The 72,089-nt window shown below is 42.1% G+C and overlaps 1 protein-coding gene and 1 long non-coding RNA gene across 3 annotated transcripts; both read left to right on the forward strand.

Moving 5' to 3' along the window:
• Positions 1-26,717: 26,717 nt before the first annotated feature.
• Positions 26,718-29,439, forward strand: LOC307030556. The gene is made up of 6 exons (XR_013805690.1): positions 26,718-26,902; positions 27,068-27,199; positions 27,286-27,401; positions 27,489-27,610; positions 27,754-27,827; positions 28,123-29,439. It is a non-coding gene; the product is annotated as an uncharacterized lncRNA (long non-coding RNA).
• Positions 29,440-39,827: 10,388 nt separating this feature from the next.
• On the forward strand, positions 39,828-43,992 carry LOC307025674 (zinc finger MYM-type protein 1-like). 2 transcript variants are annotated; one of them, XM_079660517.1, is made up of 4 exons: positions 39,828-40,663; positions 40,762-40,863; positions 40,989-41,075; positions 41,396-43,992. In XM_079660517.1, the coding sequence occupies exons 2-4, from the start codon at positions 40,815-40,817 to the stop codon at positions 43,192-43,194; spliced, it is 1,935 nt and encodes a 644-aa protein (XP_079516643.1). In that variant the 5' UTR covers positions 39,828-40,663; positions 40,762-40,814; the 3' UTR covers positions 43,195-43,992. The 2 variants fall into 2 exon arrangements, with proteins under 2 accessions (XP_079516643.1, XP_079516642.1); XM_079660516.1 differs by lacking the exons at positions 39,828-40,663; positions 40,762-40,863 and having other exon boundaries at positions 40,871-41,075.
• Positions 43,993-72,089: the final 28,097 nt, after the last annotated feature.

The following is a 72,089-nucleotide window of genomic DNA, read 5'->3' on the forward strand; positions in this document are numbered from 1 at the left end:
GCTCTGCCACACCACAACCCGAATATTGACTGGGCAACTGGGTCCATCCTAGGTTGGAGTTCCTCCTGTCATCAGGTTTGCCTCAAGCAGGCCGCCGCACCTCATATCCACTATCTGTGGATATGAACCTGGTTCCGGATGTCACAGGGGTTCCGGCAGAATGTTTGGACTTTAAGGAGGTTTTTAGCAAGGCTAAGGCGACATGTCTCCCACCTCATCGGCCCTATGACTGCGCCATTGAGCTACATCCAGGCGCAGTCCCACCCAAGGCCCGGTTGTACTCGCTTTCGGCACCGGAGAGGAAATCCATGGAGACTTACGTCAATGACTCTCTGGCTGCGGGAATTATTCGTCCTTCCACATCACCCGCAGTAGCAGGGTTTTTTTTGTGGTGAAGAAGGACAAGACCCTGAGACCCTGTATTGACTATCGGGGTCTGAACGACGTCACGGTGAATAATCGATATCCCCTGCCACTCATCTCGTCAGTGTTCGAGTTACTACAAGGGGCTACAATCTTCACTAAGCTGGATCTACGAAATGCTTATCACCTGGTACGAATCCGTGAGGGGGACGAATGGAAGACCGCCTTCAACACCTCTTCGGGACATTACGAGTACCTGGTGATGCCATTTGGACTTACCAACGCCCCTGCAGTTTTCCAAGCGTTGGTGAACGACGTACTCTCATATAGTCTGGATCCCTCCTCCCTCATTAATTACCGCCCCATCTCCAACCTCCCCTTTCTCTCAAAAACAATAGAACGCATCATCTCCAAACAACTCCACCGCCATCTCCAAAAAAAGGACCTTTTTGAACCCCTTCAGTCTTGTTTTCGTCCTCACCACAGCACAGAAACGGCACTCATCAAATTCCCTCCTCACCTCTGCTGACACCGGTTCCCTCAACATCCTCATCCTCCTTGACCTGAGTGCAGCCTTCGATTCCGTGAGCCACACCATCCTGCTCACCCGACTCCGGGATATCGGTATCGAAGGCACGGCAATCAGGTGGCTCCATTCCTACCTCTCCGACAGATCCCACTTCATCTCCCTCAACAATCACTCCTCTACCACAGCTTCAGTCACCCAAGGTGTTCCCCAAGGTTCAGTACTCTGTCCCCTCCTCTTCATCATCTACATCCTCCCCCTTGGTCAGATTCTCCGCCATCACAACCTGGACTTTCACTGCTATGCTGACGACACACAGATCTACCTCAGCACCAAATCCCCCCACAACCCCCCTCTCACCCACATCGAATCCTGTCTGACTGCAATAAAATCCTGGATGCAACACAACTTCCTCAAACTCAACAGCAATAAAACTGAACTCCTCCTCATCAGCTCCAAATCCACCCTCAGCAAAACCCCCAACCTGACACTCACCATCGATGGCACCCCTGTTTCCCCCTCCACCCAGGCACGCAACCTTGGCGTGATATCCGAAGCTCTGGAACTCTCTCCCCCAAGACCTCCGTGAGTCTGATTCCCTCACCCTGTTCCAGTCCCGTCTCAAAACCCACCTCTTCAACTCTGCTTATCCTTAAACCCGCCCCTCCCCCCTCTGAACCAACATCCTCCTGACTGCTTTCCTGTTTTGGTTTTGTTTTTGTTTGTGTTTTTGTTCTTGTTTTGTTTGTCGACCTTACTCGTAATGTAAACAGTAGACAGTCCTCCAGAGACTTCTGGTGAACTCACTTTTCGTCAAGACGGAGAAGTGCGAGTTTCACACTTCTTCCGTCGTCTTTCTTGGCTACATTGTGGGTCAAGGAAGTGTAAAGATGGATCTCTCCAAGGTTTCAGCGGTTACCTCGTGGCAGGTTCCGGATCCCCGGAAGGAGCTGCAGCGTTTCCTGGGATTCGCCAACTTTTACAGACAGTTCATCCTTTGCTACAGCACCGTGGCCGCCCCGCTCACCGCCCTGACCTCGTCCAATGTGACGTTCCGATGGTCCCCTGCAGCAGAGGAGCACTTTTGCAGGCTGCCAGATGCAAGATAACAACTTGTTATTGGGAGCAGTTCGTACGAGGCACAAGATAACGATCTTGTTTTTCGGAGATGGTCCGTGCCGGACACCAAATGTGTCTACTTTACCTCAAACTTAAGAGACTCTTGTTTCTGGGTCTCCTCGGCTGGCTCGCGCTGATTCGCTGCGACAGGTCTATCGTTTTTGTATCTCCCAATAAGAGGATCCCTAGGGAGGAGCAACCGACACTACTCCTCCCCACTTGTGGGTATAAATATTATGCTATTCTTATTACTGTGCTGTTTTCTGACTGGCTGTCGTGGTACGTATTGTCACACAGTGGTAGAATTCAGCCCGGAGGGCTCTGTATTTTGTACTGTAGCAGGGTACTCTGTATTTTTGTGTTGTTGTTTTTTTACCATTAAAACAGATTATTGTTTAACCTTTATCCTGGTGCTTTGAGTTCCTTCTTTTGTGAACCAGCTCATAAAGGGACGCGCGGAGCAGAGGTGAACCTTCCACCACCGCCATTGGGTGGTGCTCCAACACATCTTGACGGTGGTGGATCGGTTTAGTAAGATGGCTCATTTCGTACCCCTGCCTAAGATCCCGTCAGCTAAGGAGACGGCAGAACTTATTGTTCTCCACGTTTTTCGCATTCACGGACTGGCAACTGGTTTTAGACCGGGGGCCCCAGTTCACCTCTGTGTTTTGGAGGGAGTTTTGTGAACTGATCGGGCCAACGGTCAGTCTCACCTCCGGTTTCCACCCACAGGCCAATGGCCAGACCGAACGGAAGAATCAGGAGATGGAGACCACTCTCCGCTGCATGGCTTCCGATCATCCAACGACCTGGTCAAAACAACTCCTGTGGGTGGAGTAAGCCCACAACACCCACATCAGTTCTGCTACTGGTCTTTCCCCTTTTCAGTGTTTATACGGTTTTCAACCCCCATTGCAATCTGCATTGAAGAGGGAGGTTACCTGTCCGTCTGTCCAGGCTTTCATCAGACGTTGTCGGAGGACTTGGAGGCAGACTCGAACAACTCTGCTTCAGTCTGCTAACCGGTACGCCACATCAGCGAACCGCCGACGCACCAAGGCACCTGTATACCAGGTAGGCCAGAGGGTGTGGCTTTTCACTCAGAACATTCCCCTTCGGGTGGAGTCTAAAAAGTTAGCGCCCAGGTTTATTGGACCCTTCGAGATTGTCAAGGTCATTAACCCTGCAGCGGTTTGACTGAGTTTGCCCCGGAACATGAAAATCCATCCCACCTTCCACGTTTCTAGGATTAAACCTGTCGGGGAGAGTCCTATGATTGCCGCCGCCCCTCCACCACCACCCCCTAGGATGATCGATGGGGGTCCTACCTACACCCTTCGTCGTCTACTCCGTTCCCGTCGCAGAGGAAGGGTTCAATATTTGGTGGACTGGGAGGGCTATGGTCCTGAGGAGAGGCAGTGGATTCCTGCTCATCATATCCTCAACCCTCAACTCATCCGAGACTTCCACCTGCGTTACCCGGAGCAGCCTTCTAGGACCAACGCTCAACCAGGTGTTAAGCCAGGAGCCACTCGTCCGCTACAGACCAGGGGCTTCGTCGAGGGGGAGGCGTCATCAGTCGAGGAGGACGAGGATTTCCAGGAGGGAGTGGCCGAGAGAGCATTCTCAGATGAGTACTAACCTTTCCCATACCCCCACCTTCCACCCTGTGTTTGTAGGATTTTTGTTGATTGTTTTATTTTATTTTTTCGTATAATTTTCTTAGACGTCAGGAGCCGTCCATTAAGGGGGGGGGGGGGGTTCTGTCACAGTCTGCTTTCTCACTCACCTATTTTCTGCATTAACCTTCCTTAGTCACCTGGTAGTCACACCCTGTCTCTCTCTCTCACTCTGTTACACCCATCAGCTCCATTAGTATTTAGGCCCACTTCACTTTCACCTCAGTGCCAGATCGTACTTTGCAGCATGCCAGTCTTTCCCGCATTATCCTCCAGATTGCTCTTCCGGAGCGGGCGAGGGCGCGCTACACAGCACGGTTCTGCTGCTGTGCCCGGCTTGCGGTGCGGTGGTTTTGCGCAGGGTGTGGGTGATTATATCCAGGAAAATGAGGTGGTGGTTCTGTGTGAAGCAGAAGAAAAGGGGGATGGGAGAAAAAAAGATAAAAAAACAAATACAAATGGTGAAAAAAACCCTGAAATAATCAATGAACCACAAGGTGATTTGGCAAAAGAAAATGTAGAGACAGTGAAGTCAGTAAAACACAAGAGGAGGATAGTGAAACGCATATGGAAGAAACAGGAGAGGAGAAGAAAACATGGGGTGAGCAGGTGGAGGTTGCTGAGATTCTTTTAATCCTGTTTCACTGGAGGTCGAGCATTTTATCAAGGGGAGGTCGCTTTTAATAAAAGCACGGTTTGACCTTTTTACAGCTGTTTTTATAAATGTATATGCTCCAACAAACAGTGCAGAGAGGAAGCTGTTTTTACTCAAAGTTAATGATGTTTTAAACGGTTGTGCCACGGAGGATTTTGTATTCTTGGGTGGGGATTTTAATTGTACAGAAAATGCATCTTTAGATCACAACCATGCAGATCCATGCAGAGTTATCCAGCATCCCAGCATGCTCTGAGGCAGCTGGTCCACTCCCACGGCCTGGTGGATGTATGAAGAAGGATGCACGCAGCAAACAGGCAGTACACCTGGTCCCACATCAGAGAGAATAGAATCTCATCAGCTAGACTATATCGTTTTTATTGTTTTAAGCATCATTTTAACACTTTTAAAATGTGCAGTATATCACCTGCTGGTTTTACGGATCACTCTTTGCTTTTATGTAATGTTTTTATTAGAAATGTTTTACCCAGAAGTGCGTATTGGCATTTTAACTCAGTTTTAACATTTGATAAACATTTTAAAGAGGCCCTTATTTATTTCTGGAGTGTTTTTAGGCAGAGGAAGGGAGATTTTAGCAGTCTTAGGCAGTGGTTGGACCATGTTAAGACTGAGATAAGATTGCTCTGCCAACAGCACACCCTCAATGTCACACAAGACATCATTAGATCTATGAAAGACCCGGAGAGGGATATAGTGGAACTAGAAACAATAAGTGAGACCACAGGAGATCGAGGATATTATTGAAATCCTCAAAGAGAAAAAAATGGCTTTAGCCAACCTGCAGGACGTTAAAGTTCAGGGTGCACTAGTCAGGTCCCGGTTCCTCAACACCAATGAGATGGATGCTCCCACTAGCTTCTTCTTCGGCCTGGAGAAAAATAATGGGCAGAGGCGAGTGATCCACTCACTGCTGTCAGTCACACGGCAGGAAATAACAGAGCCAAGCCAGATCAGGAGGCGAGCTGTGAGCTTTTATTCCACCCTCTACACAAGCGAGTATGAGGAGGGGGAAACTCTGTCCGAGGAGTTCTGCAACGAAATACCTCAGGTCTCTGAGGAGACCAACTCACAGCTCGAAGGAACGTTAACGATCCAGGAGCTGCAGACCGCCCTGCAAGGCATGCAGAGACGGCGGGCTCCTGGTATCAATGGCCTCTCCGTAGAGTTTTATAAAGCCTACTGGGACGTCTTGTCACATGACCTTTTAGACGTTTTTAATGAAAGTCTGGCCTCTGTCTCTATGCCGATGTCCTGCAGGAGAGCGGTGATCACGCTGTTCCCAAAAAAAGGAAACCTGCAGGACATCAAAAACTGGCGCCCTGTGTCTCTGCTGTGTGTGGATTACAAACTTCTGTCCAAGGCTTTGGCCACCAGGCTGAGGAGGGCTGTGGAGCAGGTCATCCACCGGGACCAGACCTACTGTTTGCCCGGCAGGTCCATGGTTGACAATGTCCACCTAATTCGAGATGTTTTAGACTTCTCCAGCTCATTGGGCATTAATACTGGTCAGATTTCTCTACATCAGGAAAAGGCTTTTGACCGCGTTGAGCACAGCTTCCTCTGGAAAGTAATGGAGAAGTTTGGGTTCAGCGCTGGTTTCATAGCCAAGATCAAGGTGTTGTACAATAAGATTGAGAGTGTGCTGAAGTTCAACGGTGGGCTGCGTGCTCCTTTTAGAGTGTGTAGAGGGGTCCGGCAGGGCTGTGCTCTGTCTGGCATGCTCTATGCACTCTCCCTAGAACCCCTCCTCAACAAAATACGCTCCAAACTGCAAGGGCTGTTTTTACCTGGTTTTAGTGGAGGCATGGTTTTATCAGCATATGCAGATGATATCATTGTTTTTATTAGAGACCAAAAACGGACATTTTAGTTAACATCGTGAGGGAGTTTAGTTCAGCATCGGCAGCGAGGGTGAATTGGAGGAAAAGTGAGCTCCTTGCTGTCGGTGAGTGGAGGGGCGGTCTCCCAGTTCTTCCCCAGAACATGACATGGAAAAAAGATGGGCTAAAGTACCTGGGTGTGTCCTTGGGAAACACAAGTATAGTCCTGAAGAAATGTGAGGACATCATAGGAAAGATAGAGGGAAAGCTGTCCAAGTGGAAGTGGCTGCTCCCTCAGATGTATTTTAAAGGTAGAGTGTTGGTTTTAAACAACCTTGTGGCATCCCAACTGTGGCAACGTCTTACCTGTGTGGACCCTCCCTCAGGCTTACTAGCCCAAATACAAAAGATGTTGGTAGATTTCTTTTGGGAGGGTCTACACTGGGTGCTGTTTTTATCTAGAGAGGAGGGGGGCCTTATCCACCTGGCCAGCCGAACAGCCACTTTTAGGATACAGTTTTTACAGAGGTATCTGACCGGCCCGGCTGATTTGGTGTGGAGAGATGTGAGCAGCTGCATTCTCCGACGCGTGAGTAACCTGGGGCTGGATGCTGCTCTGTTTTTAACTGATTTAAACATTTTAAAGTTAAGTGGGTTACCTCCTTTTTATCAGGATGTTTTTAAATCTTGGGCCCTTTTTAACAATGAAAGGTGTCCAAAGACTGACTCTCTGCACTGGTTGTTGAAAGAGCCTCCGATTCACAAAGCCAGGTTGGACGTCAGCAGCAGTGAAACGCCCGGCCTGACGGTGGCGCTGTTCCGATCCAAGACCCTGTGCCTTCAGCAGTTGGTGAATGCAGTGGGGCCGGAGCTGAGCGATGCCCGGGCCTTGGGCTCTCTGCTGGGTCTGCACTCTGTCCGGGTGGCCGAGAGGATCCTGCAACTCTGGAGCCAGATCCTCTCCGCTGATGACAAAATACTTTTAAGGAGCTACGGACAGGGAAGAGCCAAGCCGGACCCAGCAGACCCCTTCCCGGAGATCTACCTGAGCCCAGGGCTCGGAGAACTGACCGGCCCCCTGCTCAAGGTCGCAAACCAAGGACAAATGACTATCCACAAAGCTGACAAGAAAACACTATACATGAACATTGTAATGACGACCAACAAAAATGTGCTGAAGGACAGGGCCTCCACTGTGTGGAGCACCAGACTGGGTGCAGGAAGCGGACCAGGCCCACAGTGGAGGATTTTATACAAACCTCCCATTAAAAAACGTACTGCCGACCTCCAGTGGATAATTTTACACGGTGCCATCGCCTGTAATTCTTTTATATCCATTATAAATCCTGCTGTTTTTAACAACTGTCCATGTTTTTACAGAGTGCAAGAGACTCACTGGTTTCTTCTCTCTTTTAACATTGTTTTTTATTCTTTTTAGTATAGCTTTTACCGAGAGTATTTTTATCATGGGGGTTCCATATAAAAAGACAAGCAAGGAAAAGTGGCAGCTCCTGAATTACCTCTCTGGCGAAGCAAAAATTGCCATTTATTTAAGCAGGAAAAACAGGGTTGAAAATAAGAAAGGGGAAGAGGCAAAAGCGATCTGGCTGTGTAACATCAGCTGGCTGGAGCATCGTTTTTATAAGCATATTGGGGACTTGGACGCTTTTAAACAGCGTTGGTGCTACAGTATGATAACATTGTGTGTTCTGTTATCAATGAAGATTTGCACTTTGCACAAGTTTTTAAGACATAGGTTTTAATGTATTATTTTAAGTGATTCGTTTTTTCCTTCAAAATGAAGCACTTTATTTGAAGAATGTATAATTGATCGTATGTAAATAAAGTGTTTTTGCAAAAGTCAAGTCTTCTTCTTCTTCTGAGTTCTTCCATTCTTCGGTTGAGTTCCTCCTACCGCTGTTTGACTTCACTGGATAGGATTCTTACCTCATACTCCAATTATTTCTTCCGTCTAGCTGTGGGGACTCCATCCAAATCCAATACTCCTCCTAGAACTCCAACATTCGGGGCTTGAATTGAAGCTTGGCGAAAAGGGTTGTTCTCTGATATGTCGCGGGAGGAGGCACTTCGGTCAGGCTTGGATACTGCTTTGGAGTTTGGATAACTGGAGCCTCTCCTGTTATTTCAGCTGTGTCTACCTTTACTGGTAGATCTGCTTCTTGAACCACATACATGCTGTTTGTCAATCCTTGGCTGGCATATTTCAGATGGAGTACCAGACTTATAACTCTTGATTTTCTTTTTTCAGCTTTGTTCATAGCGCTTTTTCCAGATCCATACCAAGAGGGTCGTCCGGCTTTGATCCATGCTTCTTCCTGTTGTAGGTATTCTCCATTCTCATATTGAACTACAGCTTTTCTATGGGCTTTCGTTGGTCCTGGTTGATCATCTGCTGGAATCCATCCTCTCGTTTGCCACAGCTTCAACAGTTCCTCTATTTGGTTCCATGCCTTCTGTCTTTTACTGGGATCTGTTGTAGCATGTGACCTTATGTTTACCCTCTTCTTAATTTCTGCAGTTGAGCCTGGCACTGAGAATGCTCTTAACTTGGTTTATTTTGGCGACATATTTCTTAAATACTTGGATGAAATTATTAATTTATCAATTAATTACTGAATGATGAATGATGAATTACTAATCCACTGAATAGTACCTTTGTATTCTTTATAAAAATATCCTATGTATAATACTTCAACGTATCCACTAAAGTTTATAAAAAATTGTTATGTGGGTGCTAGTAACTGTTAGAAATGCAAAAGCAATTTATAATGCAAAAAACGCTTTAAATGTCATACATCAGACTCAAACAGCAGTGTATTAAATGTATCCTAGAGTCTCTGAAATAATATGTGTAATGTAGGCTTCTTCAAAAGATGAATTAAAAATGCAAATGTTCTAGTTTTTAGAATGTATTAATTGTAGTACATTAAATCAAAGATGAAACAATACTATGTGTGATGTATTAAAATTTGAAATATGAAAATCTAAAAATCTATACATGTATATTTTTAAATTTTTATTTATTTATAGTTTCGTGGACAGTCCCCATCGATGAACTGTCACAAAAACTATAGGTTACTTACGTAACCCCAGTTCTCAGAGTAACATGAAGTGAGATGTCTCACTATGGGATGCGCCTCATCGCTGAGCAAACAGAAGCATCAATCTCATTACGCCAATCCTGATTGGCTGGTGATTTTGACGTCAGCATCAGGGAATCTACCCCCTATAAGTAGCTTGCGCTACGCCGCATGCATCATTCAAAATAAGCACCTCTTCTCGCTTCACCATAGCAAGGAGGGCCGTCTGGTGAGACATCTCACTTCATGTTACTCTGAGAACTGGGGTTACGTAAGTAACCTATAGTTCTCATTCGTAACACTCCGTTCGATGTCTCACTATGGGATATTGTAGCTCCCGTATTGCCAGACGAGCTTATCTCGAAAATCACCAAACCCAACCAGAATTTAACAGTTAGAGCTCTAACTCAGCAGGGGGCCCAGCACTGCATGGGCCACACTGGGAGCAGAGACGTCTAATCTGTAAAAGCGGACAAAAGTGAGCGGCGAGGACCAGCTCGCTGCTGCACAAATGTCTTGGATGGAAACACCCTTGAACAAAGCCCAGGATGTAGCCAGACCACGAGTCGAATGAGCACGCAAACCCGAAGGTGCCTGCAGACCCTGACTCGTGTAAGCCAAAGCAATTGCCTCCACAATCCAGTGAGAGAGCCGTTGCTTAGTAACAGGCTTGCCCTTCTGAGGGTTAGCCCAGGACACAAAGAGTTGGTCATTATGACGAAACTCTTTTGATCTGTCCATATAAGTGCGTAAAGCACGGACTGGATATAGCAAATTCGGCTGCTGTTCCCCGGAGGGACACAGCGGCGGAGGAAATGCCTCAATGTCAATGGGGGTACATGAACCAACCACCTTAGGTATAAAGGCAGGGTTGGGCTTCAGCAACACTCTCGTTAACCCTCGGGCGAACTGAGTGCATGAAGGATGTACAGATAGCGCATGAATGTCACTGACTCGCTTGGCGGATGCCAGGGCTAGTAACAGCACTGTCTTGAGTGACAGGTGCTTCATGTCAGCTTCTTCCAGGGGTTCAAATAGGGCTCGAGTGAGCCCATCTAAAACCACTGTCAAGTCCCATAAGAGCACCAGTGACCTGGAAACAGGAAGGAGCCTGCGAGCTCCCTTCATAAAACGGCAGACCAGAGGAAGCTGGCTGGCCGTCTTACCCTCAAAACCCACATGGCATGCAGCAATAGCAGCCAGGTAGACTTTGATCGTGGAGAAAGCTCTGTGTTTATCAATTAGGTCCTGTAGAAATGATAAAATCACTCCCACAGGGCATTGAAAAGAGGTGTGCCCTTTTTGAAGGCACCAGTCCTCAAACACCCTCCACTTACAGTCATAAAGAGACCTAGTGGAGGAAGCTCTCGCACTCTGAATAGTGTTTATCACCTTCTGTGGGAGACCCACTGCATTCAGATTATACCACTCACGGGCCAGGCCCATAGGGCCATGCGCTCCGGGTGTGGGTGAAAGATCGTCCCCCCCGCCTGAGACAGTATGTCTCTGCGTAGGCGGAGCTGCCACGGCTGACCGCACAGCAGCTGATATATCTCCGCTGCCAGTACATTGCAGGCCAGTGCGGAGCTATCAGGATCATTGTGTGTCGCCGTTCCCTCACTCTGGCCAGAGTTGGGGGTATCAGCGCCAGGGGTGGAAACGCGTACAGGAGGACCGGAGGCCAAATGTGCGCGAGCGCGTCCACGCCTAATGGTGCGTTTTGATCGCGCATTGAAAAGAAAAGCTGACAGTGAGCATTTTCTTTTGATGCGAACAGATCTACCGCGGCTCGGCCGTAACGCACCCACAGCTGGCTCACAACCATTGGATGTAGAGTCCAGTCTGCATATAGTGGTACGCCTCTGGACAGCAGGTCTGCCCTGAGGTTCATCACACCCGGTACGTGCGTCGCTCTCAGAGAGAGGAGACGGCCGCAGCTCCACAAGATCAGTTTGCATGCCAGCATGTGTAACTGGAGAGAGCGCAAACCCCCTTGTCGGTTTATATACGATATTGTGGTCGTATTGTCCGTCTTCACAAGGACATGGTGTCCTCTGAGAAAAGGCAGAAAGCGTTTTAGGGTGAGGAACACCGCTAAAAGTTCCAGGTAATTTATGTGCGACCGCTGGAGGTCTCTGCTCTAGAGACCCCTCACCGGACGACCTTTGTAAATACCTCCCCAGCCTGTCAGACATGCGTCTGTGGTGACCACCTTCCGTGAAAGGACAGCACCCATAGGCGCGCCCCGTACAAGAAAAGTCGGGTGCAGCCAGTGGCGCAGTGCCATTACGCATTTCACAGTAACCATCACTCTTGGTTTAGTTTTAGAGCGGCTACCCAGCGCTGAAACTCCCTCATGTGTAACCGTCCCAGTTGTACGACCAGGATGTTTGACGCCATGAGTCCCAGTAACCGCAGGCATGATCTGAAAAGAACATGTTTGCGCAGCTGGAAATGAGCGAGGCAAGCTCTGAAAGCTTTCACTCTTTCCGCTGACAGGCGGCCTGTAAAGGGCACTGAGTTCAGGTGTAAACCCAGGAAGAGTACAGTCTGGGCTGGGCACAACATGCTCTTTTCTGTGTTTATCATGAAACCCAGGTTGAGCAGGTGCTTTACGAGGACATTTGTCTGCGTAATAGCCTCCTGTTCCGACTGTGCGAGAAGCAGCCAGTCGTCTAGGTAGGTTGCCAGGCGAATACCCTGTTGTCTTAACGGGGCTATCGCGGCTTCCGTACATCGTACAAACACTCTTGGACTGAGAGACAGACCGAAGAGAAGTACTCTGTATTCGTAACAGATCCCCTGAAATGCGAACCTCAGATGTTTCCTGTGTGGGTAATATAATGGGATATGGAAATACGTATCTTTCAGGTCGACTGATGTAAACCAGTCGTTTTGTCGCACGAGACGCATCAGAGATGTGTGAGTGAGCATTCTGAATTTTTATCTTTTTAGATATTTGTTCAGAGCCCTCAAATCTAGTATTGGCCGAATTCCATTCCCTCCCCGTTTGGGAACGAGGAAATACTTGGAATAAAAGCCGCTCTGACTCCGCTCGGCGGGTATTATAGATATAGCCTTCTTTTCTAGAAGTGAGAGAATCTCTCTCTCCAGAATATGGGCTGACTCTCCTCGGACTTGTGAATACAGAACGCTCGAGAAGCGAGGGGGGGTGACAGCGAATTGGAGTCTGTAGCCCCGTGTTACTGTCTTGAAAACCCAAGCAGACGTTGTGAGCATCTTCCACTGTTCGCTCCTTAGAGCCAGCGGAGATGTCACATCTTTTGCCCTCTGAGTCTCTATTTGTTGTGTTATGGGGCCCTCTAGTGTCTGAACACGATGGTACCCCATTTCGACAATCCCAACCGAGACTGCGCATGCGCGTGACGGTGGTGCCTTCACAACCCCAGCCGGCACTGCGCATGCGCGTGACGGTAGCGGCTCTATAACCCCAGTCGTCACTGCGCATGCGCATGGCGGTTGGTGCCTTCACAGACCCGTCTAGTATCCGCCTTTTGAGAGAGGCCGTAGCTGCTCTCAAAAGAGGGACAGGCGACAGACTGTTTATTGTTTTTATTGTCTTTCTTTTCATTTTTTTGGACTGCGCCCTCGGCTTGAAGCCTGGATGCGACAGTGAAAAATTGTTTATTTGAAAACAACAACAATTGTGACATGTGTTTTTGTGACTTAGGCAGATAGCAGAACTCGCTGTCTCTGGTATTAAGTCTGTTTCCCTTCTGGCGCGAACTTGAGGATGGCGTTGCGGCATCACTAGAGGCGGCGGGAAGATGGAGGCCTGGTGGCACCCCGAAAACACATCTGGAGCTGGGGAACAGGGAACTTCCTGCTCTGTCACCGAGGAGAGGAGAGGAGGCTGTCAGGCCGCCCGCTTCTTCTTCCTCGACTGGTGACCGAAAATCTGAGTCGGCTGTGCCTGAACAGCAGCTGCCGAAACCGGAGATTTCCTCGGCCAGCTCGTCCTCGTCTCCTGCCTGGGCTGGGGACTCGGGGCGGGCTGTGGCCTCTGCTGCCTCGGTACCTTGAACCGGGCAGGACGTGAGGCAACTTGGGCGAAGGACTGCCGCGAGAGCGTCGCAGGTAGCGGCTGAACCCTTCGGGGGAGACAGAGGTGGAGGGCCTCGTCTTCCTTCTTTTTCGACTCACATCTCCGCTGCATCGGAGCCGAAAATACCCTCGGGAACGATAGGCATGTCAAGAACATCCTCCTTTTCCCGGTCTGGGGGGTTGGTCAGGTTGAGCCACCTGGCTCTCTCCTGTACCACCATTATGCCCATGACTTTGCCCGTGGCCTGGACTGCACAGCGCTGCACACGGAGGCAAATGTCCGTGATCGCTGCGATCTCGTCCCATACGGCCGGCAGCAGACCTGGTGTGAGTCTGTGCCTGATATCTTCAACGCGCAGCCGCAGAGCCGAGCCTCCGAGTCCCTGACTGCTCTGGTGTGAGGGAGAGAAGCGTCCATTTCGGTCGCCGTGGTGACGGCGTGGAGAGGACCCGCTCGTAACAGGTACGTTGCTGAGAAAAAATCCTTCCCCAACTGTCGTTAATCCGGAGAAAAAACGACCGTGTAGAATTTTATTCTCAAAGAATATTAACTGGTGTGTTAATACCCTTTTTATCTTCCCCTCCTCTGGTGTGAGAGAGAAAAAGAAAAAACCGTCCCCGCTACCTTGGTGTCGGTAGTGAGGAAAGGCAAGTTAGTAACAGGTGTGTTACCAGCTTGAAAAATCAAAACCTTACCTTTAATTCCGAAGAAAGAAACGGCGAGGTAGATTGCAACACTAACTGGTGTGTTAGTATTAACATTCTTCTTGCAGAAGTATATATAGAAGTAGCCGGCGAGCGCCCGTCGACCGAAGTTAACTTGGATAGCTTGGTTCCGTCTGCGGACTGTGTGAGCTAGCCCGGCTACCAATAGAGATGTGCTCTGAAGCGAGAAGAGGTGTTTGAATGATGCATGCGGCGTAGCGCAAGCTACTTATAGGGGGTAGATTCCCTGACGCTGACGTCAAGATCACCAGCCAATCAGGATTGGCGTAATGAGATTGATGCTTCTGTTTGCTCCGCGATGAGGCGCATCCCATAGTGAGACATCGAACGGAGTGTTACGAATGAGAACAGTAAATGGTGCAGCTTTAGCCGACATGGCTAATTTCCAGCTGTTGTCCCCGGCCAGATGGTAATAGACACCTTTAAAATTACAATATATCAATAGCATTAGTTAGTAAGAAAATATATAAAATAAAATAAAAAGGAGGAAAGACAAGTAGATACCGGTGTGAGGATAAAAGAGAACAATAAACAACACACGTTACTACATACAGTACATGTCACATATAGCACATCACAATCACATAACAGAAATGAGGGGCAACATCCATGATCACAACATGTAACACAACATGTAACATGTCGTGGATATTTTAAACTCGTCAATATTGTAAAGATGTACAATGAGAGTAATCAATAATAAACTGGTGAAAGCAAGCAGCGTTGTCTTTCGTTGGTTCTTTATTTGAAGCGCTTCAAAGGTACATGTCTCACAGAGTAAAGAGTAGTCTGCAGGAGTGCACACAGGGTATAATGTGTGTGTGTGTTTTATACAGGACTGTTGCTGTGCAGGAAGTAAAAGGGATAAGACTTTCCTTAGAAAACTGTTATCTTACAATGCTCTCATAGGGAGGGCCGCATCCTCCAGGTAAGACCTTGGCGGGATGCTACCGTGTGGTACAACAGGTCGAGTTTACCAAACAATTTCTAAGCATAATATCATCATTTGGTTTTACTATATAAAGTAATATAAGAAATTGCCACTACATTCCCCCCTTTTGATCATACTCTGATCAATCATGAAAATAAAACAAATGACAGGATAGACTAATATAACACATCAATGAATACAACCTGGTTTAAATAAACACATCATAAACATATCATGGAAAGTGGCTGTTTTTGTGGAGGACAGACTCTGTATGTGGAAAGCAAAAGAATACTGAAACGAGGGAATGGCAATTTTACACACAATTTTACAGTTCGGTGTCTGACTCTTCAGTGTCGGAATCAGTGGGGGCTGATTCTGGGTTGGTCGTAACATTGTCAGTGGTTTGAAGGAGAGCGGTGTATTGTACAAATGCAGAGGAGATCATACTTTCCAGGTGGGCGTTAGCTAATTCTTGTCCGAGGGGCTCCATCTTCAATCACTCGCCAGTGATCAGGCACAAAGTTTATGTTCTTGGTGTTGTCGTCTGCTTCGTGGATGTGTCTAGTCTGACAGAGCCCGTGCCTTCATGACCATGTCAATTAAACCCCACACCATGACGGCACAGATGAGGAACCAGAGGCATATGAAAAAGCACAGCTGGCCGTCGCCCATGAGTCTTGTGTGTGGTACTAGGGTGTATGTACTGCATGTGTGGTGCTGGTGGTGACTTGGCACGTCACTTGTCGTTGTCTGTTTCTACTGGACCGGCTAGACTGGCGTGGAGATGACAGCTTTGCAGTGGCTGGCGTGGACCCACGTGGCTCTCTTGGCGACCTTGACCGCTGTCTGGGTGACGAGAAGCACCTGGTAGGGACCTTGCCAACGGCTGGATCCCCAGCTCTTTCTCCGGAAGTCCTTGACCAGCACAAAGTTGCCTGTTTGGATACGGTGGAGTGGACCAGTAGCAGGGGTAGGTAGAGCTGCCGCTACCTGGCGTCTGATATCTGCTAAATTGGATGACAGGTTAACACAATATGACAACATAGCATCCTCACACAAAGTTGTGGAGAGGAGAGAACATCCTGGCGCCTTGATCCCGATCTGTGGAGGAGCTGCAAAAAGGATCTCAAAAGGGCTGAGTTGACTCCGTGTTCGTTTCCGCATTCTCATGTACATCAGCACAATGGGCAGGGCTTGTGTCCAGGATAAACCTGTGTCTGCGCAGCATTTTGTTTGTTTGTTGTTTTTGATTGTACCGTTCTCTCTTTCCACCGCACCACCACTCTGTGGATGGTAAGCACAATGCTTTCTGATGTCCATGCCAAGGTATTCTCCTATCTGTGCAATGGCCTCATTAGCAAAATGTGAACCATTGTCGCTAGAGACCTTGCTTGGTATCCCCCATCTAGGAATAATTTCCCTTAGTAAAGCTTTAGCCGCAGCATTTGCTGTCTGTGCGTTTACCGGAAATGCTTCAACCCATTTGGACCACATGTCAACCATTACAAGACAGTGTTTCTTACCCTATGATGGACTAAGTTATATTAATGGCCTCTAACATCACCCCTTTTGACACATGATCCAACCCATGTGTCAATTTAGCAACATGTGAGAAAAAATGCCTCGGGAGACATGGATTGGAATTTGGACCAATCCAGATGCTGGAGGTGGGGTCAAAGGTAGCACCAGCAGTTTTCCACTGTGCTTTTTCTGTTGGTGGAGCTAACTGCTGCATGGCAGTTAGTGACGACATATTGTCAGTGATGGAGGAAACAGGGATGTTAACAAACGAGTGTGCGTGTGGTGCGAGAGGAATCAGAGTGGCTGCCTTTGCAGCTGAGTCAGCAACAGCATTTCCTAATGAAACGGGGTCGGTGTTGCTGGTGTGTGCAGCACATTTACATACTGCAACCTCAGACAGGAGCAGAATGGCGTCCAATAAGCCTACAACTAGGAAATGGTTAAGCACTGGCTTACCGTCAGATTTCAGGAATTGTCTACACTTCCAGATAGCCCCAAAATCATGTACTACCCCGAAGGCATAACGTGAGTCAGTGTAGATATTTACAGATTTGCCTTTTGCAAAAGTGCAGGCCTCAGTGAGTGCTACGAGCTCTGCTGCTTGTGCTGAGAGGTGGCATGGGAGCGGTCCGGAACAGAGGACAGCAGAATCTGAAAAAACAGAGAAACCCACCCGATTAGTGCCCACAGGGTCGCGAGAGGCGGACCCATCAACACACAAAATGAGGTCAGGGTTTGTCAGGGGTACATCTTTTAAGTCAGGTCTGGGAGTACATACAATAAGAAGCTCGGCAACACAGTCGTGTTCGTCACCGTCTTCTGGGAGAGGCATAAGAGATGCTGGGTTCAGAGTGGTACAGCGTTTGACTTCAACATTAGGCATGTCTAACAGGCATGTGTGATACCTAAGATGACATGCAGCAGAGAGGTGTGATGTTCTCTGTTCACAGAGGATGAGAGAAACAGCTTGTGGAACCAACAGTGTCAAAGGTGCATAACCTATAATGTCACGTGAGGAGTTTAGAGCTTTTTCAGCTGCAGCAACTGCACAGAGACATTTTGGCAGGCCAGCAGCTACAGGGTCTAGCTTGGAGGAGAAATAGGCAACAGGCCTCTGTTTTCCCCCATGATCTTGAAGGAGAACTGAGGTCATACACCCATCGCGTTCATCCACTGCCTGTGTAAAAGGCTTGGTAGGATCAGGTAGACCTAGCGTCGGCGGGGATTGGAGAGCCAGCTTCATGTTAATGAAAGCTTCGTCGGCTTCCAGCATCCATGTAAGGCGATCTGCAGGTTTGAAACCGGTGACATGCGTGATGGTACGGAGTGGCTGTTCGAGCGGAGAATAGTTAGGAATGAACGACCTGCAGTATGAACACATACCCAAAAATGACATCATCTGTCGCTTAGTGACAGGTTTTGGCAGAGCAGCCAATGATGCAATACGCTTATCTGAAAGCGTTTTTCCCTCTCCTGAAATGATGTGACCCATAAATGTAACTGTCCTTTGCACATATTGAAGTTTAGACAAACTGGCCTTGTGGCCCTCAGCTACGAGGTGTTGTAACAAGGAGATGGTATCAGCTTCACACTGTTCTGCTGTGGGTGCGCAAATCATGAGGTCATCAACATATTGTATGAGAGCGGTGCCTTTGGAAACTTGTAGAGAGGCCAAACTTGTACACAATGCTTGGTTGTACACAGTGGGAGATTCGCAGTAGCCTTGACAAAAACGTGTGAATGTGTATGGCTTACCCTCATACTCAAATGCAAACCAAAATTGACTCTCTTTGTGTACAGGGACACTGAAAAATGCATTTGAGAGGTCTACAACAAAGAAAAATGCTGCAGAGGCTGGAACTTGGGAAAGAATCAGATAAGGATTTGGAAACGAGCGGTGCGCGTGCATGTACAAATTTCATTTACAGCTCGTAAATCCTGCACAAATCTCCATTCGTCAGGGGGTTTGTCACGGATCTTTTTAACCGGAAAAACAGGAGTGCGGACTGGAAAATCATTACATGCAACAATGACCCCTTGTTTAAGCAGAGAGAATGCCATCAATGGCTTCACGTTTTTAATGGGTACTGGGTTGGTTGGGACGGTACGTAGACTTTGGAGTGATTACAACAGGTCCGGCAGAGCGGATTAAACCTACTTCATATTTGTGAGCTGCCCAGAGTGTGGGATGCACATCTGAAAGCGCGGGAGGAAGCTCAGAAATATGAGAATTACACGTAAAGGCGGGAAAAGTGGCATTACCAATGTGCGCAGAACGGCTACGTTTGTGCAAATTTTCATTTTATATACGTCATGTGACATAGAGTACATGACATATTCTGTGTGTGTAGGTGCCCAATCAGTGGCTGACTCCCAAACTTTAACGAGTGGACCCAAATCCCTCCATCTATCAGTGGGGCCCCTTGCTAGTGAAATGTGTGGGACCGCCCCTGGGATTTGATACAGCTTGTGTTGTGTGGGTGTGAGTGTGACAGAAATAGCGCTGCACAGGGAGCTCCAATACATTGTTTCAAGCATGATGTTATCATTTACACATTCCAACAGAAACTGTTCATCATAGTATTTGCATGTATCATCAGAAACGCTCGCAGTGCAATGTAAATGAGAAGCCTCCATGAATACAGCCAGTGAGGACACACGCTGAAGGGCCAAACACAACAGTTTCTGAGAATCAGGAAATGTTGCAAGCCATTGGTACACACACAACAATTCTTCGTCAAATGAGAGTTTTTGAACCAACGTGGGAGATGGTCGTCTGACTTTTAGACCCTAATTTGTAGAAATAAGGTCAAGGCCAAACCGGAGGATCAGATCTCTGCCCAGCAAATGTATAGGGCAGACAGATGACAGAAGGAAACTGTGTTTGACTGATGTGGGAAATGGGTGGCTGTCATCACCGTTATCTTTACACTGGACTGGTACTGAACACTTCTCCTTTATAGTTACACCTGCCGCTTACACCTTGCTCCTTTGGAGTGGATAAATACTACTAAATTTAAAATTTGGCAAATCTGGATAAATACTACTAAATTTAAAATTTGGCAAATCTGCCATTTTTATCACGGAGTGTGTGGCCCCTGAGTCAACCAGAAAAGTTAAATCAGTGCCCATAATTGTCAGTGTGAGTGTTGGACATTTCTTAAATGAGGCTTCGTCATAATTTACATATGTGCTTACAGTGGGTGTAGGTGCACACTCTACTCTATCAATAGCTTGCATAATGTGTGTGTGTATCACTTCCCTTTTTTGAAGCTGCAGGCTGAATTTCCGTCTCGCTCGATTAGGCCCCTTCCTCCCTTTTCTGGTGTAGGTCAGTCTGATTGTGAATGGCCCCGTCCTTGCTGTCCCCCTCTGCCTCCGCTGCCAGTGTTCTGTGGGCAGTCCCGGATCCAATGTTCAACACTGCCACATTTAAAACATCTTTCGTCGTTTGAAGGTCTTGCTTCTCGTCCTCTGCCTCGGAAAACCTCCTCTGCCTCTCCCTCGGTATTGTGAGCGGCCAGCATTCTGTGCGGCTTGCGCTGTGGCTGTGAGTCCGTTGAGGAAGGCATTACTGAGGTGTGTCTCCCAAACGCCCGCTTGGTCCCCTAGGACATCAGGTTTGTTTATCCCGCTGTTGTCCCGGAATACTTGGGCCTGATGGGGGTGGACGAGCTTGGAGTTGACGGGGAGTCTGCTGACTGCATGGCTGGGGCTTGTAGTGGCGGGGGAGGTGGGCCAGCCGGATTGCCAGGGTTGTACGCCGGGGGAGGAAAAGGATACCCAGAGTCGAGGAGAGGGTCATTCAGGCCTGCAATGGAAAGACACAGAGATGTCTGGGGTTTACATGGTTTTGGAAATTCTTTCTTTTCCTTATTTTCTTCACATTCATCTTCAATCTTAATATTTTCTTTGACACTGAGGCTACTGCCTCCTTTTGCGACATTCTGCTTCATCCTCCCAATATTTCAAACACTTTCTGTGACTTTCTATTTTATCGAACTCTTTTACTTCAACTTTATTTTTCTTCCTCATGCCATCCTCATGAACTTGTAATGTTTCCTTTAGGTCTTTAATTTTTACTCAAAGAACCTCCCTTTGGAAATCCGAACATTTCCGTCCATATTTCCAACTCTGATAAGCTGTCTTCACCATATTTTGCTCGCATGACATCTACAATTGGGCCCTCAGGAGGTTGGCCTGCCCCCCTACTCTGCTTTGTCCCCATGGAGAAAGTCTTTAAGTGTTACCAAAACACAATTTTTCACCCGTCGGTGATGTGATATTTGTTCCCCAGTACAAATCACACAAAAACTGATCGTAAAACCTTTTACAACGGATATACCAAATATCCTACTTTTGAGCAGGTCGGCTTATAAATGTCATGGAGGTTAATTACGTTTTACTTTTAAACAATTAGAAATTGTACATCTCACCGAGCATTGAAGGCCTTTTGAGTTCATTGGATCTTGTGAAGTCAATCGGTTTCACCCCGGCGCTGGTCCTCTCGTCCCGTACGTTTTCTGTCGAGGTAGAGGAGAATCCGAGGATCCCGGAGCGACCACCAGCGTCCGTAGGTGTCCCCGATGGAGCTTTCAGAGATCCCACTCTTCTGACACCAAATGTCCGTGGATATTTTAAACTCGTCAATACTGTAAAGATGTACAATGAGAGTAATCAATAATAAACTGGTGAAAGCAAGCAGCGTTGTCTTTCGTTGGTTCTTTATTTGAAGCGCTTCAAAGGTACATGTCTCACAGAGTAAAGAGTAGTCTGCAGGAGTGCACACAGGGTATAATGTGTGTGTGTGTTTTATAGAGGGCTCTTGCTGTGCAGGAAGTAAAAGGGATAAGACTTTCCTTAGAAAACTGTTATCTTACAATGCTCTCATAGGGAGGGCCGCATCCTCCAGGTACGACCTTGGCGGGATGCTACCGTGTGGTACAACAGGTCGAGTTTACCAAACAATTTCTAAGTATAATATCATCATTTGGTTTTACTATATAAAGTAATATAAGAAATTGCCACTAAAAACACAACATGTAACACTCACGCCAAGGGTGGATTGGTTGTAATGCATAGCACGCGCCAGCAGAGGGCAGTGGAGGGCAGTCCGTCTTTCCCGCTCTCAGAGCTCAGCACAGAGCTGAGCTGAGCAAGATGGCGGCAGCATTTGCCGGCCCCGAACTCGGACAACTAGTAAAAAAGAAAAATGCCTCTGCGCCTGTTTGGGACTATTTTGGGTTTACTCGTCGCCAGTGACTTCATCCAGCACAACGAGAGACAGAGGCACTTCTTTGGGAATGTTTAAGACGGGGTGAGTGAGTGTTGACATTTTTTAATCCTTTGCAACTGGTTGATGGTTTTGTAGTGGAGGTCGGACGGTTTTAAAAACGAAAGCATTAACGTGCTAAACATTCACGCGAGTAATCCAATGAATCAAATGGAAATAAGGTTTTTAACACATGCACGGAATAATATTGCCAAACTAGTTAGTGAATATAGCAAACTTTATTCAATAAGTATTTACTCCCGGAAAATGTTTATGTATGATGATATATTGTTAACTTAGCTCACATTGGAAACAACGTCGGACATCTACAAACGCGTCCTGTATCCGATCTCAAAATGTGCCATTTGCACAATGTGTCATGTATGCAGCCCTTGTTTTGCACTTGCGCGCATGTCGCGGCACTTTGCGAGCGTCTACCGGCTCGGGCTGCATTTTATACCGAACATATAATATACCGTTCGAAACATCTATTTGCCGCCGAACGCCACCTCGCTCAAGTCGACCCAAGTCATACCGTCATATACCGTATACCACGGTATGATGTCAGCAAGGTATGACGGTATGAAAAAAAAGATACCGCCCAAGCCTACTGTGTATAGTGCTGTCTTGAGCATTTTCAGGTATTTTCACAAAGATCTGACTCTTTTGCATTGGAAAACACTAAGTGTCATAATAAAAACATGGCAAAGCGACTAGTGTTGTTACGCTCGCGAACGTTTCGTTCAATATTAACTAATCTTTTATCTTGTACATTATTCTGTGGTTTTGAGTTATTTCCCCATCCAATGATAAATGCTTTCCCTATGTCCAGCCCAGACAGGTTCATGGCAAGTCCAGCTGGTCAGTTCAGGGAGAGAGCCAGACCAATTCAGGCAGCCCAAAGAATGCACCACCTGAGGGAAAAGGCTGTAGAGAGTGAGGAGTGTGTCAGCCCAAAGACAGGATCACCTGAGAGGGAAACAGCTGTTGAGAGCTATGAGTGTGCCAGTCAAATAACTGATTTTTTTTCATCAGAGAAATCTCCAGTCATTTTTAAATTACCATCCTCAGCAAAAAAGTAGCAATCCAGTGGTGCAGAAAGTGTTCTGTAGCAGAGACGGCACCAGTAGAAGGTGGCTGACGTACTGTCCAGAGCGTCACATGCTGTATTGTTTCATCTGCATGGCATTCGGTAAGAGAACTGATAGCAGTCTGTTCATCAGTGGAATGTCAGATTGGAGGCATATACACCAGCGCACAGAGGAGCATGAGAGAAGCAGTGGACACAGAAACTGTGCTGAAGCTTACCTCTTGAAATCCGCCAGTGCTGATATCAGCAGTGTATTTGCTGGCAGTCTGATGACGGCGCAAAGAGAGCAGGTCAGAAAGAGACGGCAGGTTTTGGAGCGCATCATAGATGTCATCAAGGTTCTTGGGAAGAGGGGGCTTGCATACAGGAGGTCAGAAAATGAGGCAGCATATACTCTGGAAGACCACACAGTTGATCATGGTAATTTCTTGGAACTCATACTTCTACTGGGGAAGTATGATTTATGTTTAAAAGAGCACCTGGACAGCTGCATTGAGAACAGCAAAAAGTTGCATTTGTCTGGTGGTAAGAGAGGCAGAGGTTCCCTTGTAACTTTACTCTCCAAAACCACAGTCAACTCAGTGATAGATGCAATTCACCATCTCATTCAAAAAAACATCTCCAGTGATATCAAGAAAGCAAGAATGTTTTCAGTGCAGCTGGACACAACACAGGACATCACCTCTCAGGATCAATGCTCTATAATTATGAGTTATGTTACTGATGTTGTTCATGAGAGGCTTGTTGCAGTGCTGAAGTGCAGTTCATCCACTGGACAGGCCTTTGTCAACATGCTGTCAGAAGTTCTGGACAAAATGGGCCTCAGCAAGACCATGTGCATTGGAAATGCGAGTGATGGGGCATCAAACATGCAAGGCCAATACAAAGGATTCTCCTCACTATTGTCTGCACAATCTCCAAACCAGGTGCATGTATGGTGCTACGCACATGTACTAAATCTGGTGCTTGCAAACACAACCCAGATTGTTATTAAGAGTGGGTCCCTGTTTGCGCTCCTCAATGGCATTGCGGTATTCATCAAAGAGTCATCTGAAAGGATGAATGTGTGGGAAGAGTCACACCGAAACAAGAGACGTAGACGCCTTGCTCCTATTAGCGAGACACGCTGGTGGGCCAAGCATGAGGCCCTGAAGAAGGTGTTAGGCTCCTTTGGAAAACCGGAAGATGGTCTGTACGTTGATGTGCTGTTGACATTATCAGCTATACAGAAACAGGCAACAGTGAAACCATGTATCCGTGTCATGGCCAGAGGATATGCAGAATCATTGCTCAAGTATGAAACGATCTTTACGGCTCAAATCTTCCTCCACATATTTGAACATACCTCTCCATTGTCTAAATACCTTCAGACGGCAGGATTGGACATCCTCTCTGCTCATAGAATGGTGGCATCGCGATAGGGCTGGGCGATATATCGAGTTTACACGATACATCGTGGATTGCACTCCATGCGATGTCGTAAATGACCACATCGTGAACATCGAGTATTATGTTGTCAAATCAATTTCCCGCCGCGGCCAAAATGAGCTTTCCTTTCTCCCTCATAGACACAGTCACACACGCAGGCACACACGCAGGCCCCGTCTAACTTGCACACAAACATTACACACATGCACAGTGACAGAGAGCAGGGCTCAACATTATAAATGGCCCGCTGGCTCGGAAGCACTATTTAGACACCCCGGGCCAGCATAACGTACTTTCCACTTGCCCGCTCGGGCCACTAAAGATATTGCTTAAAAAAAAAAAATTGTCCAGTGGTATAGGTACTTTGACAAGCAATTTTGTTAAATTGTTTCGTTTATTAACGCTACAACATAGCGTTTCGTGAGGCGGTTGTCGTTGTTGGGTGAAAGGCAAACGGGAGCCTGCTCGCGCTGGCTCCGCAGCAGCTGTTTGCTGCAGAGCCAGCGCGAGCAGGCTCCCGTTTGCCCGTGAGCGCCGGGCAAAAAACTATCTTCAAATAAAATAAAGTCACCGGAGGAGTTAAAGTAGAGTGACAGGAGCATGAGAAGAAGAGGGAGAGAAAGTTTCAGCCAGCTTGATCGATGGAGTTGGCTTCTAGTGGTGCAGCGACGCGTCCTAAAACCCTTTTATAATCTATCGATTAGATTTATGATTCGAAAATTATAAAAGTAGGGTAGACATGTGGAGATTATCCGGCTGAAAAAAACATGCATTTATCAAACCGGTTTGTTTTCCACAGACCTTATTTCCAGCTGTTTTCCAAAACCCTGTGGAGAAATCCCATTGCTTTTTTGTCGAGGGAACCAGCAGCTTCCTTCCTGGTTTAGGACGCGTCACTGCACCTCTCAATATGATGCCCATATAAACAAGGTCTTCTGTCGGCTCTGTACATCAATGCCGAGATGCTGACAAGTAAGTGAAGAGTAGAAAATATAAAAGGTATTGGCTATAGGGAAATGTCCCAGCAGTTTAGGAGAATGAAGGTTATAATCTAATCTAATACATAGCCATTACATGTCTAATTCCTGATAATGACAGGAAGACAGAAAGCGCATTATACTACTAATAATAATAATACTACTCATAATAATAGCAGACATTTTTGAACAATGACCACAATATCATTATTTTCATAAACCAAATATGAACAATTGAGGAAAATGAGGAAGAACTGATGATTCAAATGTTGTAGTACAAGTAGTAATGTAGTTAGTGCATAAATTACTATTGCAACAAATGTGTTAATTTTCTTCATTATTAGTCGATTTAAAAAAAAAAAATGTAGAGGACATGTCAGAATATCGCGATATATATCGTAAATCGCGATATAGTCAGTAAATATCGCGATATCATTTAGAGACCATATCGCCCAGCCCTACATCGAGACAGGATACGCTGAAAAGCTTGGGAAGAGATTTTGAATCTGTAAAAAAAGCAGCAGACACATTTGTCCACTGGACAAACACAGAAATCCAAGAGAGAGATGACACGGACATTGAAGTGGAGGCCACACTGCCACAAAAGAGGAGGAGGATGAAGAAAGTCTTGCCTGGAGAGATGGCTCAGGATGAGACCGTTGATGATGCAGAAAAATCCTATGAGGTGAATGTGCATAACCGGATCATGGACACAGCAATTGAAGCCATTCATAGGCGCTTTTTAACACACGGCAATCTATATGCTGACTTTGCTTGTCTGGATCCCAGAAACTTCCCTTAGCTCTGCACCAGTGCTCTTCCCCAGTCTGCCCTTCAAGACTTAAGCAAGTGCTTGCAAGGATTTGACAGCAGGGCAACCAAGGAAAATATGCAGGCCGAGTTGAAAAGCTTGGCACTCCAGTGGAACAGGCTGAAGGCATCCCCATTGGCAGAGTACAAAGCAAGAACAGTAGAAGATGGATCAGGTGGTGAGGAGGACAACACAAAAGAGGTTGGGATAACTCCCATAAGCTGTTGCTCCTGCAAAGAATGCCCTCTGTGCTGCTACCAGATACTTCGCCGTTTCAACATGCTAACAGATGCATACCCTGTCCTAGGCCTTGCTTATAAATACCTGCTTACATTATCCCTCACACAGGTGGCTTGTGAGCGCAAATTTTCCATTTTGAAGTTTATTAAAAACAGACTCAGAAGCACCCTCTCATCTGATAAATTGGAGGCATTTATGTTGATGGCCACAGAGAAAGACATCCTCATATCCTTGGACTCTGACTCTGTGATAGACAGACTTGCAGAGAAGAGTGAGCTGCTTAAAAAGCTGCTCCACTGATAAGGCGAGAAATATTTAATATTATTGTTATTATCACACATCACACATTATGGATGTAGTAATTCATTATTTGTCATTTTAATTATGCTTTTCAGAAGTTGTATTGTGCTTATGTGTTGATCCTTAATGGTGTGATCATGTACACTAAATTATCAATTATTCTCCATTACAGGTTGTTCTGATATATTTGAGGAGTCGTTCTCCCTCTGTTCTATATGTGGACTTGTTCTCTCATTTGGGACCACTGTTAGAACTTGGTAAGTTTATCATGTATTTTTTAATGTTGTATAAATTCATACTTCATAATTTTAAAAAGTTTTGAAAGAAACGCACATCCCAAAAGTGTTCAACTCTAGTTGCAGGACAGAGGAAAACATTTTATTTATTTTTCAGACTTAATAATGTATCCAATTCCCTCTCAGGTTGACCACTTGACATGTGAGAGCTTGAGGAGTTGTTCCCCCTCCGTCCATGTTCGAGGACTTGCTCTCTCTCTGCCTCCACTCTCTACCTTCACTGCACCAAAGTTTGGCTGTTGAGTCTCCTCTAGTATGGTGAGTTTATAATTTTTTATGTTTTATGAAATCATACTTAATTTGTGATGATTAGAGACTTAATAATGTATCCAATTCCCTCTCAGGTTGACCACTTGACATGTGAGAGCTTGAGGAGTTGTTCCCCTTCCGTCCATTTTCAAGGATTTGCTCCCTTACTGTCTCCACTTCATCACTTTTTGAGAAGTCTATGATTTGTTGAGTATGTCATGTGTCTTATAATGTTATATGAATTCATACTTGATTTGTGATGATGAGAGACTTAATAATGTTTCCATGTCTCTTTTAGGTGGACCACCCTATATATGAGAGCCTAAGAAGTTGTTTTCCCTCTGTCCCCTTTTGAGGACCTGCTTTGTCTCCTCCATCATTCACTGGGCCACTTTTAGGTTCCTGAGCTTATTTCATGTGGTGAGAGGAATACAATATGTGTATGTTTAAAGGTTATGTTTAAAGGTTTATGTGAAGAAACATACTATGTGTTATAAAATGACAATTGGTAATTCATAAATGTCTCTTTATATTCTCTGCTACCATTATCTCCTGTCAAACAGGTTTTCCTGACCTGCTAGAAGTTCTTCTTGATGCTTGAGTCATAGATCATATCTGAGAGCTTCGTCTTGACTTTGTGAGTTTATTATGCAACTTGTTTTGTCTCAGATTGAAACAAAAGGTTTGATTATGATTATTTCCTGGCTGAAGATTTTCATATTGATGGTTTTAATTTCAAACATCTGCATATCTTTTAAGTTCAATTAACAGTTATGCAGGTAGGCCTTAGGGCTCTTTTGAGACTTAAGTCATCCTTCATGACAAATACATTTGTTCACTAAGTGTCACGACGTCACAAAAAGGCTACATGGCTACATATATTTGTCAGTAGACAGATACTGAGTACAAGTTCTGTTTGCTGTTTCTTTCAGGTCACGAATTTGGTGAGGAGTGGAGCTGGCTGGCTGCGGACGAGAAAGTATAGAGCAATACATACTTTTGCACATACACGTATATGAGAATGCATATCTATTCAGACCTGTAACCCATGTCTTAGACTTTTCACACAGCTACAGTATATATATATATATATTTTTTTTCCAATTCTCTATTTATGGTTTCATAATGAGTGAGTGAGTTTCAGCTCTAATGCTGCTACTGTCTGTAATATGTTTCTATTTAGATTATTTGTCAGGATATTTTTTTGTTATTATTGTCCGAGTCTGGTTTTTTAACTAATACTGGGCTTACACCAAAAGATTTTCACAGTCACAGACTAAAAACTGAAAGGGTAGCCTAAGGGTTCTTCCCGTTAGTCTCGTCCCACCCCTAGTCATGACATAACTTCTGTTGTGATTTGACACTATAATGAATAAAGATTGATTAATATAGCTGTCCATTTTAGTCCTTGAGTTCATAGTTAAGTTCTTTATTTGTTGACTGCTATCAAGGAATATGACTCTCCTTTGTAGTATGCATGAGAGAAGATGCCGCAAGTTTAGTCGACTTCTATGTAGTGTCCGCTGATAATGTAGTGGGCTGGTCTGGACAGAAAATGCCAGGGCTGAATTTTTGTCCCAGTCCACCCCTGACTCACGCCATACTCAACACAGACTTGTGTGTGCAGGTGTAGTTCTCAGTGAACCATGTTGTGAGCTGTGAAGGTGGTATGTGTATGTATGTCTTTGATTTGAGTGGGTAGAGAATTCCAGTTTTGTATTGCTGTGACCGAGAATGATGACTGACCAAAAGTACTCTTCCTGAATGGGATTGATAGGTCGCCACGTGTGGCGCTTCTAGTGGTCATTCTGGTGTTGTTACGTTGAGTAACCAATGAGTTAAGATGTGGAGGGGCTGTATATGAACATTTAAAATATTAAAATTTTAAATCAGAAATCCATCCATCCATCCATCTTCTCCCGCTTATCCGTGGTCGGGTCGCGAGTGTAGCAGTTCCAGCAGTGAGCCCAAAACGTTATTTTCCCTGGCCACATCAACCAGCTCTGACTGGGGGATCCCAAGGCGCTCCCAGGCCAGCGAAGAGATATAATCCCTCCACCTGGTCCTAGGTCTACCCCTTGGTGTCTTCCCAGCTGGACGTGCCGGGAACACCTCCCTAGGGAGGCGCCCAGGTGGCATCCTTACTAGGTGCCCGAACCACCTCAACTGGCTCCTTTCAACGCGAAGGAGGAGCGGTTCAACTCCGAGTCCCTCCCGGATGACTGAACTTCTCACCTTATCCCTAAGATTTTCTCTCGAAAATCAGAAATATGAAAATGTAATTGAATTTAAAATGTAAAATCAACAATGTATGGTTTTAACTTTAAAATATGAAAATAAGAATATGGTGAAAATCTAAATAAACTCTGTACAGTGTATACTCAAGTTTATGAAATTATGCACATTTCATAAAATGTGTTAACTACAATACTTCAATTAAAAGACCAATGTGTTTTTGTACTCTACAGCAGTGGTTCCCAACCTTTTTTTTACCAAGGCACACCTGAAAATATTTTGACCCCAAGACACACCAACTTCTCGTAGATTTAAAAACCACTTCAGAGCTTAAACTACAAACAATAAATACACCATAAATTGGTTTTCAAATGTGTATTTAATTTAATAGAACATTTTATAGAACAAATAATCAAACATAAGTCATCCTAAAAAACATATAATCAGGGGTACACAAACTTTTTTATTAAAAGTCCACTTGTGAATTTTATACAAGTTCACTGGTCTGGATAAATGCCAGTAAATTCCCCCGGAGCAGAGCAACGAAACTGAAATTCGCAACCTTTGAGACACGTGAGGGGACGCCCCTCCTTCTCAACCTTTGAGGCACGTGACATCCCGACTCCCATGTTGTGTACTTACCCAGTCACAAAAGTAACATATTATATCTTATATTATTAATATATATATAATACTGATGTCTGTGGTTATTTAAACATTCCCTGATAAACGTTATTTCAGCGTCAATAAATGAGTGTTAATCCCATTTCACTATCAATTCATGGTTTTCAAAACGTTAGCCACATGCTAATGCTAACCGGAAATGAAGAATTTTCAGAATAAAAGTGTTAAATTAATAGTTAGTGTGAACTTCCGTTTTTTTCAGAATAAAACTGCTTTATATTAAAACCCTGTATTTAATTAGATTGAAGGGAGGGATGAGAACTGCTACCCCGGAAACAGGATGCAACGCGTCATCAGTGAAGCTCGTCACGTGCCTAAAAGGTTGAGAATGAGGGGCCGTCCCGTCACGTGCCTCAAAGGTCGAGAAGGAGGGGCGTTGAGGCTCCGCCCATGATGAGCTCCCGCCCATGTTGAGGTACTGCTTACTGCAGTGAGGGGCTTCTCTCATCATGGGCTTCATTTGAACCAAGCGGCAAACTCTGTGGAAGAGCCGGGACGCCAATACGGAAGTGGCACACACTGCAGTTCATATATTGGCCGATAGGGATTGACTGCAGAAACGAGCAATTTCCATAGACCCCCATGTTAAAATGGCCAACTTTACAGCAGAAAAAAACATGTTTCTACCCATGGATGCAATAAATATTATTATGAATATAGTTAGATTCCACCTTCATGATTATGGATCTGTGAGTGAATTGTTTTCTAACACGACCCTTTTATTTATATTAGGTGTGAACGTTTTTGCATAAATTAGGGCGTGGTCACATTGAGTGACGGCTCTGTGAAGTGACTGCTGCTGCTAGCTTCTTGTCTCTCTGCTAGCTGCTCCGTGAAGCTACAGGCACTCTGCCTGTTCAGCTCATCCAGGGAACACAACTTGCCCCCGGCCGTGTTTGTTTGTTCTTCATGCTTATATATCGGACTATTGTGACTCGCTCTGCGGCTGAAACAGACGGTGCATGAATGAGGATTTGCGGTAAGTGAAATTCGAGTGCTTTATTTATGTATTAATGATTTTAATCAGCTACGTAATTAATGTTAAGGGTTAGCGTGTAAGCGAGTGGTAGCTACATCGGTGCTAACGATGCTAATAGTAGCCTCCAAGTTAAAATCATAGACTGTATATATAAAGGTTAAAACGAAATAGAGAAGTGTTAAGCGTTAAGTGGGATAATACTGTACAACAAACGACTTCTGTTTGAGGTTGATAAAATAAGGTCATCCTTGTAACTTAGAGAGATGATTATTATGTAGGTAGGAACTGTATGCAGCACTAATGTTAATTTAAATTGGCTATGCTCAAGTATGTAGACAAGCTAATGTCGAAGTAGTGTATGTGAAATCAACCTCACAATAAGATGCGTGTATATATTACAATTATTAATGTCATATTTCAAGATGATTAGTTAGATATTACAATATGGTTGGTTGAGCTGGAGTTCATTATTGAGCTTACACGTTAACTCACAGTCATTTGAAGAACAAACCCGAACCTTGTTTTTTTAATTAATTGCATTACCAAATGGGTATCACATAAACAGTAAGCATTGGTAACACAACTTCCAAAGTTACAGTAGAATAAAAAGGACCCTGACTCGGACAATACACAATCCAACATGTTCAACAGAAGAGAATCAGTTATATTGTTTGTACACATGGTACTTTACATATATATCTGTTTGTTTAAGGTGTCTAGGTGATGCAGACAGGCTGGACCAGAGAGTGAGTGACAGAACTGGACTCCTCACAGCAGTGAACTTCAGCACAGGTACAAATACTCTTTTTTTCATACTGTACAAAGAATCAAGAAAGTATTGGTTTAAATGAATGAAGTATTGACTTTAATACACTGATATACATTCCATTAAACAATACTAGATCACCTACACATCAGTGAAGTTGAGGGTTTTTTCTGTGCAAAAAGTTACATTTAGATGTTAACAAGCAATGTGATTTTGTCAGCTTTCTAATTTAATGTATTGAAGGCAAAGATATCTAACACATAGTGAGAACTGCTACTATTTATCTCTCAATATTGTCTGTAAAAAACGTGGTAAAAGTTATTCTTTCAGTGAGACAACAGAGCAAGCTTCTACAGTTGCACTACGTTTTGATAACAGTTAAATATTATTTTGATAATAACATATATTTCAATGTTGATGAACTTCATACTGTTCATTCATAATCTGATTGTCTTTGTAGCTCACTTTTGAAATAAAAAAAACATTACAATTACAAAATAATTATGTCTACAGCCCCTAAACACACAAACACACCGCTTTCATAAATAACACACTTGTTCTGCAATAATATGTTTTATGTTTCCTGTAATTTTTGTTAGGAAAGGACATGCCTGAAAGACATCTCCTCTTTCTCTGATGGTCAAGAGGAACATCCAAGAGGAACATTAAAAGCTGATGTTATGAGATTTTAAGACCAGTACACTAAGAAACTACTTTTATTGTAAAAACAGTCAGCTGATCGAATGCACCTATTTCCACATCTACACTCCATCAGCTGATTATTTCTATTTGCCTCGCTTTATGAGCTTCACATCACTTGTGCCTTGTACCGCAGAGTTTGCAACATCACAAATAAATGGGGCCAATGTTCAGTGAGATGTGAATGTGTATTCTAACATTTTCAGTAAGAATAATGGACAAAAGGAGTGCAAATACAAATATAATTTATTGAAATGTGAACCAAAACTTAATCAAAAACGTTTTGAATAAAAAGCACATATGGACAGAAGGCGTAAACCTATTAAATGTATAAGTAAACACATTTAGTCAAATAAAGTGACGGACTAGGCCTGTGCAGTTGGTATCAGCTTTGCCCAGCATGGGCTCCTCCATCAGGCCTGGACCTCCTCACAGAGGAAAGACCCTCAGTCCTCTCCAAACCAACAGACAGGACGTCCATCACACGGAGGTTTCTCCCTGAAGTCTCTGCAGCTTTCTGGACACCACGCTGTCTCAATCCGTCCACACTGAATATGAGAGGGGGAAAATGAAAATAACAAATGCTTTAGACCAGGGGTTCCCAAACTTTTTCAGCATGAGACCCAAAACAGAAATGTTGTGGTCCTAAGGGACCCAAGCTAAAACAATGTCATGATTTTCCATAATATCTACAGTTCTAAACAAAGAATGCAACACACCATGAATTTAAAATGTAAATGAAAATATTTATTTAATTATAAAAGTGCACCGCAGCAATTAGGTTTCTCACCATAACAACCTTTCCTTTGAGCTTGCCCAGAAAAAATAAGGATCAAAGCAGAAAGACGAAACATGGGACATGCAGTCAAGTATATACAGTACAAATTTCAATTATACAATTATCAAAAGTGCAATATTAAGTTTGTCGCTAGCTCAAAAACTATGTACACACCATTTTAAACTATTTTAAATGAACAAAGAACAAACATGTTGTAAACAGAAAGGGACAAAACACTAACTGAAGTGCAGTCAAGTGTATACAGTATCACAGGTGAAACCAAATTTAAATGATCAGAAGTGCAACATTAAGTTTGTCACTAGATCAAAAACTATGTACACACATTTTTTAAACACTTTTAAATGAACAGAGCTGTTTTAAAACACTCTGAGAGACAAAGAAACTCCAACACTTGGCAACTGATTAAACCTTTTTTTGTGGAGGCTGACTTCATATGATGCCCTCAGTGCCCCTCTGTTCCCTTTGAATGCCTGAAAATAACAGAGAAGATATTATCATTAACATTGCTGGGTCATTGGGTGATTTTTAATACCAGCCGGCGTACGCTGTATACCCAATGTGGACCTGGCAACCGCATTTATAGCGCATTACATTACACGATACTTGTTAGACGCTTTTATCCAAAGCGACTTACATACTCAATACTGTGGGGAATACCCACAGAGGGATTTTGACAGGGTTGTTGCACAAAAGACCCAAGCGCGCACAGAAGAAATCTGAGAGCAGACATTTCACGAGCGCACAGAAACAGCCTGAGTGCGAGGAGAAGGTTTTAAGCTGGAACACAGGAAACCTGTAAGCGCAGCAATATATCTGATTGCAAGCGTAGTTTGAGCAGAAGCAGAGCAAATCTAAGCGCAAGCAGGAACTATTTGAGTGTGAGGACAGGGTTTGAGGGAAAGAAATACATATTCTGAACGTGAAATCAATAAAGTATGCTCTCAAATTTAAAGACCACGCTCTTGAATAAAGATAGGGAATAACCCCCATATGTATTCCTATGTGCATCACACTGCAGCAGTCACGTCCGTGCTTTCCTTCTCATACTGCCTGTCACTTTCCCTCTAATCTTCCTGTGGTTATTGTTTCTCTGTTTTTCTCCCGGCCGTTTTAAAAAGATTTCAGGCTACTAAAAGTTGGAACACCGCTCTGTGCCGCTGCAGAATGTAGTGGACTCGCGGGAGCGAGTAGAGGACGCGCGAGAGCGCGCAGCTGGCGGTGCGCTCCGGGGCTCAGTCTGCATTTCATCCGACTTTGCATTAACGAAACAATTTCACAACAGACCCTGACAAACTCACAAAAACACAAAACAAATGATTAAAATGAGTGACTTACTTTTTGCCGTCAAAACACTGCTTCTTGAAAGACTCTTCTTTGTAGATGAAAAAATCCTTCGATTTGTCCCGATGCAGAGGATGTTTTGTTTGGAGATGCCGGTCCAATTTATTCATTTTCAAGCTTTTGTTACTGAGTACCTCTCCACATAAAACACACTGAGGCCGCTCCTCTCTAACAGCTTTTGTGAAGTCAACGTTTAAAAACTCCTCTTTGTATCGTCTTTTTGCAATCACGTACTATCAGTGTTGGGCAAGTTACTTCCAAAATGTAATATATTACATATGACTTATTACTCTCTTTTGAAAGTAATAAGTTACATTACAATATTACTGTCTCTGAAATGTAATGAGTTACACTACTTTAGTTACTTTTGAGTTACTTTCACCAAAATAACCGCAAAAGAATAGCTAGGTATTTTAAATGCTAAAATGTAGTTTAGTGCAGCTCATTATGCATCCAGTGAAGGGCAATGTGGTATAGCATAACAACTGTGTAGGCCCTTAAGGCTACTAAGAACTTGTATTGCACGGCTTAGTTGAATACTCCATTCTGATTGTAAATTCTTAACATGTGACACGTTGTTAATACAGCAGTACAGACCGGTGTCAAGGACTATAATGAAGATTAACATATTGTAAATCAAGGCAAATATTATTTAAACCATGCTCATGGTTTGAAATGGCAAACATTGAAAGGCAAACGTATTATTAAAACCATGTAGCCTACATCACCTTGGTCCCATCATATACGCTGGGAAGAGAATATTTACTGTGCTTGAAAACTGGTATCACATCATCATGTGAGGTTGACTTTGTGACCTGGAGAACATTTCAGCTGCAACATCAGCTCGTTGATAATAAGCTTGGGATATGAGATATTTTTGTAGCCATTCGTGGTGAAGGCATCTGTGTTATGCATTATTTTTGACCCAACATTTCTACAGGCATGTCAGAATATGGTACTATTTTCACATGAATATTCTAGCCATTGTCTATTTGTATACCACAAGCTGCAAAATGACTGCCTTACCCCACTGTACAGGCGGGTAGTTGTTTAGATATACCTGGCACCTGCGGGCCGCAGAGGGGCGGCGTAGTTTCGGGCGATGAAGACTGCTGCTCCGGGGCCGGCGAGTCAGGCGGGAGTAAGCTAGTGTCCACAACGGAGGGTAACGTGATCTACTGTCTGCAGTAGATGCAGTGTTGCTGGCGTTTAGTGATGGTTGCTTTAACCATTTTCGTATAAATGATTATCCACAGCTCAGATGTGTGTCACTGCTGTGGAAGCACTTTGGAAATGATGCACGCGCAGCGGAGCAGGTCACGCGCACCTGACACAATTTGTTGTTTGTATTTTTCGCTACGTTCTCTTTTTTGAATGGTTGCATAACGTTCAACTTCCCCGAAGATCTCGACGCGAAACCTGAAGGGTAAACACCAGGTTTACTCATCTACCCGCACAATTTGTCCGGTGTCGGAATGTCTCGCTATGTTAGTACATTCTTAAAAAACAAAACACCATTTAATTGCGGGTTAAAATGTGTTGTAACTGCGTTACTGAGCATTGTAACGGGTAATATATTACCCACATTTCATTAGTAATGCGTTACATTACTTCGTTACAGCAAAAAGTAATATATTACTGTAACTCCGTTACTTTTGTAACGCGTTACACCCAACACTGCGTACTATCGGGATTCATCAACAGACAATAAACAGACAGCGCGAGAACTTTCGCGGGGGACACGTCAGAGCTGATACAAATACAATCTTTTATTTTTACTTTATCTGTATTTATAAAATTAAATCATTCAATATACAATGCTGTTGCATAATTTCATTTTCAAAATAAAAAATAAAATACAAAAATTATAAAAAAATTGTATTTGCAACGTAGCCATCAGCTCTGACGCTGTATGTGTAGCAATGCATTTAACTGGCGACCCAATCAAAACGGGTCCGCGACCCATTTTGGGAAAGGCTGCTTTAGACAATAAGAAACATAAAGTTGACTGATGAGTTGCTCAGTCTTTTTAGATTGTCAATACTATTACTGTATAACTAATATCTCAGGTTAAGAGGCACATTCAAATAAAGATTGGTCTTTAAATACATGTTGTGTTTTGAATTGTTTGTCTAAAGTCAAGGACCTAGAACTGGTACTTAGTTTTAATGATACAGTCTGGTTATTATGCTGTTTGGAGGAGGCCTCACAGGTAAGAGCACTAACTAGCTACCATCACATGTACCTCAGCTTGACTTAAATGTATTAAACGTATAATTAAGTGATATGAAAATATAAATAACTAATGTCATGCAAAATTATTAATATTTGCTTGATTCCAGTGTTGAATTTAGCACAATTGCATACAAACGTTAAGGGATTTTAAGATTCTGAAGTATTATGCTAAAAACTCAATAAGTTGGATTATTATTTATAGTTTTGCTGAATAGTTTCATGTCCGCTTACTTTAGAAACGTAAAATGCCACGGCAGTGTGCAGATGGGGAGCATGTTAGCTTAGCTTGGTAGCTTCAGCTAGATCTGGAACTTTCAGCTGGGTGGCAGCAGGTCCCGCCTCGGCTCCGCCTCTTTGCCCTTATTTGGAGCAGGCTGGAGAAGGCGGGAGTTGAACTCTGACGTCACTGTCGAGCCGTTAGTGGCCGACTCCGCCTACTAAGGGCTTCTCGGCAACTCTGCAGAATCTTATGGGTGACGTCACGGACCCTACGTCCATTTATATATACAGTCTATGATTTGAACACAAACCCCCTGTTGGTCAAAGTGTGTAAAACAGGCAGATTGGACATCTCAACAGTGCTCTCTCATACCGAGTTCCCAATGAGTAAAGCCTTAGAATAACTCTAAACAACGAACATTAAATCATATGTTCATGTTTACTATTTAGTTGTTCTTTAGTTGTTTTTCCGTTACATTGGAGTATGACAGGTGAGGCTCTGCCTCCCCTGCCTCCCCTGACTGCACGTCGCTGGTGTACATATACCATTATACCGATTGGATCAAATATAAAAGTCAGCCGAATTAGTATTGATACTGCAAAGAGACGTATTGTGTGAAGAGAAATGTAAGATGTTGTTTAATTGTTGATATATTTATGATCCACGTCACATATTCAGTTTTGGCAGCATTTCTTCCTGTTTGTCTAGAAGTCTTCTCATCAGGGCTCTATAAATAGCGAACTACGGCAGATATGCAATATTTAATGCAGCCGAACCGTGTATTACAATGCCGTTATGTGATGACCTTCAAAGAGAAAAGCAAGCACACTCGGATTAAGGTATTATTTTATTTTTAAAAAATGTTTTCGGATTTCACATCAACAGGAAGTCCGGTTAACTATAATGTCCGTTCGCAACAATACCCCAACCCATAGATCCGCGGGTGAATAATAATCACCACATTACACACATCCCTTCACATTTAAATTTAAATTTACATTAAAGTATTTCGTGAGGCCTTTTAAAATGTTTTTAAATATAATTAGGGTTGTAGTTGAAGAGTTTGTAAATTATTGAGTTGCGCAATCGCAACGGCACGTCAATTAATTCCACAACCACACAAATGGATTAACATCGATTTAATACATTAATATGGCCTTTGTTTCTGCTAAAAGAGGTGTCAACCAGCTGGAGCAACAAGAAAATCGGCGAAATCGAGTGTGACTATTAAAAAATATATATATATTATTTTAATATTGACAATAACAACCGACCGTCGGGGTAGCATTTGCCGGGGAGCGTTCTCATGGCGTCTATTATCAACGCTATGGGAGGTCTATGAAGGTCTATGGGATGCCCTGCCTGTTGAAAACTGTCTTCCAAGGGGTACCCTGTACGTAATAGATTGACGGGGATGGGCCCTGACTGTCCTTCAATATGTGACGGGTTGGGAGTGAGAACGTGTTGGTCTGATTGTCTCATTGTGTTCACCTGTTGCCCTTGTGTTTCTCCCTCCTTTACCCAGCTGTTTCTTGTCTTGTGATTACCCCTCTCTGTATTTAGTCTTGTCTTTCCCTGTGTTCCCATGTCGGTTCATTGTTTGTCTTTCCCTTCACGTCACGCTCCATGTTTGTCCTTGAAGTTTTGACCCTGGATTCTTTACTCGTGCTCCCCTGTTTTGGTAATGTTAAGTTTGTCTCTTGTTTTCTTTTGTCATCGGCTTTTGTAAATTAAAGCTCGCTTTTTGTTAATACTGCATTTGGGTCCTACCTTTTCCACGCACCCTGACACTTTGGGGGCCCCCTTCTGGTCCAAGCACTTGCCTGCCTTGCCTGTCGGCAAACGGCGCCCATGTATACACAAACATTCAATACATACATACATACTTTATGGTGGCTTGAACTAGTGGGAGAAATGGCACTGTTTGTCTGTAGTCAATGCTTTGAACCTCACCAAAAACGGCATTAGAAGCATTAGAAAGTCAAGGTAAACTTGCAGTCTTCAATGCGTGTCACGCTCGCGCACACAAGTAAATATATATGCATGTTCATTCTCACAACGCGTCAGACACAAGAAAATATACATTAATTTACATCAGAATCAGAACGTTTTTATTTATTTATTTTGTATAATTTTGTATTCTTTATAATGGGACACAGGCCAGGGTTCGGTCCGGATTGATTTGCAGTTCGGTCCGGATCCGGATCTCTGTCCAGAGTTTGAGAAGCCCTGATATAATCCATCATATAATGACAAGAACCAGACTAAAAACGACTCTCCTTCTGAGTTATTATTTGACATTTGGATTTGAAAAGAGGTAGGCATATGACAACTTAAAATTAATAATAACTTAATAATTATTATAACAGACTAATCAGTTTGAACAGCAAAACTAAAATAAAACTATGATAGTCACATGTTAGTGCGACACATGTGCCTGCTTTTGGGAGCAGAGTCTCTTTATGCATGGGGGCAGGGGCGGAGCTTCCTACAGGCAATATAGGCGGTTGCCTAGAGCGCCACCTAGAGGGGGGCGCCAAAAATTGCAACAAAATTATTATTATTTTTTTTTTTTGCATGGCGCAGTTTTGGCGCCCCCCCTCTATATCTGCAACCATTATTCTTACATAAAAAAAAAAATTCTAACATAAGGGAAAATGAGCCAAAAATTTAAAACGGTCGGTCGGTCTAAGAGCCTCGGCTTTAGGTGTTCACAGTCAGAACATGCTAGAGCGCTGTGCATTGATGGGTATCGGTCAAGTGTTTATAAAATTGAGCGTTGAGGAAAGAAAGACTAACGTTAGAGAACTATGAAGAGGCAAAAGCCATCTGGGGCGCAGTATAAAAACAGAAGAAAAGAAGAAGAAGAGAAACGTGCCAAGGTGAAAGGTATGCAATTTTGATTGTATTGTCAACATTAGCGAATGGATCATGTAATCTTGCTAGTTAGCCAAGCCAACGTTAGCTAGCCAGCGTTTGTTATTGCCATTCAGTCGAAACTGTCATAAGGCTATTTTCTTTGTGTCATGAAATAGAAATATTAGTAATAATAACAATGTTAGTTTTGGTGTAGCGAGCTAGCCAGTGTGGTGGAATGTTAGTTAGTTGGTAACGTTAGCTAACGTTAAGTTTACCTCAGAAAGCACATTGACTATCCGAGTCAAACATTTGCCAAATTCAACCCTGTCATAATGTGCGCTAACGTTAGCTAACTAGCTCAGTGGTTCTCAACTCCAGTCCTGTTGAATGTTTTCGTTCCAACCCAGAACTAACAAACCTGATTCAACTGTTCTAATAAGATAGGCATAGCTCTTGATTAGTTGAATCAGACCTGTCAGGCTGTCCTAATGCTTACTAACTAAATAATAGCTACATTTAACAAATGGAAATTATTCAATGTTGATAATACACATTTTGTTATATCATTTTAGATTCACTTTTAAAATATCTGGGACCATCTGCTGCATCAGTTGACAAGGAACCGCCATGCACCTCAGCTGTGCCGGCTTCCTCAGGTGAGTGCAATGTGTCAATAGATGTTCCTGATGATAAATAATTGAATGTGAAATCCAGTCAATATATTTGCTCTTGTGTGTTCTTTCTATATTTATAGACCTAGAACCACATGAAGGAACGTCAGAACAGCAAGCTGCTCATCCTGATGAGATGACCACTGATTCCACCCTGCCACTGACCACTGTGTCTGTTTGTTCTGGTGAGTACAATATGTCAATAGATGTTCCTGATGTGATGATAAATAATTGAATGTAAAAATGACTGTCGTGCCATTTCTAATCCAGCCAATATATTTGCTCTTGTGTGTTCTCTATATATGTATAGGCCCAGAACCACTGCAAGGAACGTCAGAACAGCCTGCTGCATCTCATCCTGATTGCACCACAGATTCCACCCATACACTCTTCTCAGGTGTGTGCCTGATGAATGTAAAGATGTTTAGCTATAAACCTAATTGTCCTCATGCTTTCAAATAATTGCTTTCTGTTTTTATTTACATTTTACACACTGTCCCAACCTTTTTGGAATTGGGGTTGTGTGTGTGTGTGTGTGTGTGTGTGTGTGTGTGTGTGTGTGTGTGTGTGTGTGTGTGTGTGTGTGTGTGTGTGTGTGTGTGTGTGTGTGTGTGTGTGTGTGTGTGTGTGTGTGTGTGTGTGTGTGTGTGTGTGTGTGTGTGTGTGTGAAGATATTGTGAATATGAGGTGAGAAAATGTGCTTCACATGCCCTCCAGATGCAGCAAAGACAGACGATCCACTACCAACCGATCCTGCTGACTGCCCTTCACATCTCACAGACACAATGAGGACAGAGTTTGTTCGGAGAGGACCATATCAGATAACACCTGATTTCATTTTCCCAAGGAGAGATGATGGGAGAAGTTGCCACCACCAGTACTTCAGCAGGACCTTAGTAAATGGAGAAAGGATCAAAAGAAGTTGGGTGACATATTCAAAAAAGAAGAACAGTCTTTTTTGTTTTTGTTGTCAACTTTTATCTCCAAAACAAATTCATTTAACAAATGCAGGACTGTCGGATTGGAAAAATGCAAGTTCTGCTTTGACCAGCCATGAAAATAGTCCGGAACACCTGAACAATTTGGCGTCATGGAAAGAATTGGCAGTTCGATTAAAACAAGGTACAACAATAGACAAACAAGAGCAGGCCCTCCTTGAGGCAGAGAAGAGTCGGTGGAGAGCAGTGCTGACACGACTGGTTGCTATTGTACAGTCTCTGGCAGGGCGAAATATGGCATTGAGAGGAAAGACAGAAATACTCCACTCTCCTTCAAATGGAAACTTTTTGAAAGAGGTTGAGCTTTTGGCGCAGTTTGACCCAGTGATGAAAGACCACATCCACAAGATTAAAAGTCAAACATCCCACCACAGCTACTTGGGCAAAACCATTCAGAATGAGTTGATTGAATGCATCAGTGGAAAGATTCTATCAACAATAGTGCAAGAAATAAAGAAATGCAAGTACTTTTCCCTCATTTTAGATTGCACCCCGGATGTTAGCCACACTGAACAGCTGTCAGTAGTCATCAGAATTGTGACACTGGAAGAAGACCCCCAGATTAAAGAGCACTTCATGGGATTCCTAGTAGCAGAGGAGTCCACTGGTGAAAGTTTGTCCGCCCTGATTTTGAAGAGGCTGGAGGAGTTGCAGATTGCCTTTGATGACTGCAGAGGACAGTCATATGACAACGGCGCAAATATGAGAGGGAAGAACAAGGGAGTACAGGCCAGGCTACTGCAGTTGAACCCAAGAGCTTTGTTTGTGCCTTGTGGGGCACATACACTCAATTTGGTCATTGCTGATGCTGCCAAAAGCTCCAAAGATGCCATATCATTTTTTGGCATTGTGCAGAAGCTATACTGCCTGTTTTCTGCCTCTACACAGAGATGGGCCATCCTCAAGAAACACGTCAACCTTTCACTCAAAATGTGGTCAGAAACCAGATGGGAGAGCAGAGTGAAAGCTGTGGAGCCTCTGCGATATGAAGCCGCAGCTGTGAGAGAGGCACTGCTTGAGGTGAGAAACCAGGCCAAAGACCCAATCATCAGGATTGAAGCCCAGTCTCTGGCAGAAGAAGTGGGGTCATTCCGCTTTTCACTGTGCACAGTGGTCTGGTATGACATGTTAAGTCAAATTCAGCAGGTGAGCAAAGTCCTGCAGTCCCAAACAATGCAAGTGGATGTAGCAGTAAGTCTACTGAAAAAGACTGAAAAAGCTCTCAAATCCTACAGAGCCACAGGCTTTGTGGCTGCACAAACATCAGCCAAGGACATGTGTGAAGACATGAATGTGGATGCAGTCCTTGTGCAAAAGCGGCTGAAGTCAACAAAGAGGCACTTCTCATATGAGTCTCCTCATGAGCCATTGAGGAATGCCTTGCAAAATCTGGAGGTAACGTTCTTTAACGTGGTGGTAGATGCTGCAGTGTCAGCACAAAAGGAGAGGTTTACCACTCTTGAACATGTGCAAGACAAGTTTGGCATTCTGTACAACTTCCCAGACCTGCCACACTAAGAGCTGATGAAGCAAGCAGAGGCACTTGCACACACCTTAAGCCATGGAGGGCAATCTGATTTGGATGGGAAGGAGCTGGCTCAGGAGTTGGAAAATGTACCTGACTTGCCATCAAAGAGCATGACAACTCTTGAGTTGTTGAAATTCATACACACAAAGCAGCTCACCGAAATATATCCCAACTTGTGTAATGCTCTGCGGATCAGTGCAACGCTACCAGTAACAGTAGCTTCAGCCGAGAGGAGTTTTTCCAAATTAAAACTCTTGAAAACATACCTGAGGTCCACCATGGCTCAAGAACGCCTCAGTGGTCTGGCTGTAATCAGTATTAACCATGAGGTTGGTGGTCAGATTTCATATGATGATGTGATTGATGACTTTGCAGCGAGGAAGGCCAGAAGGATTGCACTGTAAATGGAAACCAGTAGGAGCTAATATGTAGGCCAACCTTGTGTGATGATAGGGAGTGGAATGTAAATAGTTCTTGAGACAAAGTGAATTTGTAATTTTTATGTATTTGTTTGTTTATTTAGCATATTATATTTTGATTATTTGACATGTGTAACATATTTTACAATACATAATTTTCTTTTAAAGCAAATGTGCACGTTATTTTATTGTTTGTTATTGTTATTATTATTATTGTTTGTTAGCTAAGTTGTTTGTTTTAATTCTTTAGTGTGCACTTTACATTTCTTCTTAATTTTCTTTGAAAGCAAATTTGCACATTCTTTTATTGTTTGTCATTGATATTATTATTGTTTGTTAGCTAAGTTGTTTATTTGTTTTAATTCTTTAGTGAGCACTTTACATTTATTCTTAGCTCTTGTTCTTGCTTGTAATAAATAAAGCTGCAGTACTTTACTGTATAACTGTTAAGATGTTTTGATATTTTTTTTGGGGGGGGCGCAGTGGTGAAGCTCGCCTAGGGCACCAAATGTGCTAGGTCCGCCCCTGACCGTCTGTATTAGTAGAAGAGTGTTTTTATAGCAATTGATCGCATCCGCGCTGCTGCGCCAGTCAACAGAGCGTGCGTGTGACATATTTAGTAGCAGGATGTGCTCTGAAAAATAGGGCTCCCCGAAATCAAATGGGTAATTCGAAAACTGACAGAGCTCCCTCTATACAAATCAAACTGTAGAAGGTGTGAAAGCACCTATTGTTTTAAATAATGGTCGGAATGTGACCTGTGAGCCTTCTGAATTACCGTGGGACAGCACATTCTAAACTAAAATGTTCAATCAATAAAGTAACATCTTATCTTATCTTAATAATATCTTCATATTAATAATAATAATAAATCATACAGTATGTGTCCGAAAGGGAGCAGGAGGAAGCAAACACAAAAATATACTGCATATTAAAGCAAACGATTGTAAAGGTTAAAGTATGAGCATAACAAATAAAGAAGTGTAATGTAAACATTTACATTATAATTATGATTATTTAATATATAAAGACTATATATTATTGAATTACAAGATTAGATATACTTTAGTTGATCTAAAATATTGATGTGTTAAAATGCTCTTCAAAACACAACTGAAAGTCCATGAAACTTGTCTTTCTGTATTTGTGAATGAAGCGCCATCTCCTGGTTAAAACCTGAAATTGAAAATCTGGCAACGCCCTCTTGGAAAATAGTGGGAGGGCTTAACATTCCTCTATACTGGTCTTTGGCTGGTGGTAGGCAGGAAGCTGTAAGCTGGAGTCCGAAATCAGTGCTCCATCTGTACATTGTGCACATTTGGGACATTAAGGTACATTATTATTACTGCAAGAGCAGCTGATGGTAAGGACCTCAGACAACTTCAATTTAAAACAGGCTATAGGGACAAGTGCCATCAGTTTGAGGCTTGATTAAATAACGTTAATTACAAAATAAATCATACTATCAAAATACTACACCGAATGAAAATAAGCTTGAGATAATTGAAACTGTGGTTTAAATTAGTTCTAATAGGCTATTGCTGTTTTTTGATTTAGAAACGAAAACATTTTTTTAATTTTATTTCTGGCGTTGCTAATTACGACCTTACTACCCGCCAACGTTGCAAGCAAGCTGAAGAAAGAAGAAAGCTGAATGATGTTAAAAACGTGGCTCAAAACGGGAGGTATTCGGAAGAGAGGTACAGAGGAGAATATTACCAGCGAAAGTGAACAAGTGAATGAGGAGGAGGACAGTCATCAACCGAGCACAAGCGCAGGCTCCGCAAGCAACGCAAAAGTGAAAAGCACAGCCGCTGTGATGGAGGACAGAAGTGACTCAGGAAGAAGGCATTTGCTCAAATAATGGAGAGAAGGCTGTGACCGAGGTCAAACGCTGAAAAAGCACACACTTGTCCTTAATTGTTGTCTTTTTTCTTATCTCTTTTCTTTTTTACTTTGCCACCACAGAAATGGCAATAGCAAACATCAGCAGACTGAAGATGAGCTATTAGCCCTTAGGCTCATCTGCTCCTGGAGGCTTTCATTATTATTGTGGAACTGAATTTCCAATAGGACATTTTCTGTTACGATGTAGGTTGTTGCAGGAGGCCTACATTCACACTTTGGTATAGGTCCAGGAAATGACATGTGTGTACAGTTGACATTTGTTGTGTGAGAATAAGTTATTATGTTGTTCTTTATATTCTCACTTGTGGTGAGTGTGAGAGAGAGTGAGAGAGAGAGAGAGAGAGAACAAAATATATATATTTGCCTCCGAGTCCTGCATGGACTGTATTTTAACATTGGTCATATGGTGGTACTTGGAGAGCCAACTATTTTCTCAGGTGGTACTTGGTGTAAAAAGGTTGAGAACCACTGCACTTGGGAATAGCTGTTGCAAAACTGACTTGTTTTTAACAAGGAGAAACTTATTTTCCTTAAAAATATCTTTAAAATAGGAAGAACATTACACTATGGTTAAACAACATAGCACATAACCGCCAAAAACATATTTGCAAACAAGAATATTCACAAAACCGCCAATACACACTTGCAAACAAGAATATCCCAAAACCAGCCAATACACTTTTACCAGCAGAAGTACTTCCAATCGTTCTAACTCTAACAAGAAGTATGGTTTTCTTTACAAGATGGAATGCCTAGCCTCAGTGTGTTAAAGCAAACAGAGTACTTCAATTAGCATTTCCTGAAATGACAACTGCCGTGTGGTTCACTGTGAACATGAGGTCAAGACAAGATGACAACTGGTTTTCCAACCTTTGACCTGAAGAACAAAGGGATTTGAAAAAACACCTCGTGGCTCTCACAGTGGAGTTGAAATAATTGTGTGTGATATTTTGTCTAGTAAATTCAACACACAACACTGTAGTTGAAAATAACATTTCTATTTAGTTTACAATGATAAATGGGCCTCATACACTTACGTCATAGCCCTCTACCCATGTAGGTAAATGTTTTGACTTTAAGAGCCAGTATGGTCATCTCTTCTGTTTAAACACGCTATTATGGGACAAAATGGGACGCTATCCAAACACAATCAGAAGAATATCGTCTATCTAACGCACGAATGTCGCACTTCTCGTTGTAATCCACCACCCAATGTCTTTTTGAAAACAGAAAAAAGTAACCACTGAAAGCTTCAAACTCCTCAGGCCTTTTCCTTGAAAAAGGACTTTTTTAAAACAGCCTCACACTGTTGTTAACACAAAACACTCACTCCAATAACCTTAGCTTCAAACTTTGGCTGTGTCTTTGCCTCAAGCAGTCCCGACTGCTTAATGGCCTAAAACCAATCACGTTAACTTAAAACGCAACAAAAGACACCTATTGAAGTGATTGTTTCTAGCCGACATGTAATAACAGACAAACGAATAGCATGCAGGGTTAAATAGAAAAAAATTAATTGAACTCACCCTGCCTGTAACAAAGCAACGCCACGTGGTAGGATACCAATGTTTATCAATTTAGGCTTGTTTTAACTTAAATTGCACAGCTATTTTCAGGATCCGCTGGCCGCCGTCGAACACACAGAACTAACATTGTCCTACATAAACTATTGAAGAATTCGATAGAACAGGTTTCTCCTTACCTAGTTGATTTGAGCTCTCTGTGTGTTGAACGGATGCCAGCGGGTCCAGCGAGCAGCCTGCTGTAGTCTCTCCCGGTTGTGCGAGGATCACGTCAGGGTCCCCAATTGTTAAATATGTTCTTTATTCTCGCGTCCAGGAGAGAAGCTTTAAAATGAGACTAAATGGAGTCTCTGAGAAGATTCAAATGGGATACTTTAATTTAAAAAAGGCGCGGCAGTGTTACAGACAGAATATTGTTCAGGCAGAAAACAGCTGTGATCTGGCTCTCATGAGCAAGAGAAGAGAGCGCATCCCTTCTTCTTCTTCTTCTTCTTTTCTTTAATGGCGAATCGCTTCCACTTGGAGCATATATCGCCACCTACTGTTTAGTTATTAAATGTTCATACTAAATCCTTGTCCTCAGACCAGTGCTTTTGAGGAATTTGAAGATCAGCTTGTTTGCTTCATTTCTTGATTTACTTTCAAATATTGCCTTGAAATCCATGTCCTTGATGTTGAGTTGTTCCAGTGTAGTTTTCAGAATGAATCTTTGTCTGTTATAGTCCGGGCAGCTAAAAAATACATGATGTATTGTCTCTGGTTGTTGGCAACCATCACAATTGCCATTTGGATGTTTTCCAATCAGATGCAGTGATGAGTTTAGTCCAGAGTGTCCCAATTTTATCCTGCTGTTGATGCTCTGCTCTCTTCTACTACTCCCCCAAGTGCTTCCTGTTCCTACTTCCCTTTGTATCTGTTATAAATGTCTTCCTTTGGTGTTACTGTCCCATAGTTTTTGCCATTGTTGCTTGATAACCACTTTAGTAAAAGATTTGACTTCTGCTCTACTGATGGGTACCATAATATCAATCTGGTTTGCTTTCAAACCACATTTTGCCAGTTGATCCACGACTTCATTCCCTCTAATGCCCACATGCGCTGGAACCCACACAAATTGAACAACAATTCCCAGATGAACTAACCTAAACATGCTTTGTAAAATGTCATGTAAAATATCCTGACGACATTCTGAAGAGAAGTTGTTTATACTCTCCAGAGCTGCACTGGAGTCAGAGCAAATGACCACTCGCATTGGCTGTATTTCCTCTACCCACTGAAGTGCTAGAGAGATAGCCATCATCTCTACTGTATATACTGCAATGTGATCACTTGTACGCTTTCCCACTTTGACTTTTAACTCAGGAACATAAAATGCACAACTCGTTCGACCATTTTCTGGATTTTTGGATCCATCAGTAAATATTTGTATAAAGTGCCCATATTGTTCATGTAGAACAGTGTTCACATAAGCCTGTACATTGAATTTGTTTTTCATTGAATGTACCCGTTTCAATAGTGATAAATCTACTATAGGTTGAGGTAGCAACCATGGTGGAACAGCTGATAACAACACCGTCGGACTAATATTCCATTCCTTAACTTTGAATTCCTTACATATTTCCGAAACACAAAAACAAAAACTTTCTTTTTTTATTTTGTTACTTTCCCAACTTGTTTGTACAGTTTGTTTAGTAGGGTGAGTATCTTTATGACCCTGTAGATTTGCCCAGTAATTAACAATTAACTGCTTTCTCCTCAAAGAAATAGGTACTTCTCCGACCTCTACCTGAAGTGCCGACACTGGTGTAGATCTTACTGCCCCACAGCATATCCTTAGTGCTTGTGCCTGGACTCTATCTAATTTTTGAAGAGAAGAGTATGCAGCTGACCCATACACTATTAGTCCGTATTCTATGGCTGATCTAATTAAGGCCGTGTATACGTTCCTCTAAGCAGCTTTATCAGCCCCCCACTTAGTGCCTGCCAAGCACCTCATAACATTTAAAACCCTTTTACATTTATCTACGACTTTATCAATGTGAGTACTCCATGTGACTCTCTCGTCCAACCATATTCCCAGAAATGTAAATGTCTTCACTTTCTTTAGATCTTGTCCATAAAGTTTTAACCTAACCTCCTCACCTATCCTTTTCCTCGTAAAAAATAAAGTTTCAGTTTTTTCCACCGACAATCTAAACCGACCAGCTTTCAATTTCCCTAATGGCTTCCTGAATCTTAGCTACAATATATTTTACATTTCTGCCCCTTTTCCAAATAGCTCCATCATCTGCAAAAAGTGACTTACCAATATCAGATCCTACTTGTGTATATATATCATTGATCATGATAGAAAATAAAAGAGGACTGATGACACTCCCCTGCGGGGTTCCATTTTCAACTTCATGCCTTCGAGAATATGACTTGCCAACTCGGACTCTGATGGCCAAACAAAAAATCCATAATCCAATTATATACATTACCTCCCAGACCCATAATGTCCAGTTTTATTAATAATCCTTCCTTCCACATCATATCGTAAGCTTTTTCCACATCAAAGAATACAGCTACAACACACTCCTTGTTCGCTTGGGCTTTCCTGACTTCAGACTCCAGGCACAGCAGTGGATCTAAAGTACTCCGCCCTCTTCTAAACCCACTCTGATAAGGAGTCCTTAGTTCATTTTTCTCAATGTAGTATGTTAGCCTTTCTGTTATCATTCTTTCCATAACTTTACACAAGTGTGATGTCAGAGCTATAGGTCTATAACTGCCTGGACTGGTTGGATCTTTCCCAGGTTTCCTAATAGGAATAATGACTGACTCTTTCCATATTATTGGCAGCTTCCCTTTCTCTCAGATCTTATTGTACATCTCCAGCAGCTTTCCTAAGGCAAAATCACTTAATTTGGTCAACATTATATAACATACATTATCTTTCCCAGGAACAGTCATTTTACACTTACTTAATGCTCTTCTCAACTCTTGAATAGAGAAAGGTATATTTACAACACTCTGCGACGAATGTCTTTCTTCATATACATTAGGATGCTCATCTAACACTTCCTGCCTCCTGATCTTACCTTCTTCTGTCAAATTTTCCGAAGAATGAACTTTGACAACATTTTCAGCTAGAATTTCTGCCTTCTCCATAGCACCAGTGGCAACTTCCCCTCCAATCTCTAATACTGGCAGGTTACTCTGATGTCTTATTCCCCTCATCTTCTTAATCATTCCCCATACTTTATCTAATGGCGTAGTTCTCCCAATACTTTAACAGAATCCTCTCCAACACTCACTTTTTGCTCTTTTAACAATGTTCCTTACCTGAGCCTGTGCCTTTTTATATTCTAATAAATTATGTAATGAATGTGTCTTTCTTAGCTTTCCAAACAGCCTGATTTTGTTTCGGATTGCATCATTACAGTCTTTGTTCCACCACGGTACCATCTTAACACATTTACCAAGTTTCCCAGTTTTATTCCCAATAGTTTGATTAGCGCTTTTAATTATATTTGAAGTAAATTGCTCATTTATTTCATCAATACTTTCTGCCATATCAATCTGATCCAATTCATTATCGCACAATTTAGCAAACATCTCCCAATTTGCTTTAGAAAAAGTCCATCTCATGATACCGTCTAGCTCAACCACATGATTTATATCAAACTTGATTATAATCGGAAGATGATCACTCCCAATACTGTTATTTGTCAATACTTCCCAACTGCTACCAGAAGCTAATTCACTTGTTACAAGAGTTAGGTCGATCGCAGACTCTGTTCCATCTCTAAAATTGATCCTTGTACCTTGCCCATTATTTAAACAAACTAATTCCTTTGCCTCCATTAAATCCTCCACCACCTGTCCGTTGTAATCTGTTGATCTCCCTCCCCACATTGTATTATGTGCATTAAAATCACCACACCATATTATTTCTTTTCCTTGGCAAAGACTGTCTAATTCCTCTATTCTGAGTTTATTACATGGATTATAAAAATTCAGGACACTAATTTTCCTTTTATTAATCCAAACTTCTACACCCACTATTTCTAAATCATGACTGTTCTTAAAAGTTAGCTTACTATAAGACATGACTTCTCTGATAAAGATTGCACATCCCCCTCCCTGGCCATCATTTCTATCTTGTCTTATAGCAGTATATCCCCCAATTATGAAGTCCAAATGAGTCTTCAGCCATGTTTCTTGAATACAAATAACGTCTGGTTTTTCTTTTAACTGATATATACAGTATATAGGTCTTGAATTCTTGTCCATTTGCAATAAGGCTTCTAGCATTCCATTGCAGAATGAGAAAAACCATTCATCTACTCAATCTGTGAATCATCATTATTGGTGGCTAGCATTTCATGTATCATTTCAACGGTTATATCCTTTATCCCCAAAAATGCACCTACTGCCTCCACTATTGTTTTCAGTCTTGACCTCTTTTTTGTCTGTTGTACCGCAACATTCACCACTTTTCCAATAAAGGCCACAAACTTGTACTTATTAACAATCAATGCATCTTCTCCTATCACACACTTATGTGAACACTTTGTGGGGCTTTCCTTTGCCTGTGGGAGTTTGGGAAAATCTTTTGAAGAGAACATACTTGATGCTACTTGGGATTTCCTAGCTATGTTTAGTGAAACCTTTTCTGTTGCTTCAGCATATGAGACTTTATTTTGCACTTTGTATCTCTGCACCTCCTTGGCCTTTTTCTGCACTTCACAGCCCTGATACGCAGCACTATGTTCCCCACCACAGTTACAACATTTCACCTTAGCACCTGCAGTACAACTACCATATTCATGTTCCCCCGCACATGTTGGACACCTGGGCTTAGTTGCTTTGCACTTGTCTGCCACATGCCCAAACCTTTGGCACTTAAAGCACCGCAGAGGTTTAGGGATGAATTCTCTTACTGGAAAGCTCATGCAACCGATCATTATCTTCTGTTGCATTGTTTCTTCAAACTGAAGAAGAACAGACAAACTATCCACTATCTTACCTTGATACCTAGTAGGAAGACGCTTTACTACAGTCACTTTCCCCCCCTTTAATTTCCTTCTTGAGTTCTTCTATGCCTATTTCTATGGGAACTCCACTGATAACTCCAAGTATTTTCCGATTTGCTCCAGGAACATGGCATTTAATTCGAACTTCATTCAGGGTCTTCATTTTCAGTAACTTTTCCTGTTGTCTTGCATTAATCAACTCAACCAACCTTTGCTCAGAAATCTTGCTTGTTTTATCGATCCAATTTCTTTGTGAATTGCTTTAGTCAGGGCCACTGGATGTAGCTTAGCTGCGGATTGCTCACCAAACTCCACAATCACTTTCCACTCTTCATTCTCAATCCTTTTCTTTACTTTCTTCAATTCATTCTGTGAATCAGATTCACTAACACTGTCACTTGACATGTCTATCTTCTTTCTTGAAGTCTTTTTCCTTACTTCATTCCATCCTCCTTCAGATGCACTTTCCATATCCTCCTCTCCAGGACTCAAAGAAGCCATTCCACCAGCTGCTCTCAATCTCGCACTCACTTCAACGTTCACTCCTATCTCCGTATACTCAGCCTCAGCACGTGTGTCCGCTGCTCCAACCCAACTCTCCTGGTCAATCGAGTGCATCCCTTGTCCGGTGCTGTTATATATATGTGACCTGCTCTATCGAAATCAGTCGCATTGACCCGAAGACACATTTTGAGTTGTATACACTGTTGGAAAGAGGAGATTCCTATATTGTTGTTGTACTCCAAACATTAAGCAAAATATGTCACATGATATAATGACTGTCACCGAGTCATCATTTTGAGAAAAAGGCCTTCAAAGTTTCCTCTTCTCTGGAATCCATCGATCTGATTGATTATTAGCAAATGATCAAAGTAGTACGGAGGGAAAATATTTTCGTTTGGATTACTGATCTGGGGGAAGCTCGCGAGTGTGTGTGTGTGTATGTGTGTGTGTGTTTGTGTATTTTTGCGTTTGTGTGTATTGTGGCGGTTTCCCGGAGAAAGCCCTCACGAGAATCACCGGCTGTTGTTATGCCTGCTGTGACGTTAAGTTACTCCGTTCTCCGATTGTAATTATGCCGTTAAAAGCTTCAAAGTTGTATTTATCATCTGAATTTGCCGAAACAAGTTTAATATTCTGAAAGCCAAGACTTTGTTTATTTAAAATCAGATGAAAACAAAATGTAATGGATCCTGCCGTGTTATCTATGATTACTATACGCCTTACATTCATAATTTCAGCGGAGGGAGGGGGAGCGGCGCTGTGGAAGAGCAGAGTGGCGAGTGAGAGCTGTCATCTTCCTTTTACAAGCTTAAAGAATGTATTTATCGTGTGATTTTGGAAATAAAAGTTTCATATCCTGAAAGCCAAGACTTTGTTTATTTAAAATCAAACAAAACACCCGAACCCTGAAAACTATTTTATACGCAAATCCACGTTTATTTTTGAAATGAGCCGTTGCGACTTCCGACTGATTTCGATAGAGCGGGTCACATATATCCTCTGCTGGCTCCTCCCCGCCAGCCGGCTCGCCTCGTCTCTAATGTCCGTTGTTGCATTTAAACAGAGGATTGGTACTTTTCACATTGAATATATGCTTAACACGCCTTTTCTCCTCATATTCTCTTTCATCTCTTTTCATGTAACACATTCTAAACGCTGAAATCAATACTCTAAAATATAAAGAAAATACTTCACGGCTGGTTTGGTTTCCGGTTATTCCGGATGTTGTCACATGCTACTCTCGTCTGTAAACAATAATGTATTCAGATAAACTGTACCTTCATTTAATATTCAGCATGGTAGTATCTCGACATCTATAGTTGTAGTGTTAAATCAGTAGGTTTCGGTTTGCACCACTCCATGTCATTTCGCTACTCAATTCACCTCTTTAGGAAATCGTATATTAGCCACATGCTAAATGCTAACCGGAGATGAAGGATTTTCAGAATAAAAGCTTAACTGGTTGTGCACGAGAATTTCTGTTTTTTTCAGTATAAAACAGCATTTTAACTGATGGCATGTTTGAACTAAATTATGCAATAAAACATTGATTTTAATTTCTAACACATCGCTGCTCTGTTTCAGTGCAGCTGAGGACAGGGGGTACAGCAGCCAGGTTGAGTGTGGAGTAGTGTGCGGTCCAGAACAGAAGTGCAACATTGTGGTTGCAGAGTGCTGTTGCAGCTACACAGGAACACTTTGCCACTGCAATCTCCACAGGTGAGCAGTTCTCAAAGACAATCTACACATTAAAACAAAAATATCAGTCATTTTACATTTAGGACACTGCTTCAATACAACACAGACAAATGAGAAAGCTGAGAGCAGGCTGATCAGGCAAGTAGTAGGTGTGGGAAAAGGCTAAACCATGTCAGGTAATCAGTCACATCACATACACAGCAGTTCTGCTGTTTGGAATACTGTAATTTAAGGACATTCAAACAGATAAGCTCTCTCAGCTGTCTCAATTTATAATCTTATTATTATATTATAACTAGGGCCGGGACTCGATTAAAAAAATTAATCTAATTAATTAGAGGCTTTGTAATTAATTAATCGCTTTTTTAATCACATAAATATTTGACCTCAGAACAGTGAGAAGCAATTTTTTTCACATGGATTTTAGTATACCATTGAATAATGACTGAATACATAAGCTTAAGCAACAAAACATTGTTTATTCTTTTCAAGGTGGTACTTAACCAAGACCAACAGAAAAGTGCAATTTTTGCCATAAAGTGTAGCAATAGCATATTTAGGAATATAGTACATTTCAGAGATTCAGGTAGCCTATAGGTAGGAAGACCTTCTGTAAACTATAACACTTTGTTTTTTAAGTAAAACACAATACTTTCAAGTACATTCAGAACATTGGAAACCCTGACTATTAGAAAACATCTCTCTGTTGCTTCAGAGGCCATAACAGACTTTGTTGATTTACCAACAGTTGATTTAAAAAATGTAATCAATTTCAGTCCAACTCTCTCAATAACCTTGGCCAAAACAATAAACAGTTCAACATAAAGTGCCAGTTGCACCAACAACGTAATAAATAGTTCAACATAAAGTGTACCAATCAAAATAAAATAAAAAAGTGCCAGTGATTGACCTCAATCCCTCCTATTCTTCCAATATCCTGATGAAAAATAAAATCTCTCTGTTGCATAGGCCACTGTTTGATCAACGCGAATTAGCTGTGGGTCCTTGTACTCCGAGTCGGGCTAACATCCACGCTAGCTGCTATATGTTTTGCATTGAGGTGATACTTGAGGCTTGATGTGCTGCGGTGATATGCAAATTACCGTGCTCTTATTGACGCTTCCATCCGTCCGTTTTTTAAAACAAAACGTCCCATCCACGGGGCCAACCAAAGCGGTCTCATCAGCTTCTTCGTTCATGTTTGACTATTGTTCACTGTGGTTTGTTGTTGTCTGAAGTCATGAACGTTAGTTGGTGCTCCAGTATAATCGGTACCCCTGAAACTCATCCAGTGAGAACCGTTCCGCGGTGCAAAAATAAGTGCGATTAAAATGCGTTAATTTTTTTAACGTGTTAATTTTTGTGTAATTAATTAATCTTAATTAACGCTTTAAAGTCCCGGCCCTAATTATAACTACATAAAATGTGTTAGTAGAACGTTGAACAGCTTAACATAGATGTAGGGTACAAAACCAGCACTTACCTAACACTGGCCAACACAAATAATTGGACCCTACATGGATTATACTAACCATACAGTAAAGAACAGCAGCCGTCACAACCAGTTTCTGGGGTTTCCATGAAAGCAGATACGGTTTTCAACCTCTCATTAAGAATCTTTGATGAAAGCTAAGTTTGGGTTTAGCTAATGTATTTATCATTTTACACGAGAGGGTTACAAAACGAAAATAAATCTGTAGCCCCTTCATGCTACACACACATAGCTAGTTGATATGAGCTAATTTATTGTCACTATTATCACGAATCTGTTGCAAAACGTCAGCTAGCTGGGCTTTTTTGAATCCTAAATCAGAGGTTACCTACTAGAGTAGGTAACATGTAAAACTACATCAAACCCCAGAACATGAACCTGATTGAGGCTTTGAACCGATGAACACTTTTTATTTTTCTCCCTACTCTGAGATCGTGAGGCTTTTCATGCTTTCTCATGGACCTGTAACAGCTAGCCCTGACGCTCACTCTCCCTGAAGGTAGATCTTTGTTTGGAACTGTGGAGAATTGGACATAATTCATGTTATCCAAAACACGTAATAGTACATCATTAAAATGCTTTACACTGTATCAAGACTGTCAAGTTGTCAAAGTTAGCCAGTAACTACAGCTTTGTTTGTCAGTTACCTTCATAATTGTCGCTGTAACTGGATATACATTTTGAACCCCTTTTCTCTTTTGCTCCTCGGGGCTGAGCTTGCCGCTTGTACCAGCCGATATACATCACTGATGTTAACCGTCGGTAGGTCTTGGAGACATCGAGTGTAAAATAGTGCCATCACGTTTGTGACGACCCCTGCTTGGAGGTCTCCTGTGGTGCGTATGGCCCTTTAATGATCCTCCTCTGCTTGTGCCCACACTGATTGAGGACACCTGACGCACTGATTGAGGACACCTGACAGCTCGCACCGTAGGATTAAAAAGCCTGAGCCAGAGCCTCGAGGTCGCTCCCCGCCAGAGGACTGGACCTCGGAGAGCAGCAGCGCTTATTCTTATTTTTGCCTTGCCTTATGTTTGTTTTTTGGCCACATAACGTTTTGCAAAATAAATACCTTTTTATATACATATTCTTGTCCTTCCCACACTTTTTGTTATGGCCAAGAGCCAGGCCATGACAGATGGGGGCTCGTCCACTTCTTTTATCTGTGATACGGATAGGTAAGATTTGTGTTGGGAGTTGGTGCGTGTGTATAAAGTTTGTTGGGTGCGTTGTATGTGGAGCAGTGCGGAGCGGTGCAGAGTTTTCCCTGGCAGGTTAAGCGGCGGTTCCCTTGGGATTGTTGAGCTGGGTGTGTAGTGTTGCGGAGAAAGTGGTTGAAGCTTCGGCTTGGGGAATTTTATGGCCAATTAGAATGAGTTAGACTAGCATTTTTGGTTATTTACCCAAGACAGTTGACACTTTGTTCCAATAGCTACAGTAAATATAAACTTGTGTGATTTGATGTGAAACCAAGCTTTATCTTCCAGTTTATATGATATTCTGCGACTTCAAATTGAATGTACAAGTTTGAGAAATGCACCATGTGTGTTGTGATTGTTCGAGAAAGTTTAGTTTAATCTGCTATTTACGTTCAATATTCGTGCGCAGCGGCAATTTCATAGTCCATGAAGTTCTACTGAGACGTGATTATTGCTGGTTGAAAACTTAACCCAATACCCCGCCGGGATGAATTGAAATATAGTCAGCCTTGGCAATTTTTGTTATTCTCCCAGGAGACTTGGCACTTCGTTGTAATGGCAAATGAGAATAAAATAGACTAGCATTTTTGTTAATCTTCCAGGAAAGTTGACACTTTGTTCCAATTACTAAATATAAATTTGTGTGATTTGATGTGAAACCAAACTTTATCCTCCAGTTTATATGATATTGTGCAACTTAAAAATTATGTAAACGTTTGAGAAATGCACCATGTGTGTTGTTATTGTTGGATAAAGCTTAGTTTAATCTGGTATTTTCTTTCAATATTCTAGCGCAGCGGCAATTTCGTAGTCCATGAAGTTCTACTGAAAGGTGATTATTGCTGGTTGAAAACTTAACCCAATACCCCGCCGGGATGACTTGAAATATAGTCAGCCTTGGCAATTTTTGTTAGTCTCCCAGGAGACTTGGCACTTTGTTGTAATGGCAAATGCGAATAAAACAGACTAGCATTTTCGTTAGCTTCAAGGAAAGTTGACACTGTGTTTTAATGGAAAATCAGAATAAAATAGACTAGCATTTTCGTTAGCTTCCAGGAAAGTTGACACTGTGTTTTAATGGCAAATCAGAATAAATTAGACTAGCATTTCTGATAGTTTTTCAGGAAAGTTGACACATCGTTCTTATGGCCAATTAGAATGAGTTAGACTAGCATTTTTGGTTATTTACCCAACACAGTTGACACTTTGTTCCAACAGCTAAATATAAACTTGTGTGATTATAGGTTTGTTGTGAAACCAAGCTTTATCCTCCAGTTTATATGATATTGTGCGACTTCAAATGTAATGTAAAAGTTTGAGAAATGCACCATGTGTGTTGTGATATTTGGAGAAAGTTTAGTTTAATCTGGTATTTTCCTTCAATATTCTTGCGCAGCGGCAATTTCATAGTCCATGAAGTTCTACTGAGACGTGATTATTGTTGGTTGAAAACTTAACCCAATACCCCGCCGGGATGACTTGAAATATAGTCAGCCTTGGCAATTTTTGTTAGTCTCCCAGGAGACTTGACACTTTGTTCTAATTGCAAATCAGAATAAAATAGACTAGCATTTCTGATAGTTTTTCCGGAAAGTTGACACATCGTTCTTGTGGCCAATTAGAATGAGTTAGACTAGCATTTTTGGTTATTTATCCAAGACAGTTGACACTTTGTTCAATTAACTAAATATAAACTTGTGTGATTATAGGTTTGTTGTGAAACCAAGCTTTATCCTCCAGTTTATATGATATTGTGCAACTTCCAATGTAATGTAAAAGTTTGAGAAATGCACCATGTGTGTTGTGATTTTTGGAGAAAGTTGAGTTTAATCTGGTTTTTTTTGGTCAATATTCTTGCGCAGTGGCAATTTCATAGTCCATGAAGTTCTACTGAGACGTGATTATTGCTGGTTGAAAACTTAACCCAATACCCCGCCGGGATGACTTGAAATATAGTCAGCCTTGGCAATTTGTGTTAGTCTCCCAGGAGACATGGCACTTTGTTGTAATGAGAATAAAATAGACTAGCATTTTTGTTAATTTTCCAGGAAAGTTGACACTTTATTCCAATAGCTAAATATAAATGTGTGTGATTTGTTGTGAAACCAAGCTTTATCCTCCAGTTTATATGATATTGTGCGACTTCTAAATTAATGTAAAAGTTTGAGAAATGCACCATGTGTGTTGTGATTGTTCGAGAAAGTTAAATTTAATCTGCTATTTACGTTCAATATTCGTGCGCAGCATCAATTTCATAGTCCATGAAGTTCTACTGAGACGTGATTATTGCTGGTTGAAAGCTTAACCCAATAACCTGCCGGGCTGACTTGAAATATAGTCAGCCTTGGCAATTTTTGTTAGTCTCCCAGGAGACATGGCACTGTGTTTTAATGGAAAATCAGAATAAAAAAGACTAGCTTTTTTGTTAAATTCCAGGAAGGTTGACACTGTGTTTTAATGGCAAATCAGAATAAATTAGGTTAGCATTTCTGATAGTTTTTCAGGAAAGTTGACACATCGTTCTTACGGCCAATTAGAATGAGTTAGACTAGCATTTTTGGTTATTTACCCAAGACAGTTGACACTTTGTTCCAACAGCTAAATATAAACTTGTGTGATTATAGGTTTGTTGTGAAACCTAGCTTTGTCCTCCAGTTTATATGATATTGTGGGACTCCAAATGTAATGTAAAAGTTTGAGAAATGCAAAATATGTGTTCAATTAATCAATCAATCAATCAATGTTTATTTATATAGCCCAATATCACAAATGTTACATTTGTCTCAGTGGACTTCACAGTTTGTACAGAATATCAGTATGACAATTTGACACCCTCTGTCCTTAGACCCTCACATCGTACAAGGAAAAACTTCCAGAGAAAACCAATAGTTTAAAGGGAAAAATGGGAGAAACCTCAGGGAGAGCAACAGAGGAGGGATCCCTCTCCCAGGACGGACAGACGTGCAATAGATGCCGTGTGTAAATTGAAAAGATAATACATTTGCAACATATGTAGTCCAAATGTTTGGAAATGCATGTGTGTATAATAGGAAGATGAATCCACAAGGATATCCATCCAGGACCTATGATCCAGGACCACAGCCAAGACTCAAGATCCAGGACTCGCGATCCATAACACAGGACCGCAGGATCATCCATGACTCCGGATCCCGTTGTATATAGACACCAAAAAGGAAGAAATTTGGGGAAGCTGGGTTAATCGGAACATGAGAGTACACAGGTATAGACAGAGAGAAGGAAGAAGTAAGATGTCCCCTGACAAACTAAGCCTATATCAGCAAAACTAGGGGCTGATTCTAATCAGCCCTAACTATAAGCTTTATCAAAAAGGAAGGTCTTAAGCGCACTCTTAAAAACGGATAGGGTGTCTGCCGCCCGAACACAAACTGGAAGCTGATTCCACAAAAGTGGAGCTTGATAAGAAAAGGCTCTGGCTCCCATTGTACTTTCAGAGACTCTAGGAACAACCAACAACCCTGCATTATTGGAACGCAATGCCCTAGTAGGACAGTAGGGTATAATGAGTTCTTTAAGGTAAGATGGCGCCTGCCCATTAAGAGCTTTGAAGGCGAGAAGAAGAATTTTAAATTCTATCCTGTGTTCTATCGGGAGCCAGTGTAAGGCAGCCAGAACAGGAGTAATGTGGTCCCTTTTCCTAACTCTGGTTAGTACACGAGCTGCAGCATTTTGAATCAACTGAAGTGACTTGACTGACTTATTTGTACACCCTGATAATAAGGAGTTACAATAATCCAGCCTTGAAGAAACAAATGCATGGACTAGTTTCTCTGCATCGTTTTGAGGCAAGATATGCCTGATTTTTGCAATGTTACGTAGATGGAAGTAGGCGGTCTTTGAAATTGATTTTATGTGGGTGTTAAAGGATAAATCCTGATCAAATATAACACCAAGATTCCTTACAGTCTCACCGGAGGCCAAATTAATGCCATCCATAGTTAGTATATCTTTAGATAATTTGTTTTGTAGATTCTTCGGGCCAAGTATAATAACTTCAGTTTTGGTCGTGTTTAACATAAAAAAAATGTAAGGTCATCCACGTTTTTAAGTCCTTGAGGCAGTCTTGAATTTTATTTAGATGATTAATTTCATCAGGCTTGATTGATAAATATAGTTGAGTATCATCCGCATAACAATGAAAGTTTACAGAATGATTCCTTATAATATTGCCTAACGGAAGCATATATAGGGTGAACAAAATAGATCCAAGCACTGAGCCCTGTGGCACTCCATGGCTAACTTTGGTTTGCATGGAAGATTCATCGTTGACACGTACAAACTGAGAGCGTTCAGATAGATAGGACCTAAACCAGCCTAAAGCAGTTCCCTGTATGCCAACTAAGTGCTCTAGTCTTTGCAATAGGATATCATGGTCGATAGTATCAAATGCAGCACTAAGATCGAGCAAGACAAGAATAGAGACAAGTCCCTTGTCTGAGGCTATTAGAATGTCATTTGTGATTTTAACCAGAGCTGTCTCTGTGCTATGTTGTGTTCTAAAGCCAGACTGAATATCTTCAAATAAATCATAGTTTTTTAAGTAATCACACAGCTGTTTTGCGACTGCTTTCTCAAGAATCTTTGAGAGGAACGGAAGATTAGAAATAGGTCTATAGTTGCCTAAAACCTCTGGATCGAGGTTGTGCTTTTTAAGAAGCGGTTTTATCACTGCTACTTTGAATGATTGTGGAACATAGCCTGATAATAAAGACATATTCATAATATTTAATAAAGAAGTGCATAAAATCATTACTACTGAGTGCTATGGGAATAGAAGGCTCAGTCGAGCTGTGGCTCTCTGTCAGCCTGGCTACAGTGCTGAAAAGAAATCTTGCATTATTCTTATTCTCATCTATTAATGAAGAGTAGTAGGCTGCTCTCACTTTACGCAGTGCTTTCTTATATTCATTGAGAGTAATATGCCAAATTAAACGAGATTCTTCAAGTTTAGTGGAACGCCATATCCTTTCAAGTTGTCTCGACTTTTGCTTTATTTTGCGGGTTTCGGCATTATGCCATGGAGCTAATCTATGTTGTTTTATTTTCTTTTTCAAAGGAGCAACAGAGTCTAATTTTATTCGCAGCGCATCTGTATCACTATCAACAACATGATCAATTTGGGGTGGTGTACATTTTGTATAAGTTTCCTCCCTTACATTCAGACATGCTATCGAGTTAAGTATTGGTGGAATCTCTTCCTTACATTTGGCTATAGCACTAACAGATAGGTTTCTGCTGCAGGAGCTTTTGGCTAATGCTTTGTAGTCTAGTAACAGTACTTCAAAAGTTACTAAGAAATGGTCGGATAAAGCAGGATTATGCGGTTCGACTAATAGTTGCTCAATTTCAATACCATAAATTAGTGATGGCAAAATGAAGCTTTGAATGAAGCGTCGAACCACTTGGACAATTGTGTCGGAAATAGGTTCATTTCTCGAAGCTTCAGTTACAGCGACCTCTCCTGGCGAAGTGCAAGGCTGCAGTGGGTTTAACGCATCTTTGCCTTGAAAAATATTCGATACACACACACACACTAAGACTGAATATCATGTTCTATTTGCAATTAAAGATTGATAATAGTGTGTATTGGGTTATTGAGAAGAGACTAGAGAGTGCTTGACATTGTTTTGGGCGGAGAGGGCCTTTTATCAGTTATTAAAGTATTAAAGTTGAAAAGCAATGATTAAAAGTTTAACTATTCCGAGCTTTGAACCAGCTGCGCGGAGGATATCGCCGCATCCTAGCCGCCGGCTCTATCCACTGAGCTAACAATTCCTTAGACCTTTGAAGTGTTTTTATATTACTCATTGTCTTTTTGTTCACAACTTCTCCACATTTCGAAGTGTTTCACGAGCCAGAACGACCTATTTTTCTTCCTGGCTTGCTCTATAATGATCCAATGCAATGCCAACAACAACTCAACAGCAACAATGCAAACTACGACAACAACCCACACATTGCGCATTGTTTAGACCGGTTATAAAGTGTTGAAGCGCTCAAATTTGAAACTGTTTCAACCTGTCACCTGTCAGAATCGAGACGAGGCAGTGCATTGAATCAGCTGATTGGACGGCAAACCAGTGTGTTGATTCATTCAGGAAATGAAGCAGTTGCTGGTTCAGACGTCACATGTCACGTGATTTGAAGCAGTTGCTGCTTCGTACGTCACATGTCACGTGATTTGAAGCAAGCTTCGAAGGACTGCTTCTATGGAATAGGAAGTCCAGGGTTGAAGCTCCGTTCGAAGCTTCAGTGTCAAACTGCCATCACTACCATAAATCAGAACAAGGTTGAGAGTGTGATTATAGCAGTGGGTTGGTTTATTTACACTCTGACAGAAACCAACATAATCTAATATAGAGTTAAATGCAACAGTAAGGCTATTTTTATCATCGTCAACATGAATATTAAAGTCACCTACGATAATTACTTTATCTGTTTTTAGTACCGAAGTTGATAAAAACTCAGAGAATTCTGATAAGAATTCTGAATAAGGACCTGGTGCACGGTACACTGTAACAAATAAGATTGGCTGCAAAGTTTTCCAGGTCGGATGCGTAAGACTAAAAACAAGGCTTTCAAAGGAGGTATAATTTAATTTTGGTTTAGTATTGATAAGTAAACTTGAGTCAAAGATTGCTGCAACTCCACCTCCTCGGCCCGTGCCTCGGGCAATATGAGTATTGATATGGCTGGGTGGAGTGGCCTCATTTATGCTGCCATATTCTTCATGTCTCAACCAAGTTTCAGTGAGACAGCATATATCAATATTATAATCTGATATTAAATCATTTACCAATATTGCTTTAGATGCTAGAGATCTTATGTTTAAGAGACCAGATTTAATCTTCCTGTTTTGTTGCACTGTAGTAGTTGTTACATTTACTTTTATTAGGTTATTATGTATGACACCTCTATTAGGTTTTACCTTAAATTGTCCTTGGGCAGACACACACACCGTTAATATTGGGTATTTTATTGGGTTCGGGATTCCTATGGATGACTGCCTAGGAGAGAGCGCAGAGAAGCGTGTAAGACTGCGACTCTGCCTCCTGGTCTCAACTCCAGTTTGTCATGGATTAAGTCCACAAAGCCCTGAAATGTTTGCCGAAATTAGATTTGCACCTTCCAAAGTAGGATGAATGCCGTCTCTCTTAATAAGACCAGGTTTTCCCCAGAAGGCTGTCCAATTATTTAAGAAGCCCACATTGTTTGCTGGGCACCACCAAGACAACCAGCGCTGATATGATGACATGCGGCTATACATGTCATCATTGATCAGATTGGGGAGGGGACCAGAGAAGATTACTGTGTCCGACATTGTTTTAGCATGGCTACACACCGACGCCACATTAAGTTTGGTGCATTCTGATTGGCGTAAACGAACATCATTACCACCGACGTGAATAACAATCCTACTGTATTTACGTTTATTTTTAGCCAGCAGTCTAAGATGCGCCTCAACGTCGCCCGCTCTGGCCCCCGGAATGCATGTGACTGTGGAGGCTTCTGTCTCTAAATTCCTGTGTCTCATAATAGAGCTACCAATAACCAGAGTTGGCTTCTCAGCGGGTGTCTCGCTGAGTGGGGAATATCTGTTAGATACGTGAACGGGTTGGTGGGGACCTGCGGGTTTTGCATTATGCCCCTTCTGAACAGTCACCCAATCTCCCTGCTGCTCGGGAGTTGCCGGGGGACGGCTGACTATGTGTGTTGTGATTTTTGGAGAAAGTTTAGTTTAATCTGGTTGTTTTTGTTCAATATTCTTTCGCAGCGGCAATTTCAGAGTCCATGAAGTTCTACTGAGACGTGATTATTGCTGGTTGAAAACTTAACCCAATACCCCGCCGGGATGACTTGAAATATAGTCAGCCTTGGCAATTTTTGTTAGTCTCCCAGGAGACTTGACACTTTGTTGTAATGGCAAATGAGAATAAAATAGACTAGCATTTCAGTTAGCTTCAAGGAAAGTTGACACTGTGTTTTAATGGAAAATCAGAATAAAATAGTCTAGCATTTTTGTTAGCTTCCAGGAAGGTTGACACTGTGTTTTAATGGCAAATCAGAATAAATTAGACTAACATTTCTGATAGTTTTTCAGGAAAGTTGACACATCGTTCTTATGGCCAATTAGAATGAGTTAGACTAGCATTTTTGGTTATTTACCCAAGACAGTTGACACTTTGTTCCAATAGCTAAATATAAACTTGTGTGATTATAGGTTTGTTGTGAAACCAAGCTTTATCCTCCAGTTTATATGATATTGTACAACTTCAAAATTATGTAAACGTTTGAGAAATGCACCATGTGTGTTGTTATTGTTGGAGAAAGTTTAGTTTAATCTGGTATTTTTTTTCAATATTCTTGCGCAGCGACAATTTCATAGTCCATGAAGTTCTACTGAGGCGTGATTATTGCTGGTTGAAAACTTAACCCAATACCCCGCCGGGCTGACTTGAAATATAGTCAGCCTTGGCAATTTTTGTTAGTCTCCCAGGAGACATGGCACTTCGTTGTAATGGCAAATGAGAATAAAATAGACTGGCATTTTTGTTAATTTTCAAGGAAAGTTGACACTTTGTTCCAATTGCTAAATACAAACTTGTGTGATTTAGATGTGAGACCAAGCTTTGTCCTCCAGTTTATTTGATATTCTGCGACTTCAAATTGAATGTTAAAGTTTGAGAAATGCACCATGTGTGTTGTTATTTTTGGAGAAAGTTTAGTTTAATCTGTTTTTTTACGTTCAATATTCTTGCGCAGCGACAATTTCATAGTCCATGAAGTTCTACTGAGATGTGATTATTGCTGGTTGAAAACTTAACCCAATACCCTGCCGGGATGACTTGAAATATAGTCAGCCTTGGCAGTTTTTGTTAGTCTCCCAAGAGACTTGACACTAGTGATGGCAAAATGAAGCTTTGAAGGAAGCGTCGAACCACTTGGACAATTGTGTCGGAAATAGGTTCATTTCTCGAAGCTTCAGTTACAGCGACCTCTCCTGGCGAAGTGCAAGGCTGCAGTGGGTTTAACGCATCTTTGCCTTGAAAAATATTCGATACACACACACACACTAAGACTGAATATCATGTTCTATTTGCAATTAAAGATTGATAATGGTGTGTATTGGGTTATTGAGAAGAGACTAGAGAGTGCTTTACATTTTTTTGGGCGGAGAGGGCCTTTTATCAGTTATTAAAGTTGAAAAGCAAGGGGGTCCGGTTATGACACGCAGCTGAGAGGTCGGGCGGGACGAGGCTCCGACGAAATTAATATATTTCTACCATATTTAGTATCCAAATCGAGCTACTTGTGACCGAAATCATTTGCCAATATAGGCTTTATTTCGGATAATGTCGAAAAATCGAGGGAGAAGACAGAAAGACGATAAAAAGACAGAAATTGGAACTCTACACGAGGACATCACGGACGAACAGACACCTAGCGATAGCACGATGCTAGCCCAGGTGGACTATAGCCAGGATGAGAACCAGATCTTAGCAGCCATACAATCCATGAGAAATGACTTTTCTGGACAACTACATGAAGTGGTTTCTTCCAACCGAGAGATAAAAGAAGCTATCGGGGCATTTTCTGAAAGGCTCACAGAGGCAGAAACCCGCATTAGCACAGCGGAGGACCAGATCGCTTCGCTAGCAACCCAAGCTAATGCTACGCAGAAAACAGTCCAGAAGCTCATCTCACAGATGGAAGAGCTGGAAAACAGACAACGCCGCACCAATCTGAGGTTGGTTGGACTACCCGAAGGATCGGAGAGTGGAGATGCCCGTACATTCCTAATGACATGGCTTCCCAGGGTGCTTGACATTGAAACGGGACAGCCATTGAATATAGAGCAAGCCTACAGACTGGGGAAAACGCCGCAACAGACCCGGGAGCAGGATGGGTCGGATAAAACCTGACCACGGATTCTTCTGGTGAAATTCCTCACATATCGAGACAGAGATCGAGTAATGAAAGCAGCACGTCTGAAAGGAGACATCACAGTTGAGGATAGCCGTGTCATGTTTTTTCCTGATTTTTCCACTGAAGTCCAGAAACAACGGAAACTTTTTGATGGTGTGAAACAAAGTCTGCGCCAAATGCGCAAGGAATATGGATTTATGTTCCCGGCAAAACTGCGAATTCTACACGACAAAAGATGGCACTTCTTCACTTCCCCATCCCAGGCTGAAGAATTCATCCTAAAGATGAAGAAGGTGAATACCAATCCAGACGTGTAGAAAGAGTCACCAGCTGAAACGCGCCAAGAAGGGCTTTCAGATGACTTTGACTGAAATAAATCGACATTGATCTGTTCTGGTAAGCTTTAAAATGGACTGATTGATGACGAGCTTGGAAATTGGAGTATAGAGACATTATCTGTCCTCTCGGGCTAATAATCAAAGACTGATACAAGGTCACAAATGAACATTGTATTTACCATTCGTAATATAAATATGCATGTAGTCGGAACGAGCTCCGACCTTTTTCTTTTCTTTTCTTTTCTTTTTAGTGTTATAACAACTACTGGTTGCTTGCTTGCTGCTCCTCAAGAGGATCAGAGTTTAGTCAAATCGGAACCGGTACTTGGGAGGGAGGGGAGATGTGCTTGGTTAGCTGCACAGGGTTTAGACTAGGTCTACTTGTTGTTGCCTCCTTTAGGAGAGGCCCCTGTTATTCCCTGTTGTATTTGTTTGTTCTAAAGGCACACTTTTTATTTTTATTTCATTATAAGGCATGGTTAATAAGGTGGTTACACAAGCTTAGTTTACTGTTTACATCATGAGTGGTCATACTAAAATAAATATGATTTCATGGAACGTTAGAGGTCTTAGGAAGCTAGTGAAATTAAAACAAGTAATGTCTAGGTTGAAGCAGCTCAAAACGCAGATAGCTTTTATTCAAGAAACTCATTTACTTTCCAGTGAATATATTCCATTAAAAAGGAGATGGCAAGGTCAAGTCATATCTGCCTCATTTTCCTCTCAAGCCAGAGGGGTGGCAATACTGATACACTCATCTGTGCCATTAAGGGTTTATAATTTCATACAAGACACTGCAGGCAGATTTGTTATCGCCCAGGGCTCTTTACTAAATCAAGACATTAATCTAGTATGTCTATATGGGCCTAACAACGATGATGCACAGTTTTATAATAACTTGTTTCTGACTTTATCAACATTACATGGCCACATATGTATGGCAGGGGACTTCAATTGTACTCTAAATCCGAAACTGGATAAGTCATCAGGTATGGACACCTCACATATGCAGAGTAGGAAAACAATACAACACTTTATGAGTGAGTTAAATCTTTGTGATATATGGAGAAATAGGAATCCTTCCAGACGGGAATATTCATGTCATTCTACTACACATAACTCTTACTCCCGCATAGACTACTTCCTCATTTCTAAGCCTATGATAGACAATGTTAATGACTCAGTGTATAAAAGGATTGTCATTTCTGATCATGCATTACTACTAGTCAATTACACTGTAAAAGCAGCTACCAGGGGTCTAACAATGTGGCGATTAAGCCCACGATGGTTACATGACAAACAGTTCTTAACCTTTGTCGGGGACAATACTGATATTTACTTTAAAGTGAACACTACTCAAACATCAGCATCTACGAGGTGGGAGGCATTCAAGGCCTATATACGCGGGCAAATGATCAGCTATACAAGCAGTATCTCTAATAAACAGAACCTTAAGCTGTTGGAGCTAGAAAAAGATATTAAAGAACTAGAGATAGAAATTAACCTTAATGATACAACAGAAACTAGACAGAGACTGGCTATTCTAAGAGCACAGTATAATGAGCTGTCCTCAAATAAAGCATTAAATAGCATAATGAAACTGAAACAGACATTCTACGACCAAGGAGAGAAGGCAGGGAAACTACTAGCCTGGCGTTTAAAATCAATGCAGAATGAAAGGTCAATTTTAGAAATAAAGTCAGAGGAAGGGACAACAATTACTAATCCACAAGAAATTAATAGTTCTTTCCAAAAATTCTACTCTAAATTGTATATGTCAGAATGTCCAGCCTCAGCTCATAATCTTCACAGCTTCCTAGATCAGATAGAAATACCAGTCCTGACAGAGGACGCAAAAGAGGAGCTTGACTCCCCAATCGTAGCATCTGAATTGTCAGAGGCCATAGACAGTATGAAAGGAGGGAAAGCCCCAGGACCGGACGGTATTCCTATTGAAATCTACAAAAACTTCAAAGACATGCTGTTGGTTCCGTTATTGAACATGTGCGAAGAATCGCTTGAGAAGGGGGAGCTGCCGCCATCATTACGGAACGCACTTATAACATTAATATTAAAACCAGGGAAACCCCCTACAAAGTGTGAATCCTATCGCCCCATTTCTCTGATTAATAATGATGTGAAAATAATAGCCAAAGTCCTTGCCAGAAGGTTAGAGAAACACTTGCCATATATTATTGCACAAGATCAAAATGGCTTCATTAAAGAAAGACAAGGCTCTCACAATATTCGTAGGTTAATGAATATTATACATGCCAAACAAGAAACATCTGATATGGCTGTGATAGGACTTGATGCGGAGAAAGCCTTTGATAGGGTCGAGCACGAATACCTATTTGAGGTGCTGCAGCGCTTTGGAATTGGCAGATATATTCTCAAGTGGATTAAAATCTTATACCATGACTCAACAGCTTCAGTAATGACCAACTATATGGTATCCAAACAGTTCTCTCTGTCCAGAGGTACAAGACAGGGATGTCCTTTGTCTCCCCATCTTTTTGTTATGGCCATCGAACCTTTAGCGATTGCAATTAGAAGCAACACTCAAATAACTGGTATCAAAATTAATAATATTGAGAATAAAATAGGATTATTTGCAGACGATATAGTTATTTTTTTGACAGACTTGAAACAATCTATACCTATATTACTAACTTTAATAGGAACATATGGCAGCTTCTCAGGCTACAAGGTTAATGCATCTAAATCTACAATTCTCTTTCTGAAAAAATCTGAGAGACTGAATCCGCCACTAAGTACTCCTTTTAGGAATATTACGGACAGCTTTACATACCTTGGAGTTAAAATCACACCTACAATAGAATCCGTTATACCAACTAACTATAACCCAGTGATTGAGTCAGTAGAGGAATCTATTAACAGATGGAAATCTTTGCCACTCTCAATGATAGGACGTATTAATGTTTTGAAGATGAATATTCTTCCTAAGTTCCTGTACCTTTTCCAATCCATCCCACTCGCTCCGCCTGATAATTTCTTTAACAAAATGAAAAAACTTTTTTGTAATTTTATTTGGAACAATAGACACGCCCAAGGCTGCATATGACTCTGTTGTACTTACCGTATGAAAGAGGTGGGTTAAAACTCCCTTTCCTCCAAGGATACTATTGGGCTGCCCAACTAAGAGCAGCCTCATATTGGTTTGACCATCAGTCACCACTGCACTGGATAAAGATGGAGGAAACAACAACTTCCAAAGGTCCCTTATACCTCTACATTTATTCTGCAAATTTAGCCACTTTGAAAAGGCACACCGCAAACCCCTTTGTTAGAAATACACTGATAGTATGGCACGAAGTGTTAAATTATCTTGGGGAAAATGCTCCACTATCCCAATTCTCACCTATTTGGGGGAACAGAAATTTCACGCCAGGTACTAATGACCTTGGTTTCAAGTTATGGGCAGACAGAGGGATCAGGAAGATTTCAGATCTGTATGAGAATGATACTCTTTTAAGTTTTATGGAGATCAAGCAAAGATTTGGCATTGAGCCTAAACACTTTTTCAAGTATCTTCAGATAAGAAGCTTCATAACAAAGACACAGAACTCTGTAAATCTTCCCTCACAAAACTCTTTGGAAAGGACAGTCCTGAACCAACATGGAGCAGCTGGATTAATTTCAAAATTTTACCAGATTATCATAGATGCAACAAAAGAATCTTCAGAGGATAAAAGATTGGCATGGTGTTCAGACCTTAATGAAGATATAACTGTAGAAGAATGGCAGGATATATGCTTCCAATGCCAGGTGCAAACAATAAATACAAGGTTTAAACTCCTCCAGTACAAATGGTTGATGAGAACATACTTTACTCCAGAATTATTGCATCGCATTTACCCCAGTACGCCAGATACTTGTGTCAAGTGTGGTATTCATAAAGGTAGTTTGTTTCATTGCCTCTGGGAATGCACCCTCATTCAAGATTTTTGGAAAGAGGTTATCACAATTGTATCCATCTTTATTAAGGAACAACTTCCACTCTGTCCCAAACTTTGTATTCTTGGTCGTTTCCCAACAAGCTGTACGCTTAGCAATAGCTGTAAGAAGATGGTCATATTCTGTCTTCTTGAAGCTAAACATAAAATTGCACTATCATGGAAGTCTGTTCATAGACCAAGCAAACGAATTTGGATTGAGGGGCTACTGCAATGCCTTGCATTGGAAAAGCTTACATATGCCATTAAAGGGAAATATAACACATTTGTAAAGATTTGGGGCTCATTTATGCAGTTTCTTGAGGGGGATGATTTCGTGACAGCTTGGTAGTCTGTTGTTCTTGCTTTATTTAGTTTTGTTGCTTTTTGTTTTGTTAACAAATCACAATATGTATTGAGGAAATACTTGTATGTGGGATACAACTGATGTCCACATGAACATGTGGATGCTTGTAAAATGTTTTTCATTCTTTACGTTTCGTAGGAAAACACAATGTAACAGTTAGTTATCAAACCAGCACTATACCACTAATATCTGCATTTTTTTTTTCAAGTGCCTTATATGCCTATTGTTGTGCCTATTGATGTGTTTTGTTTTGTATTTTTGTACTGTAACTGAAAAAAGACAATAAAAACATTTGTCAAAAAAAAAAAAAGTTGAAAAGCAATGATTACAAGTTTAACTATTCCGAGCTTTGAACCACCTGCGCGGAGGATATCGCCGCATCCTGGCCGCTGGCTCTATCCACTGAGCTATCAATTCCTTAGACCTTTGAAGTGTTTTTATATTACTCATTGTCTTTTTGTTCACAACTTCTCCACATTTCGAAGTGTTTCACGAGC

The sequence above is a fragment of the Notothenia rossii genome (assembly GCF_949606895.1).
Source record: "Notothenia rossii genome assembly, chromosome: 2".
In the NCBI taxonomy this organism is placed as follows: domain Eukaryota; kingdom Metazoa; phylum Chordata; class Actinopteri; order Perciformes; family Nototheniidae; genus Notothenia; species Notothenia rossii.

Excerpts from the sequence above, each read along its gene's own strand:
- LOC307025674 (XM_079660516.1), top strand. The coding sequence starts at position 40,922 with ATGACTGTCGTGCCATTTCTAATCCAGCCAATATATTTGCTCTTGTGT. Across the intron at positions 41,076-41,395 it reads CACCCATACACTCTTCTCAG|ATGCAGCAAAGACAGACGAT; the intron begins GTGTGTGCCTGA and ends CATGCCCTCCAG.